The sequence below is a fragment of the Bombus flavifrons genome, chromosome 12, assembly GCF_040668555.2.
Source record: "Bombus flavifrons isolate JBK064 chromosome 12, iyBomFlav1_principal, whole genome shotgun sequence".
Lineage (NCBI taxonomy): Eukaryota > Metazoa > Arthropoda > Insecta > Hymenoptera > Apidae > Bombus > Bombus flavifrons.
In genome coordinates this window covers 9826798-9898886 of record NC_138453.1, presented here as the reverse complement: position 1 = coordinate 9898886, position 72089 = coordinate 9826798, and the positions used below count along the sequence as shown (strand labels likewise).

Genomic DNA, 72089 nt, shown 5'->3' with positions numbered 1-72089 from the left:
GTTCTCGGATCGCCAGAAATCCATCGCTACCATCGCGTTTGCCTGCGAACCTTGTCCGACGAATTCTCCACGGTGTCGAGCTGTTTGACACCTGACCTCGACGCCGTGTGTTTCTTTCTGCACGACGTCCAACCCCCTTCGACCGAGCCGATTCTCAAAAGCCAACGCGTATCGCCATCGGAACGTTCGGATCAGAATTAGATTCTCCTAACTGAAGACACGGTCTTTCTTTGTTGGAAAATTTTGCGGATTACGCTGTTTTCGAGGATCGCCGTGTGTTTTTGACAATAGCGTAGCGAGTAATTCGTCATCGGTCTTTTCAACGTCGAATTCCTTAAAGGATCGTAAAGCGCAGATGGACCAGAAAGAAGGACGCGCTTCCTCCTGACGGTCTCCCGACCGACTCATAAAATAAGCCTAGCGTAGACAGAAATCCGTTGGTTGGGTCTGGTCGAGGCGTTACGGAGGGCCAACTTTATCGCCCGGTGAACTCGTAACTCTTACGAGCAGTTCTTCACACCAGCGACACCGTACCGAGCCTCTACCCATTTCGAGACATTTTTACGTGATTTCGGAGACGCCCGATCGGTTATTTTCGGCAACGGTGCGAGCCACGGAAGCTTCCAGATCGTCCGAGGCTTCTCACGTGCTTGAACACACGATTATACGCCAATAGGGAATGCGTTCGGTATGTTGGCCACGATTTGACGAACGACTCTGCTGAAATACCGCGATGCAACGTGGTAGAAGCGTCGATCGATTTTTCTTTCGATTTCTTCTTTCTTCTTTTCTCTCGATTCTTCCTTGCTGCTATTCACTGTATACAGTGTGCTAGATTACCGCAACAGAATGAGAAGGACACGGTGTAGCCGCGTGAAAAGGGGCTGCATTGTTCGGCTACTCGAAAGATTTCTCGACTCGTCAATGGCCAACCATGTCGTGTCCTCTTTCCTACGAGGACGCGAACGAAAGGTACGCCGTTTGCAGGTTTTCCAGCCCGAACTATCGCAGGGATACCATTTGTCATCACAGCGCATTATGGTCGCGCCTCTACGCCACGAAAATACCGCGGTCAGGAATTTCTATCCTCTCTGTGTGTTCGAAAGGGAGAGCGATCCGCGTCGAACATTGTTGCTCGGCATTTCGCACCGATTCAGTTTGATTTATGCATTCCGGTCCGGGCTGGAGAAACCAACCAGCAGTCCGACAATACACCGAGCCGAAAAAGAAACCACGGAAATGTCATCCTCTATTTTGGGGTGCGGCGTTTTGGTACCCCCGTTTGGTGGCGGCAATAAAGGACGAAGTTAGACGCTCGGGGGCATCCTCGTGGCTCTCCGCTCGAGCATCTGCCAATATTTGTCATCTATTATCGGCGTCGCCTTGTAAACAGCGCTTTACGATCCGCTTGTTAAATGCCGCGTAGCACGTGCAACGGACCGACCGATCGTCTTACAATCGATGATCGTTCGAAAGTTTCCTTCAATCCTGTACAAAACGACGCCGATTAATTGCACGTAAAGACGATTCATCCCCTTTGTGTACCGTCTTCATACGTTCGTATCGATACATTTCGCTCAACGAATAACGCACACATCTTCGCAAATTACACGTCTACCTGTGTGTTCCAGGTATTATATTTCATCTTTACTACCGCGAGATCATTTATGTTTAACGATCGCTTAATGAAATACATCTTTGGATTATAGCTGTAGCCGAGGACCATCTGTCCGTGGTCGTTAGTACAACGCGACCGGACTAATCTTTTCGACTTTTTACGATCGTTCTACGTCGATTATTAAATCCGTGGGACGGTGGACTGGCTCCGTCGCGCGAACACGCCAGGACGATACGCGCAATTCGCAAGCGGAAGGAGGATTCCGAGTCGCAAAGGCCTATCTGCGGTTGCATGCGTGTATAACTCTCTTTCCATCGACCGGTCGTGCTATTATTCCTTCAGGCATATGTGTGACAGCTATTCAAAGGAAACGCTTCCGAAGACATTGGACGCCGAACGCGTTTCCCCATCTGTTGCCATTGCGTCGCCTGCGCTGCCCTCCGAGAATTACAGTTACCTTACTGTTGCCTGACGGCGAACAAAAACCTTCTCGCAAGATACACGAACGAAGAGGAAGTCAGAGGATTGCGATTGTCCGACTGAACTGGTCGTATGCGCGTACACAATCGATACGTAGCGAAGACACGCGATATCAACGACATCCTCGCGAAATTTCGCTTTATTAGGGTACGAGTATACCTCGAGATATCGCGCATGTTGGTCGTGTAATCGACGCTTTTGGAGTAGGGAATTTCGAATGTTAGGAAGAAAAAACGACTCGTTGAACGATCATTTTCGCGAACAATATGCAAACAGGTTGCGAACACGTAACGAATTGTTCGTAAACAGCGGTGCGGAAATGCCATAAGGTATCTTTTGTCATCCGCTTCCGACGTTTCTTCGATCCGATTTCTAAAACTACATCTTTGCTCGTGTTCGCGTACAGTTCGCAGAGACTTTGACCGTCTGCGATTTGCTGAGAAAATAGTAGAGTGATCGTAAAATGTACGCAAACATGTTACGTACACTGTATGCAAACGCTATTTGCAAGCGTGTGTACTAATGAGTACCCATGTTGAAAAACAAGAGAGACGTAAAAAGGATATGCAATAAGCAGGCCGACAAACACGAGCAACGTTTCCTTATTTAAGCGTACGATTTACGACGCGGCCGATATCCTCCTAGTCGCGTTATTTATGCACAAGTGGAATGAGATGTGCCGGGTGCCACCCTGACCCACCTGGGGGCGGAATCGCCTCCGCCCTAGCCGCCCCCGGGCGTATTCGGGTCGTGCGAACGCTGCACGGTACCGCAGGATATCGTTCGACTCGTTTAGCAACAAGACGCGACGATATATCGTAATCCCATCCCCTTTCGAACTTCCCTCTCGTTTCCACGGAACGCCGAATCACCGAAAACCGTATTACGCGTAACGTGCTGCGTAGATACGAAGGGCTAGACATCGGCGACTGGTTCGAGGCGCCATTACTTTTCCTCGATCTCCGCGTATCCGACGTTATATATCCCGAACAATGCCTACGGGCGCGTAATGACCAGCCCGTATTGTGTCTCCTCGCGTAGCTCTCGCACGATCCCGTATGTCATAGGCGCGAGTCGTCGAATGTACGAGCACGCTCACGGGGAAATCGTGTCTAGAGAATCGTGTCTCGTGAATGCATTCTAGCTACACGTACGGTATGAATGCACGCGTGCACTCGTGTACGTCGTATGTGTATGCGTACCTTTATGGGTACATCGACGGAGACCTCTTACATGGCCATAGTTCAGAGGCGTGGTAGGTTCACTCCCAGGTGCGTCTCGTCCCGGGACGTACAATGCCACGTAGGAAACGACACCATCGGACACGCCCCGATCTACGTGCCCTAATATTCACTCGTGTCGTACCCCGTGTCGCACAGGGGTCGTCAGGCAGATGCACTGATACGTACACGGCTATAGATATTAAAAACGAGCGAATAAATAATCGAAACTGGGTCGACTACGATCTGTTAAATAAAGCTTAAAGGAGAAAGGGATGGCTACGTTTCTGGGATACGATCGCAATTATCGGAGGGGGTACGTGTTTCTCGTGCAGTTTATGCATCGCGAGATTGCCAGACCTCGAGGAAACAGATGCGACGAACGTTGCGGTTTCGCGGCAGACGACGCTGCAGATGCGGCGAGTCGCGAATCGCGCGACCATTCAGGCCACCCGACCGACAGACCGTACAACCGGTCGATAAGAGTAGAAAAGGTTAGTAAAAGGATATGGAAAAGAGTACGAAGAACCGCGGCACCAGCGAAAGTTGACCAATTGATACACATATGCGCGACCGCAGAGCATGCGAGATCTGCTGCTGCATCCTGTATTTAGTCGCATCTGACCCAGTTGCGCCGGTTCGCTCCAGAATTCGAGAAGCAGAAAAGAAGTTGGATAACCGCCGATCTGCCTTCCGTTTCAATGCTGCCGTGCCGTTCCGCGCCAGTTTCACCTCATTTCCCTTGCGAATTTCTTTCATCTCTTAGATTCGAGCGATCCGTTCGACCGATGCATTGTCCCCGGTGGTTCCAACGAAAGAACGCATTTAATGCAAAATAGGACCGCCGACAATAGCATTATAATTGCGCGGTTCTTTGTCGTTCAGGCACAACAGATTTCTTCGTGCCCGCCTCTCTTCTGTTCGCGGGCTCCAAGAACTTTGTACATTCGCGAAAGTTTTTGACCTCGTTTAACCACGGCTCGACCAAAACGAACGAAAAGTTCCACGGCTATTGTCGGCTAAAACCACTCCGACGACTTTCCCGTCGCGAACAATCCGGACGAATCGTCGCGAACTTTTCCACGATGCACAAAGCCCAGGAATTAAAGTTCTTCCTTGAATTCGACGTCGTTCCTCTACGCCTTGAGTTCCATCGTCTCGAAGTAGCACGTACATATACGGTACGCGTTCATAACTCAAATATCCGGAAAAAATGATAGGAAAAAGCGTTGCGGACGAAAGTTGTGTGGCGTAGTCGAAGCGGCGTGTAAAGTTGACGTTACAATTTTCGGACGGATCAAGTTCGAAGTATCTTTTCGTATCGTTCGTATTTGCCCCAAAATTTGAGCGTCTCCAGTCAAACGTGACATCCAGAGGATATCCAGACATCGGATATTTATCGAAAAGTCCAAACAAATGTTATTCTTCGTTCGATATTTCACGTTATATATGACCATTTTTGCCCTTCGCGTTTCTCATTCAATTTCTTTCGAGTCGAAATATTCGTGAAATTACGTAATTGCTGCGACGTACGTCTAATTATGTCGTGGAAGAACTGTGTTTATACGACGGATTACATTAGAAGCGGACGTTATCACGAGATAATTGCGTGGCGTTTAAACGACAATTAAAAGGCTCGTAGGAAAAACAGTCTTTTTCTAGAACAAGGAAAAGATCTTGAAACATCTGTTCGGTACTTTTCAATTCTTCTACGCGAAACGATTCGATTGCTGCGAGTGTATCTAATAACTACATACGTCGCAACAGGATCGCGGCTGATTGCATTACGAATTTATGAATCCGATATGCGTCACGCTCATAGAAAATTTCACGTTTAAACCATCGGACGAGCCCCAAGTCGGTTTGCAAACTTAGTTTCGCAGTTCCGGCGTACACGGTCGAGTCATGAACGTGGACGTGGACGAATGACAGGCTTTCCGTTGAATCCGTTTGGCCGTATATCCGCGAGAGAGCGAGAGAGGAGCTAGGCACCGCGGTCAGCTCGAAAACGAGGAAGTGACGTCGGGCGAATCGATGATTATAATTAGTGGCCGATATACCGGAACAGGAACGGACTGATTACGGTAATCAGTGGCACGCAGTCGCACGCGGAATGATTCACAGTGGCATAAGGACGCGCCTCGAGCGAGAAAGCGAGAGGTCGGCTTGACTAGATGGGAAAGGGAGGAAACGAGAAAACGATGGAAACGCGATGGAAGGAAAGAGGAAAGACCGAAAGACCTGCAAAGGGAAGAGGAGGCTGGTCTCCTCGCCACGCATGCGCGTGCACAACTCTTTCCGTGAGCGACTATTATTATATACCGTATATAGTGGCGAACAAAAGGGTCCCCATATGGCGACTCGCGGACTAATGTATGTCATTAGACGCATTACTCTATGATAATTAAACGTCTATATGCGCGGCATTGTTACGCTCGTACTTTGCGCCGCATTACCGGAATGACACGTTGCGCTGCAGTGCTTCGGATGTCGTGAACGATTCGCTTGCCCGCTTCCACACGCGTTTTCATTTCAACCTCCTAGGACCGACACAGGTACCGGTAGGAACCTACCGCGGGAAAATACGAAACAGCTCGTTTTCCCGATTGAAACCGAGCAGGAAACGTTTCTCGCGTCGTCCACCAACTGCTATACGGCCTCTGACAACGATGCTGGAAAATGAACGATCTGAATCGATCCGATCTTTTTCTTCCTCCAACTGCATCTTCTCGTTTGCGATATTTACGCTCTTGACCAGAACTTGGAAATTCGTTCGTGTTAAGTTTTAATCGAGTTTCAAGAATAAAATAAACGACACGTAACCATAATTTCCGATCGTATGCGTACAAATGTATAGAAGTTTGCAATCTGTTCGTAGAAAATCCGTCTTCTTAACGATGTCGTTCGATGGCACAATCGTGGCACGCGAAACCTTATGAACGATTTATACGACGAGATCTGACGGATTCAGGGTTGTGCTCGTTTCGTGCATCCAGCCGCACGACATTTCACGCGCATCGTCGAACAAAGCATAGAACGAATCTGGGTAAAGTCGTTATCGACTTCCAACAAACGTAGAAAGACGTCGTTCTCGGTAGGTTTGTAACGCGACCACCATTCAGGATGCGACCGCATCTTTGTGACCACACAAGTATTCTCGAAAGTCGACCCGGTGGGTCTAGAAATAAAAGAGGCCAATAGGAAGACCCAAACAAATTTGTTGCGTGAATACTCTCGGGCTTAGCGACGAGCCTCTTCGGCAAGTGACCTCGCCTAAAAGTTTCCTCTTCTGGTATATGCGCCTTCGTTGATAAGTACGTACTAAGCGTACATACTTAAGTATAATACCAAGTAAGTACATACTTGACTTTTTACAAGAAGTCACAAGTAGACTGGGGATTTTATGCGTTTACGAGAAATTTGAAAGTGCAGAAATGCAAAGTGGAAAATTCAAGTAATTTGCAAGAAAGTATGAAATATCCGGAGTATAGTATCTTCTATAATATTTAGCACCCAGTAGCTGGGTAAAACAATTTTAATTTCCATAATTATATTGTCCACATAAAAGTTCTCAACCAAACGATGAATATCCGAAACACAAAATTATTACAAAAGATTATGGGTGGCGTTTCCATAGGAAAACGGTGAAATAAAAATTACACGTTAGAGTACGTATACGTTCCTCTGATTCGAACAGAGTGTATATTTGTTCGAATAAAAGCGATTTCTGTTCTCGCGTTTTATCCATATTTTCGTTTAGCGTAACGAACTACAAAGGACAGTTGAATTGCCTTAAGAGAGACCGATCGAAAGCAAACACATGTCCTGGTATATTACTGGTGTCTGTACACGCCCCTTGTTCATAGAACGATCGTAGGAAAATCATTGGGATTTGTCGCGAAGCCAGAGGGGTGCGAAAGCGATCGTTTTTGGCCGTCGATTATTATTTTCCTATTCACACGCGGGGCGTACCTTTCGACTAGCCATGCTTTTCCATTGCGAAATGAGAGAGCCGCGTCTCTCGAACGATTACGTGGGATAGAAGCAAAGGCGGATATTGTAGAACGCGAGACGTAAAAGTTGCCTGTGCGACCACCCTTGCCCGCCTCTGCAAACAAACGAGCAATTCTTCCACGTTGGTATTACACGGCCAAGGGAAAATCGAAGCACATTTTCCACGAAGCGAGAAAGTACGCGCGCAGTTGGGAAATTACAGTCGTTGCGTCGACTGATAACTGCTCGCCGTTCAATTTGCCGATTCGTTTTGGCGAAACCGTCGCGAAGTAGGAATTTCATCGTGCAAAGTTGCAGCTACACGTTAAACGTGTCGTTTGGTCGATCGCGTTTTACAGAACGAGGAAATTCTTTCGCAAAAGTAGGTTCTTCCCTGTTAGGAAAGCGTGGAAATTGAATAGCCTTGCTTCGGCTTATGCGAAACAACGTGCATCGTGAGGTTTACTCCGAACGTCTGTCACGATTAAACGAACAAAAATCTTTAACTCGGGAACAGATTAGATAAAATTGAAGGTGTTTTTGAAAAGAAAACACAGAGTAAAGCGTATCGTGAATTGAGAAAATTGCGACAAAAGTCTTAGCTCTAGTTTGACAAGCTGTTGGTATTGATGAATCTTATTACAAAGAAACGAAATTTTTTAAACTACGAGTTACTCGATTATCGTATCCGGTACAAAATTATAAAATTACAATTTGCATCTCGTTAGTTTATTAAGATCACTGATTGTAAAATTAATTTGGCACATTGATGGTAGGATTCGGATGTTTTTAAAATTATTAAAATGTCATTGTACTGCCTTAACACGTTTTCGCGTGTTTCTCTTTTTGCGTTTCAAGCTCGATTCAATTAGGACTAATTCCATGTTTCAGAGAACGGCAATAACAGAAGCAACATCCAAGGTCCACGAGTATTATGCGATTCGCTTGACAAAGTAACTCGATCAAAGTGTTTTTCATCGAGTTCTATCGAGCCAATCTAGTCGCTCTATCGAGAATATAACATCGTCCGATCGCGCGAACCTAATTACCTGTATCCTGTGAATATTCTCGATCATGTAATCGGCGTTAGCGTATGCATAATCCGATATCCAGGCCGGAAATGGCGAAATCGTTTTCGGTAAGGCTGTCGCATCGAATCGTTCGAGGCTCGGGGAAACGTTTTCTGACGTGGCCAGCGAGTTGCGAAATGCGCGGTGACGCGGCTTAATCGCGACGAAAATACAAACAAAAGCGGCAGGTGGCGAAGTACAAAGAAGAAAAAGTGCTTTTAATTGCTGAACAATGAGTCCGCTGCGTGCCACACCTTCACGCATTGTCTTGCGCTTTAGCAGATTACTTACGCCGACTGGTCAGAGTGAATGTCGGTGACGACCAATAGAATTGCCCGACAATTAGTGGCCCGTGCTACCGGCAAATTGTTCTTACCGAGAAAAAAAATTACGCGCGAAATCCTTTTACAGGTTCTTCCTTCTTCGAAGTGTCTTCCTTCGAGCGTAAATTTTCTACGAGCGAACATAACCGAACCAAAGGTGTATCCTTTCTAAATCGAAACGCTCGGGTCGGGCGGAGCAATGCGCGTAAGATCGTAGATCGTAACGCATGGCGCGTGGCGCGCTTGTTCGGCGATTAGAAACGGTTCGTTGATATCGTTTAAGGAAGCGGTATCGTTGGCGAACGAACGAACGCCTTGGCACAATCGCGATTTATCTCGCGGTGGTAAACCGGCGGCAAATCGCTTGGTTTAAACTACGTTGCACGCACGAACGAGCTCATTGATTTCTAATTAACGGTTAGATGGAAGAACAATCGCGATATAATTTCTCGTGTCCGGTAGAATAAAAGCGGCGGCGACAATACAAATTCCCCGGGGTCTCGGCGTGTGTCTCCCCGGAGAAGCATGACAGGGGGGCGTACACGGTTTCAGAAATTCGTCTTTGGGTCAGGCCTCTCCGGTCTTTCTCTTTCACGTGAAAAATGCCAGATGTTTCGCATGTGGCGGACGTAACGTGCAATGCTGTTGTTCCGCCTCTGTCACGGCAATGCCTTATTCATACACGCGGTCGCGAATTCAGATCGGCCCGAGGCCTCGAGGCTGTCGAACCGCGAGCCACGCACACACGATATAACGCGCGTCGTCCTACCGTCCGCCGGCACCACCTCGCTCTCTTCTCCTCTTCGTCCTTCGTTTCATTCCGCTCCGCGCTCCATTCCACGCAACTCACCGAGTCGAGTCCAAGTCGAGTCGAATCCGAGTCGAGTCTAAGTGGAGTGGAGTGGAGTGGAGTGGAGTGGAGTCGGTTCTTTCTTCCGGCATCGCAAAAACGATCGCGTCCCGTTTCTTTTTCTCCTCGACCGTCCAAAGAGAGTTCAACGACAGCGCCGGATTCGAACGTCCCGCTTCTCCATCACGGAATCACCGATTTAATGGAACCGATTTCGTGCAAGTCCAAGTCGAAACGGATCTCTGGAATCGTCCTCGTCTGGCAATATCCCCGAGTAACTGTGAAAACCACGATCGAATCGGCTTTCCTCTCCTTTTCTTATCTGTCGTCTTGTCTTTCTCTTTCGCTAAATTGGCTTCGATCCTTCGTCCACGAAGCGCGGACCCGATACTTTTTACGCAGTTTCCTATTCCAAAGTCCCGTTCTCTCTCCTCTCGTTCGCGTTGTTGCTTCTTTATCCGTGGTATCTTCACGCTGTATTACGTACTTCCTCGTGTTAAAGCCTCGACGACGGTTCATTATACGAGACTCGTCTATCGGAATCGATCACTCGTCCGGTGGGCGTACATTCGACGAAGGAGGTCCTCGAGGTTGACGCGCAACGTCGGCTCGGCAACGTATAACGCCTCGGATTTATTCAATAACGACGATCGTTAAGGTCGCTCCGAGGGGGGCGGGTCGTGGCCCTTCCGACATTCGACGCCAGACACGTGCTCCCTCCGCCGACCTAACGCGCTTTCAACGCCAACTACCTTCGAGTTCCGAGCTTATTAACGATGGATCGTCTTCCGATATCCTTTCGATCCGTCGAGACGTCTTTGTTTTTCCCCTCGTTAGAACGTCCTCAGGTCCGTGACGATTTAATTGGCAGACGAACATCGTGGACTCGCGTCGTGACGTTTTTGGACTTGGTATGACTTTCGTTTTGGAAATACGCAGAAATAAATTGGTAACAGAGAGGAAAGAAATAGCTTAGGGACGTTTTAAAGATGACTGGCAATGTTTTACCAACGTTTTCAATATGTTTGTCGGATATATAATATTAACGAACATATAATGTAACGTACTTAGCAGAGCGTCGTTAAGGAGCCCTTAGGCTGTCGATGTGTAATTATCGTCGATACAACGTTGTCGACATTTATCGACAAACTGTATCTTCGTTGAGAACTTTGAAATATTGGCAATGCTATCGGTCGCCATGCATAAGGATGTCCGAGATGTTTCCCACGCTTCGTCTTTCTCATCGGTCAGACTTTTATTCCAAATGACAGTACTATTAGTCCGGAAGGTTTCTTTCGTTTTATAATGGATGCACAACATTTTCCGTTTTATATTATTTTATCGAATTACATATGATCCATTTTGTTCTATCAAGATAAAGATCACAATGTTCGACAGATTCGGTTTCATGTTTGTATAAAGGTGCGCCGTTGTAAAAGACGTTTTTTTTTTTTTTTATTTAGTTGTTTACATTCACAATTTGTCCGATTTGGACATTTGGTAGAATTTTTTGGCTGTTTGATTATCATGTGGGTGGCTACCCCCAGCGGGGTACCATCTTCGTGTTTGTTAGGTTATATCCTTTGTGTTGTAAAAGACGTGTCTGTGAAAGGGAGACATTTTTCGGACAACCCAATACTACTGTAACACGCTGTTCAATGGTTTGTCGCTCTTCCTAAATCTTTTCATCGAAACGCACGAAACTAAAAACACGGTAGTTGCTTACAACGAGATTCTAACAAGTAGAATAATCTAACTAGACGCAACGTATGTACAGCGACAAAGATGCTTTGGTATTGGCTTTTGATATTAGCCCCACTTTTCAAATTCCATTAGAATTTTTCTATCAGAATTTTTATAAAAATCCGCAGTCTGTCAATAACTCCTGAATTAATGATTATCCGTAATATCCATGGAAATTGGACGAAGAAGCAACGTGGATGATAAAGATGATGGGGAAATCACGATACCGATGTCGCGAATCGTCGAAGATGCTCGCGATGTCAACATCCATTCGCCACATCCGTCCGCAATTTCTTTTTTATCTCGCTTTTCCCTTTCTTCTTTTTCGTTGGTTGCAGTGCCGTAACACGAGGAACAGCCACTCGCTCGTGGCGAGATAAAAATACGGCCGAAAGGGTATTAGTCATGTTGCGATGGCCCGTAGGGTTTCGAGAGGAGCGCGCGTGTATCCGTCCAACTTTCCTCTCTCTCTCTCTCTCTCTCTCTCTCTTTTTCATGCAGCCTGACTCGTACGTGTGTTAACTAGATCGCCAGGAAGCGGAGCCGCTAAATCACGCGGGATACGAACAAACCCGGAACGGAGCAGACCGGTCACCAATACGAGAACCAATTCACGCACACGGTCCGAACTACGCGCGAACTACCAACGCGTGGTCTCTGCCTCTCTCTCCTTCTCTCTTTCTCTCTCTCTTCTTCGACCCTTCCCTTTCGACCCGCTCGTTTCTCTTTCCCTCTGGCAGCTTGTGTGTATATTCTGCCGCGCCGCTCCGAGCGCAGACGTATCAATTAACTGCGGAACTCGACGGCCATCTCGACTAATTTCCATCCATTCTCCACATACCTACTCGATGTGCCATGAAATTATCGGCCGATAGCCGAGCTCCGCTACCGTGCCATTCTTTCTCGCGTCTCTCTATCCTATTCAAAAACGTCCCACTTTCGAGCATTGGATTTTTTCGCGGGTTGTCGCAAGCTCGCGTCAAGTTTCGCTCTAAGGACGGGGTGTTGCTATTCGGAGAGTTAGCTGAATTTTCTATATTTTGCTTTCTGTGAAATATGCTAAACCATAACATCGATGCTACGACGTAGATGACATTTCTTTTTCCCTACATTTTTATTTTTCTTAATCGTCCTAAGAAATTTAGCAAAACGTGACAGTGAGAACTTGTGAAACGATCGGTTTCTTCTCGTCGCATCCCTTGGTCCCTTTAATACATTCGCTGTTATTCATACATGCGTTGCATCCTTTCGACTTATCTGGAATTAGGCTCTTGGTAAAGCAACAGTGGTGCAAAAACCTTGACTACCGGATAATGATGGATAAAGCAAACATTCTGTAAGAACACTGAATTGTTCACTGAACATGATACATGACTCGAACACTGAACCCTTATTTTGATATCCACCGAGAAACTAACGAAGATATACTAACACGATTTTTGCGCAAAAGCTGGACGAAGGTTACGTTCTCGACATGTGTAATTAAACTAAAATAGGTAAAAGACCAACTTACATCACTTTTGCGTTGAACGTATCGAATAAATAAATTGCAATACAAATATACATGGTGGTTGGTAACTGGTGGTACAAGCGGAAAGGGGGTGATTCTACGCGAAAAAAGAAGTCGAAAATATAGAATAAAAATTTTTCGTTCGAGGCTTTGTTTTCGAGAAAATCGACTTTGAATTTTCGCTCGGTACGCGTGCACTACGTTATACTCACTGTATCTCGTAGATACTCACTGTGATCTCACTGTAGATCGTTGCCTCGATGGAAAAATTAAAAAAAAATTTGTATTCTATATTTTCAACTTCTTTTTTGGTGTAGAATCACCCCCTTTCCGCTTGTACCACCAGTTACCAACCACCCTGTATAAAAAGTATATTACAAAATAAATTATGCGGCTTTCTTTAAAGACGATCTAATCACGATTACTTGGCTCGATCAAGATCCTACCGGATATGAACTGCAGTTCTGCTGCACTCGTCTAACCGCGCTACGGATGAAATAGTCGAAGATCCATTTAGCACGGTAGCAGCAGCAGCAGCAGCAGCATCGTTGCTAGTAAAGAGCAGAGATAAATGACTGCGAATCGAAATCGGTCGCGACCGTTCACAAGTCGAGGGCGACACGGTCGCGTACGAGGTGTTAATCGACTTGCCTCGAAATGATCGTTTGTCAGATCCACGAGCGACCGCGTGCCAGCCGGTCGGTTTCGTTCGTCGGAACGATTTATGGCCGCCGAGAGTCGACCATGCGAGTCAGCCGGAAGTCGCGGTGCCCTTTGTTCCTCTGTTCTTTCTTGCGCGTACCGTCCCAGGCTCCGTTTATCGCATTTACATTCTCCGTTCCTTGCTTCCTCGCCCACTCGTCCCGCTCAGATTATTGAATCAGATATAGGACGGAATTGAATTGATTTCTGACAGTCATCCTACGATCCTCCACGCTCGCAGGTATACAAGGTGTCCAAATAAGTTGAAACTTAAAGCGCACGTTTGGTATTCTTCGTACGGGTTTCTTTATTCTTTTTAGTTTCATCGTATTCGATGCCATGACGATTCGATCTTCGGTTGATAAATCGTTGCGGATATCTCGTGCTACTTTTTACCTTCTTCTCCGTCCGAAATTCAAATATTAATCGAATTTGCAGTTTATAAAATGAATATCACTTCTTCTAACGATGAAATCTAGATATCTTAATCGTACGATAACTCGATACAGCGATAAAGTACGAACTAATTGTATGTGAATGTAAAACATTGTGCGAAAACGTAAAATACAAAAAGAACATTAAGCAAATGCTTGACATTGCATCTCGCGATCATAACGTTAAAACATAACAAGTGAAACCTATAAAGTTGGTTAAAAGGAAATTGAAATATCGCGCCAACGTGAGATTCTTTCTTACTAATTTAATCCTCTACGTAACGTTTCTTTCGCGTTCTTCCCAGCTCTTCCCTTCCTCCTTTAATTTTTCATAGACTCTGCGTCTCGACTTTAATAGACTCTACATCGGGAAATGCTTCTGTTCGAACGATTTGTAAGGAATAGAAGAGAAAAGCTAACGTACGAGTTACCACAATCAGTCGCGGCACAAACCGTCCAGCGGTTGTCGGAACACGTTTGATGTTAAATCTTCAGAACTGACAGGCGATAAAACGACGTCGGCAGACCAGAGTCGGAGTTACAGAAATATGATGTAGCGATTTAAACGCGTCGCACGACATCGGAGCGGCGGCGTTATTCGTCATTCTAAACATAGTTCGTTCGAAAGACGAGAAATAAAGGCTTTTCCCCGTGCAATCTGCTCGAATGCATAGAAAGCGAACGGGTTAACGAATCTCGCGTGGAATGCGATCGCTGAAAGATGAACGCGACACGGGAACGTAGCTGGAATAATTTGATCGTGAATCGGCAGCAGCGGCTGGTAATTAGTTTAGGCAGACCGTTTCAATTAGGGTAAATTCCCGTAACGAAGTTATTGCCGGACGATGTTGATTCACTGGCCTGACCAGGAGGAATATCGCAGCGTCACTGTCGGCTCCCTACGCGAGTGTCGTATGAACCAACCAGATACTTTAATGACCTTTAACGACGAGCAATTAGCTGGAATCGGACGGCTGACGTTATCGGTTTTGCGTTACAGCGGAGACCAACGTGTCTCTCTGTCCACGTTCGTTAGGGCGAAACGCGTAATCGATCGCTTCTCTCTTTCGATTTTCTACGATTTTAAACCGCAATTGGATCATCCGGAATCTATGTAACTTTTATCCTTCGATGCGGTGTAACAAAATGACGAAGAATTTCCAACGAACGGTTTAAGAAATAATTGCATATTATTTTGTCGTCGGGAATTTTTATATCTTCAACAGTATCGGATGGAAAAGATTTTGCAATAATTGCAAGATATATACAACTTTAACTTTTTGATAAGGCGTAATAAAAAGAGAAACGTTTCTTTGACTTATAATGAATTATAGCTAAACACACAAGTATAAAACTACTTAGGATGCGAAAAAGGACAAATGTTTCAAATGTTGAAAGTAAAGTATCCATTAGAATTTTTAACAAGTAAAACGACTTTCTATTTAAGTTCTACATATTTCTTGAGTCGTGTTCGTAATAATATGAATGCGCATAAAGACGAACGGCTCGGTCGTAATTCACACGACATTTGAGCGATCAGTTGGAGGGTGATCTACTCGAGTAACCTAATCTAGAACCGCGTGATAATCTGTTTGGTCGTGACACGACGGCTGGAAAGTTGAAAAGACACCGAATTTTTTTAACTTGGACCCGGAGGTCCTTCACGAGGCCGCGGCACTTTGGTAACAAGACTACTCGTGCGCCCTTCGCTGAGAAGTTGCGCGCGTGTATCTCGAGCTCGTGCACGCGTGTGCGTTCCTCTCGAAAACGCGTAGCACAACGCATGTGTTTCGTAGTCTCGTTCGGTGGCCTGGATAGATCGTCGTTAACCACATGCCCTGCTCTCGTTAGTCTCCTTTATTAGGTACGTCGTTGAGCCGCGTATCAGGATCCTACGACAGCCTAATCTGTTCGCTCGTTACGCGCCACCGAGATTACCCGCCAGAATTTCCGTTTCATCCTAGATTCGCAGATACTCGCGTTAGTTGCTCGATAACGCGCCATGGAAACTTGGAAATGATCGACTTCGAGATGAAATCTGGGAATTTGGGATACGATCGCTGAAGAAATGGTCTAGGTTTATGGGAAATATATTATCGTCCATGAATATCCAAATACTTTAGGGAACAAAGGTCCTTGCAGGTAAGTTCTTTCGGGCCTGGCTTGCCATTCTCATTCAACTTATACAACTTATTCGAGATTTCGCAGTTCTTGCCACCTACTTGTTAGTAAAACTATCCTTTGTCTAACACCTTTTCATTTCTTAAAGTATATAAATTGAAACATTTGAGAATTTCCTTGTATATTTTACTTCTTATGTAGAGATTTGTATAATGTGCAGGTTATTACAAAATAATGACTAGATGAGTGTGGATTAATGTTTATTGTATTTAAATTAAACAAAAAAAGGAAAAAAAGAAAAAAAGACAAGGTGCGTCCAGTTATCTTTAAATCATGAGGTATGTATGTAAATGCTAATTGCTAGTTAGGTATACTCTATGGTAAAACGCGTGAATTATTATGAAGATCTTTCTTTATTTTGCATATATAAAGAGAGCAAAATTCCTTCAGAAGCATTATGATTATCGAATAAAATTTGCCTAATATCAAAAAAGAAAAGTAGAAGCGGAAGTTTTACTGTAAAATATGCTCGATGCTAAATTTTGTTTCGTGGATCCTTTCCCCAGAAATTCCCCCAATTTATATTTCAGTTTTTTCATGGATTCCATCAGCAACTCAGAGCGTACGTTCAACCAGAGGAGATGCAGACAATACGAAAGAAGGTAGTTTAATTAAATTTGCAAATGTTTGTCGCAATGGGAGAAACGACACGCTGCATCCCTGTTCAGTTTGCAAAAGGAACGAGAAGCAAAGGAGGCGGGCCAGCTTTTGTAAACACGAAACCATGATATTCTCGAGAACCAGATCGAGTCGTTAGTTTTACGAGGTTTGTTAGCTGACTCGTAGGGTGGTCAAAGATACTTGCTGCCAGGCTTTTTCGACCTTTTGTCCTTTCCTTAACTGACGACCATTATCCCTTCCACTCATCTTGACTCGCTAACCACTAAGCACTGATTTGATAACTGGCCGCCAATTCTCAGAAGTATGGTGGGTAGCTTTCAACTAATAATATAATATGTAAAAATAAGGAAATACAAATATTTCCATATTTTAAACTATTAATCAAATAAAATAATTTTATCCGCGTTTCAATCAATCTATGTAAATATTCTCGGTTCTTTCGTTAACTGACGACCATCATCCCTTCCACTCTCCTTGGCTCGCTGGCCAGTAAGCCTTGTTTCTCTAACTGACCGCAAATTCTCAGGAATATGACGCGTAGCTTTCAACTAATAAAAATAAGCAAATACAAATATTTTCCTATTTTAAAGTATTAATGAAATAAGTTAATTTCATCCACGCTCCAGTGAATTTGTACAAATTTTCTCGTCTTGTTTCCTCGACTGACGACCATTATTATCCCTTGCACCTCTCCAGTTTTGTTGGTCACTAAACCTTCTAAGTCCTGTTTTACTAACTGACCGCGAATTCTCAGGAATATGACGCGTAGCTTTCAACTAATAAAAATAAGCAAATATTTTCCTATTTTAAAGTATTAATGAAATAAGTTAATTTCATCCACGCTCCAATGAATTGGTACAAATTTTCTCGTGTTGTTTCCTTGACTGACGACCATTATTATCCTTTGCACCTTTTCAATTTCGCTGGTCACTAAACCTTCTAAGTCTTGTTTTGCTAACTGACCGCGAATTCTCAGGAATATGACGCGTAGCTTTCAACTAATAAAAATAAGCAAATATTTTCCTATTTTAAAGTATTAATGAAATAAGTTAATTTCATCCACGCTCCAATGAATTTGTACAAATTTTCTCGTGTTGTTTCCTCGACTGACGACCATTATTATCCCTTGCACCTCTTCAATTTTGTTGGTCACTAAACCTTCTAAGTCCTGTTTTGCTGACAGGCCGTAAATTCTTAGAAGTATGACGCGTAGCTTTCAACTTACGATATAATATGAAAGTGTGGAAACAAAAATGTTTCCCTATTTTAAACTATGAATGAAATAAATTAATTTCATCCAACGTTCCAACGAATCTGTATAAATTTTCTCGACTTGTTTCCTCGACTAACGACCATTATTGTCCTTTCTACTTCTCTTAGTTCTCTGGCCACTAAGCCTTGATTCTGTTTTGCTTGTAGCCGACATTAAAAGGGATAAAGACTTGAAAGAACAACATTCGATCTAAAATTAGTATTTCCTCGAATCTCGTTCCGTAAGGAATTCATGTAAAAAGGTAATATCCATAATTGTCCCATTTGTCGTTACGCAATAAAATATGTAACATTCCTTATAATTTTTTTTAACGTTTAACATATAATTATTAACACAATTATATACGTACATAAAATGTAATTATAGCAATTATGGAACTTTGTATTACTTTAAATAAACACCTGTATTTCTATGGAATAAATGCGTTCATTATTTAAGACAGCTTTCGTGAATATCCTCAATCTGCTGGATGTAAATTAATTTTACAAAATTCGAATACCCATAATATATCGCAATTTACGTGCAATTTAAAACAGATAAATAATTAACAGGTAAATATAAACAGGTCAATAATTAACAGATAAGTACAAAACGAAACATACTGCATGCTGACGACTAGAGTCAAAAACCACCTCCTTACGTATCACATTCCCCTGATACAAATACTCAATTTTGGGATAAACGTCTTTGTTCATGTCCGAGAAATTGCACCTGAAAAATTTTTCGAAAATGTGCTCTGTATCAGGAGAATCGTTTTATGAGAGGATTTCGCTTCTGTTCTCCCAAAACAAATCCTTAAATTTTGAAACAAAAAAAAAAAACGATTTCGAAAATTTCCATTCGAAATATTTTCCAACAATTATCGTATTGAGACATTTGTCGAATGGCTTTTATGTCTCGACGCTTTACACATCACATTCTCCTGATGCATAAATGCTACGCGTTACTTACCTGTCATATACCTCGATTATACTTACCTCTTCTCGCGGATCAGCATATTTTATAATACGTGGGTATAGGTCATGTTTAAAAGTTCTCTTAAATCTAAAGCTCTTAGGACGCGAAGGAATGGATTTTTAAGTAAATCGTTTAGTGCGTTGGATCGCGATTGCTATTGTTTTTTTCTTTCTCTGTAGTGGAGCGATAGGAGAGAATGTAGAAAGGGGTTGTTAATAAAAACACGTTGTATCATTTATCTATAGTTTATTTCGTCGAATCACTTTTACATGGCAAGAATTTAGTAGAAAAAGAAACATCAAATTTCTAGTGACGATATCAAAGCAAATAGAAAAATGTTATCTCGAATCGATTTTCAAAATGCCTAGTTGTCTGTGTAGATAGGAACTCGATTTATTTGTCGGAATCTGTGGCAGAAAGAAACAGATGTGATTACCTTCCAAAGTTATTCATTTATTTCTTTATGCTAATTATTCACCATATACAAGAAACGAAATAAAGCGTTGAAAATTAAATGCATCTGCACCGTCTAAAATCCCAGAATATCTAAAATTTCACGATCTCAATATAAATATGTAAATCCGTTCGCTTACCTTTCGATTTCTGCTTCGATTTACAATTCCCCTTCTCCGTAGCTGAAAATCGTCATGGTGTGGATTTCTGTACATCTGGTTTAGTAGTCTTAATGGCGCAACATTAGGGATAATCTGCGTGGTTGCAGGCGAAGGAAACGAGCGAATGCGTGCATACGTAGGAGGATGGCAAACATACCGGCGATCGTATCCGAACGGAGGAGAAATGATCGTCGAGTTGGAAGAGCGAAGGTCGTAAAGGCGCGATGATCTGTGGGTAGAAAAGGAGAGCAGTGGCTGGTACCGAGGGGGTCGCAAATTGAATAACAAACGTTCGACCCTCGTTGGTTAAATTACCGAAAAAGCCATCCCCTGGGCTTGTATAAGGCTCGAACATTAACCGCACCCCCCGCGGATCGCGGCGTCTCTATGCTTCGAACCCTCTACTACTGCTTTGCATAACGATCTTATTTCGTAATCTCTGCCATATTGATCCGATTTAAAGAACGTACCGTAAAACGAGTGTTCGCTACCGGACTCTGCTATGCCTCGCTCAAAGTCAAACAACGGTTGTTTAAGTATTTCCACGTTTATAGGAATATTATTTGGACATATCGTACGAGAGATTCGTATGCGACGCGTACGATCACGGTACAATTGTCGTTGGTAAAATTTGCAACGAATACGAAGATGAACGTGCAAAGTATATATTTCGTACGACTGCGGAAAGTACTTGCACGCGATCGTACTTATTGGTAAGATTTACGTACTTGATCAATGTTGAGTTTGAAGTACGTTAAAGTTGGCATCAGTTAGCGATACTTAATCGATCAACGAAACGCTACTGAAAATAACAATTTATCAAGCTCCGTTCCTTTCAAGGTGGTTGATATCGCTTCAATTTTACTTGAATCTCGCAAGCACGTTGCAATTCGAGTAAAACAAGAAACTCACATTAGCGAAGTCTTTCAAATTACGTAGTGGAAGACAAGTGACTTGATTAACGAGGACGAGAGAAAGAATTTGGAATGTTTCGAGTCGAATAAATAGTATTCAAATAAATCATGTTTCAAAGTTACTTGAATTAACGTAAACGAGGTTTTACCGTCTGTCACTGTCAGATTGTTCAATTTCCTCCGCACGGATCATTCTCTATCGTCTAATTACCTTGTCCCTTTCGAACGAACCACGAAGAATCGCGCGATCCGTTTTTACCATGCTCCGCTATAGAAAATGTAGTTCGATTCGGTGGATTTTCTTCGAGCACGCGATTAAAAGTAAATTACGCGTGGACGTAGCGGTCGGGAACCGAGGGTAATTAAATTTATCGAAGCTTATAAGGCTGCATGTCGCGTATATACGTCATTATTTAGGCATTAGCGAAGCAAGGGCTCGGGCCAGGGTTCGAACAAGCCGAGTCATCCTCGGTAATAACGGCGAGTGCTCGGATACGTAGCGAGCGGTCTTTGGACCGGCAGAAATAGGCCAACAGGAATATATCGGGGAGTGGATAAAAACCCTTTTCGGGTTAATCACGGTAAGGAGATCGTCGGGAGAAAAAGAGAACCGCCGCGGCCGATTTCGTTCGCGAACCGACAAAGGCAGAAACCGCTGGCTAATAATTTTAATGCAAATTGCGCGTGCAACTAAGTTATTAATCTTTTGTTTCGTCGAACGCGTGTAGAGCGTTAACGAGGAGAGTGCGAGACCTTCGGATCAACGATTTAGTCGAAACTATGTACGGCGGTACATTTGTTCACTTTGAGAAACATCGTATGTACGGGAATAAACTGAGCCTTAAGTTTTCAAGTTACAGATATATTTTGTTCGTGTCGCTCTATTGCTTATTGAACGTATTGACTCAACTTTATTACATATATTAATGAGGAACAACAGTCTGTTGATTGGCATAGTTGATTAGAGATAAAGTCTTTACTACTGGTCATGTTCTGGTTCTTGTAATTTTAGAAAATACGTTCGAAAGTATAATATACTTTGCAAAATATAATATTTGCAAAAATATTGATTATCTACCTAGACAATTTAGACATTCGTGGGGAGAGATTTTAACAGTTAGGGCTCGAAGTAAGATGCAAAATTAGAATAGACAAAATGACGCTGGGAATTTTGCTTTTGAGAAAATCGGTTTGAAAAATCGAAAATAATCAATCAACGATATTTCTCTTAATTCTTTTAAATATTACAATTCAATTCCCAATTCTACGATAGATTCCTATACTTTCGTTGAGTTTTCTGTTCCAAAATTTTCTTGCTGCAAAATTCAACTTGGAGAAATTGGATTGCCACATTGTACAGTGAAATTTCTTCGCTTGAAGTCTGATTTTTCTGCCAACGCGGAAAACTTCGACGTAATCGGTGACCCGAAAATCTTCCACTTTCCTCGGAAATCGCCATCTGCGAATCGAATATGTATTTCGACGGATCGAAAACGAGCGAAGTCAGATGTTACTCGTTAGGGGGGCTGGCAATGAGAACGACTGGAATTGATGAACTTACTCTGTCGCCGATTACGATAGAACCGTATCGATTGAAGGTGCATCCTTCGTCGATGGAAAGCGAGGGGGATGCGATACGCAACCAGGACGTCTTCCGCGGACGGCGTTACGGGTTCACCAAAGCGTGGCAGCAGCAGGAGCTGGGGCAGAGCTAAGGGACGATAGACGTTTAGTGGAGAAACACGATCACGAAGAGAGAATCATCCAGGCACATCGTTACTCACAAAAGCATCGTTTATTTTCTCTTTATCTCTCTTAAAATGAATTTATAATTTTTATAATAATACATCAATAATAATTATTAATAATAATTAATGATAATAATTAATAATTAATTAATCAATCAATTAATTAATTCATAATAATTAATTCATAATATAGTGATATCAAGATCGAAGGGAGTTCGTCGATCGACGCGTGAATCACGTCCGAGATTCAAGTTCCAAACGCAATCTAAGGGGGAAACGACCGTAATATAGGACTTTACGGTCTCCTCTCTTTGATACGATGAAACCTGCCTGGTTTTTCAGGAATCGCAACGTTTGGAACCTGCTCGGAGCAAAATCTGCGAATGTTGTACGATTCGAGGATCGTACGCGCGACGTTCGTTGAGTCGGTTTTCTGATCGCACGCGCGACGTTCGTTGAGTCGGTTTTCTGATCGCACGCCCCCCAAAATTCTCGGGGGGGTTGAAGACAAACACGAGAACGATACGACACGCGCGCAACACGTTTTCATGCATTTTATTTAATTGTTCTGCGCGTGTGTATGTGTGTACGTGGATGTGTGTAGGTGTGTATGTGTGTGTGCGTGCGAGTGTGTATGGGTGTGTGTGTGTCTACGAACGTATCAGTGTATGATACAGGACGACAGTGCGTTATATAGAATTTTTTTTACACCGCTTAACATTACACCGCATAATTAATATAATATCTTTCTCACGCGCTATGTATAAGTATTTACAAGTAACGGAGAGTCGGTAAGTATCTCGGGTGCGTGGGTGAAGGCTCGAACTGTGGACAAAAGGGGACGAGGATAAAAGGACGAGGGAGAAAGAAGAAGAGAATCGGTGGACGAGGCAGCGATCGCGACTGTACAGAGAGACTCGTTCGAGCGGAAAGACGAAGAATCGAATGAAATCGGATTCGACGAATAGCGTAAAAAGTCGAAAGGTCGAGAGGGGGGGGGGGAACGAGCGTCGTTTAGTCGAAGCATCGTTCGAGAGGATCGCTGCCCGATCTACCGAAGGGGAAAATACAGGTAGCAGGGGCGGTAGAGAATGGGCGGCCGATGGAACGAAGGGCTTAGTAGAGTGGCGACGCGTCAACCTAGAGACTATGTACAGGCGCGGGGGACGAGGGTGAGGGAGTCTGCGCGGTCCCCGGCGTGCCAGGATTCTGTTGCACGGAATAGGAATTACTTTGACGCGAGTGCTGTTGCTGTTGGTGTTGGTGTTGATGGTGATGGTGGTGATGGTGGTGATGGTGATGATGGTTCTGGTGTTGGTGATGGGTAGGAGCTGTGTTTGCGGAGGCAGAGGTGGAGGTGGCGTGATGGTGAGCGATGGTCTGGTGAGCAGCGGCGTGATTCTGGACGAGGTTCAGGTTGAGGGGGTAGGATAGGGGGGAGCCCAGGGCCGTTGCGGCAGCGGAACTGCAGGCACCGGCTCCGGGCCCCACCGGGCTCAGTGCATGCTCATCCCCGCGTGCGGGTGGTGGGCCGCCGCCGGGACGGAGGTTGCGTGATGATGCGGATGGTGCATTAGAGGAGGGAGATGCGGGTGGTGGGGATGGTGTGGGGTCAGAGGTGGAGGGGTCATCTGTATTGGGGTCATGGGCGTTGTCGGCTGATGGCCGAGACTGGTGGTGGTGGTGGTCTGGGATGTGGTGTTGTTGGTGGTGTCCTGGCCCGCCGCCACCGCCGCTGCCGCTGCCGCCGCCGCCGCCGCCGCCGCCACCAGAGCCTGCTGCTGCTGCTGCTGCTGCTGCTGGTGCTGGGCCTGAGCCGGTTGGGCCGGTTGCTGCGGTGGCTGCTGCTGCTGCTGCTGCGGCGGCGGCGGCGGCTGCGGCTGCGGCGGCACCGAGCTGGAAGTGGGACTCTGCTGACTCCCGTTGTCCTCGCTGTCGGAGCAGGACTCGGCTGACGAGCTCCCCGCTCCCCCCTTGCCCTTGCTGCCGCTGCTGCTGCTGCTGCTGCTGTGGGTCTTGACGTGCTTCGCGAGATGGTCGCTGCGCATGAACCGCTTGTTGCAGACCGGGCAGGCGAATCTCTTTTCGCCGGTGTGGGTTCGAAGGTGCCGCTGCAACTCATCCGAACGTGTGAACCGCTTGCCACAGAAAAGCCAGTTGCAAACAAACGGTCGCTCACCAGTGTGCCACCGTAAGTGGGCCTTCAGATGCGACGTTTTCCCGTAGACCTTACCGCAGCCGGGTATGTGACAGCTATGGATGTTCTTCTTCCTGAGATGTACGCCGGCCGGACCGAGTCTCTCGGCTTCTTGACAATTCGGACAGTCGCAGGTCGCACGTCCGGTGTAGCGTCTTTGGGAGCGCGGCGACGGGGCTTGGCTAACGCCGCCTGCCCCAACGCCGACGCCGCCGCCGCTCCCCTGAGGGCTACCGGCACCGGCGCTCGCGCTCGCCGTCGCGGCCGCGTGATGGTGAAGACCGAACCCGGGAGGGCCTCCCGGCAACATCGATTTGTACGTGTCTTGAAGGAGATTGTGGCCGGCGGTGGTCGCGGTGGTCAGCAAATGATTGCCCGCGAGCGCTAGGCTCGTCGAGTAGTCGGCCGAGTAGTTGGCCATTTGCGCGGCATGCACACCGACGCCGACCGTGCTGCCGACGTCCAGCCATCCGCCGGCTGTCGCGGCCCCGTGAACGTCCCACCAACCGTCGCTCGCTTTGATACCGCCGTGTGTCGCGCCCGGCATCGCGTTGAACGGCCACGACTCGTACGGATGTCGGCCGTACACCGAGCCCAAGGTCGCTCCCTCGACCTTTCCGAGCAGGCTGCTTTGATGATGATGCGGATCGCCGGCCGGTTGGGCGCTCGCTGTTCCAGGAAAGTACAGGTCGCTGCCGTATTGAGGCGCGGTCGACGCGCAGGAAGTCACCGGCGCTCTCGCGTAGCCGCCGGTCGTGCTGCCGGCGCTGCTCGTCGCCGCCGGTCTTTGACTGACTCCGGTCGTTGTGCATCCACCTCCTCCTCCACCCCCGCCCCCTCCCCCTCCCCCACCTCCTCCGCCTCCGCCGCCACCGCTTCCAGCGGAGTGCTGCGGCGAGCTGCCACTGCTCTGCGGACTCTTCTTCCACGGGTGGAAACCTTTGCCCACCGCCGCGTCGGCCAAAGGCGGTGGACTCTTGCTGCTCAATTTGTTGCACTGAGCCGCGAGCATCGCCAACGGTGTACCTCGTAAACCTGGATGATCCTGAAACAAGAAAAAACAACCAACGGATCACGACTCGATTCCGTCCAATTCCTCTTCGGTAGATCGTTCGTTCGATCGATCGATCGATCGAGTACAGCACGGCACGCTGGCCACGATTTTATTACGGCGAAACGCGTTCCCGAGCAGGTGTTACCTCGGAATTACGATCCACTCTTCCGATACGATTACGCAAGCCGATAATAACGAGTTTCGGCGGGCTTCGCGAATTAGGCGCCCGCGTGTATATCGATCCCGGGCGAAATCGCCCGCTCGATTGAGACGCTTTCTCAAGGTAACGCAGCTCGTAATATCGAAATCCACCGGACGCTCGATGCGGCCATAATCGCAGCTAAATCGACCCAAAAAAGAAACCGCGCTCGCTCGCCACCGGCCGCCGGAACCGAGGCTTCCCCCGAGGATATATAATGACACTAAATTGCCGGTCCTATCCTAGGAGAGAGATCCAAGATTACCCGAAACTATCGTCAAGCCCGACTCCGCTCCACTCCACCGTCTACCTTCGTTTCCCTTGCTCCACGAACAACAACTACGAAATCTTCCGCGCCCTATACCCTAACGACTTTTGTACCTCGCGTTTTTCCAACTCCAACGCCGCTCCGACGGCGAAAGTCGATCGTACAGAAATTATCGAGACGTCGTTTTCGAGTAGCGAAGGAAAGACGAGCGAGCCTCGGTGGCTACCGAAAGGCTGGAGGCTGGCGAGGGTCCGAAGCGGATTCGGACGTGGAAAGGTAAAGGCAAAGGGTCCGCGGAAGCGGCAGGAAATTAAAGTCTGGCGGGCCGCGCAGCCATTAGCAGCCGGCGCCATCGAGGCGACACGCCCCCACGCGGTTCAAACCTTGCACCAACACCGACCAAAGACAACGGGTGCGCGCACCCTTCGACGATCCAGACAAAGAGCAACACCGTGACAGAGACAGAGACAGAGACAGAGACAGAGAGAGCTCTACCAATCCGTGGTCACCCCGTGCTGTAACTTCGGGCAAGGTTGCCAGGGTAATAACCACGGTTGCGGTCAACGGCGAGCTCCTTTCCTGTTCCGCTCTTTAAAAAAATCTCGGAGTCGTTGTGGCTCGGGTCGTCGACTCTTTCACCATGTCGGAACTCTTTGACGGAGCTCGTGTATCGAGCCTCGTTAGCGTCGTTTCAAAATTTCCATCCGAAGCTTCTCGTCGGCCCCCTGATCCCCAGCGTTATCGGAGGACAATCCTGGAAAAGGGAGAGTCGAGAACGCGATGGCTCTCGTTTCGAGGCGTCGACGAATAGCAAGGTGGCGACGAACTTTGGCGCTTGCTCGCCGCGGTTTCGCCGCAACGGGGGTGGAAGACGACCTCGTCCTTTCGGCTCTTTGCTGCTGTGGGGTGAGAAAGCTGGTTGAAGAAGGAAGAGGCACCAGAGAGAAAGGGAGAGAGAGAGAGAGAGAGAGAAAGGAGAGGACGAGTCAAAGAGAGGGAAGTAGGAGGATGAAGGGGAGAGAGTATCTCTCGGCCGGTGGTGTACGAGCCACGCCCTCTTCGAGCTTCGTGAGTGCAGGTTGTAGGCAGGCTACGTATTGATCCGGCGGAACGATATGACAGTGGCCTGGTGGAGACAACGACGTCTCTCAATTAGCCTGCTCTGCCTTCCTTTCTCCACTCTATATCCTCGCTCATTCCGCGACCGCTGTAGAGAAAATGCTCGTTCCACTTACACCGGATAATGTAGTCCACTGTTTAGGTCACGAGTTTCTGATACGATGCATGTATATCGCGTCAACGCCTCTCAAATCGATCTGCTCGCGATGTCAGACTTCTTATCTTGAAGAGTGGATGATATCGTGGTGGACGATCGTTGTGATAGCAGATCAACGAGAACGCGTAAAGCGCGTTAATAGGCTTATCGATTAGGACGATATTAACTGGCACACCGGTCTGTAATTATATCGCGCAGAACGAAAAGCAGTCGTTATTTCGTGCTAGCAATGCACGAGCGCGAGGCGCCTTCCAGTCGCTGATACACCTTCCGCTCGCTCGTCTCTGCTTATACCTGTCGTCTTTCGATCGTCGCGATTCTTCGCCAATCGTTCATGTTTTATGCATGTTACGCACGCAGGCGACATAGGCTCGCGCGCCCACGTTTTCGTTTGCTCTAGCGAACTCGAGCGACTCGTATTAGACAGCTTTACGGGTGAGGCGAATAGAAAGAAGGAATCGTAGAATCGTGGCAACGAAAGAAGCGATAGTCTCGCGTACGATGATCGTAACTGAACGAGATTTGCCGCGTTTTCGTTGCTCGCCGGTCGGACGTTTCTTTCAGTCACATTTTTACGAATATGATTCGAGGAACGAAGTCTAAGCAGAAGTTTGCTTTACCTGCTAGATATCGTAACGAGTACCACGCTTTCGATATTTCGCATACTTTTGCGTGCAATTTGGAACCGCCAAATCTCCCACAAACGCATGAAAGTCCACAGTCTCGTTATCGTTGAACGGAGGATTTTTACAGAAATTCGATCACCTGTTCCATGCTATTTTCACGTAAAAATCAACTTTGCAACTTACAATTATCATAGTATAGCGTCGAAAGGAAAAATTCCACTTTCGCGCAGCGTCAACGCGCGAGAGGAGAATCGCTCGTCTGCATAAGACCGATAGCGCGGGATTGCGAGCGAGATCCGTCTCAGGTTCGCGGCCGGCTGTCGGCACAGTTGAAAGAGAGCCATCGTAGGTTGGGCACGGCTAGAATCCTTTGTTTTAGCCGCGTGACGTCACGCCCATCCTAGCCAGCTAGGACTAATAACGCCTTCGGCTGTGCCGCGCATAAATTAAAACCAGGCAGCGTCGTCGTCTCCCTTCTTCCTCGCCTCTCTTGGCTGGCAATCTTCCGAGAACTACGTAACACCAGCCGAGTCCTTTCGAAGATGCAGGTCGTCGTAAAGTTCCGACAATGAGCGGGTCAAACGTTTCGAGGAAACAGGAAAGTAGAGTGCCAAGGGAACGAAAAATTTGTCGGTACGTTTGCCGTACAGTGTAGACTTTGTCGATGTTTCTCGCGCGAATCTTACGTTCGAGTGAACAGGGGACGGCGTGTCGAATTGGCTCGACGTGTGTAACGAAAGGAATTCATCACGTGTTCGAAGAGATTCATCGATATCCTGGAGTAGACGAGCTCGAGAGATTTTGGGAATCGACACTAATGTAGAATTCTTGACATTTCCAAGTTCTTTGGTGGAGTTGAACACGCTGAATGAATTTTTTATATAATGCAATATATAATAATTTTAATTTTAATAATTACATTTATGTTTTTCTTGTCTAGGGATCATAGTTTATGTTCTTGCAGATATGGCCTGTATCGTACGTTCTACGTTCTCGTCATTTTATCAACCGCTTGATATTTCTGATAAAAATTGATTTCGAATCATCGAACGATAACATTAGGTTGTCCGAAAAGTTTCTTTCGTTTTATAAGGAAACGATAGACGCGCAATGTTTTATACTAGTTTATTGAATTATGCACGAACATAATAATAGAAATAGAACGATATGGATCACGCTTAATTCGATAAGATAATATAAAACAGAAATTGTTGTTCGTCTATTATCACCCTATGAAACGAAAGAAACTTTTCGGACAACCTAATATAACGAGGAAGGATGAGTAAGCGAACGATCTTATCGGGCTTGATAGATTTTGCATAACGTTCGAGTTGCATGAATTGTCTAATTACGAGAGCACGGGAATGTTCTTCGAAGAAACGATAAAAATACCACGGTGTCGTATACGATAATAAATTATGCGAGTCCATGTATCAAATAATAATTCGATCAGTCACAGAAAATTTGCCATTTAGAATATTACGTTATTAATAATTCAAGCTATAGAAATGTATAGAGATGTGTAGATTATCAGAGGATAAGCGTTTTACGTGATCCGAAATCAATGACCAGCGATTGTATTCCAATTCTATAACATTCTCACACATAATTGAAGGTATAGAAGAAAAGAGTCAATCGCTCGGCTATAGACGACGTAAAGAGAAAGCGACAGGGTTGGTGAACGGCTGAAACAAAACGGAACCGGTGGGTGTCAGAGCGAAAGCAAGAGCCACGCGACAGCTGAACGCGGGGTTCGCACAACGGTCGGCTGAAGCGAGGGTGCGAACCCGGTAAACCGTAGGGTGTCGAAGCAACTGGGCGTGTGGCAAACCGCATCCGACGTCTACGCGTCAACCTTCTTTCCCTCTCTCCTCATCAAACCACAAATGGAGACGTTTTTGGTTCCACTATCCAAATACATTTCCAAAGGATTCGTATATTTCCGATCGAAACGACACGATTCTTTCTCTTATCCCGAAAAGACAATTAAAGTATCGAGGCAAAAAAATAAAAAAAAAAAAAAAAGAAAAACGAAAAAGAAGGTCCGGTAATAGAGCTGGACGCGAAATTAGTCGGCGGTGTTCGCTGGTTTCCGTGTAAAAAGCGTCGGTCGTTTTCGAGAGGCATTGACCACCGGCTCCTCACTGGCACCTGCCTCGAGCTGCTTCTGATTGGATCCACCTGCGTTTCTCTTTAGAGAGATCGTTCAAACGGTACGCTCGTTTTTCCGAATCGCAGATTTCGAGAGTTTCTCAACGACGTGAATAAGCGTAGACTATGAAAATAGAAAAATACGATAAGTCGTATTGGTCATTTTCTATAGAACAGCAATTACCAGATCCCAGATCTATCAAATTATTTCCTCCTTCGATTACTTCGTATTAAACTACTTCTTTTTAACCACTAAGTATCGTAGAAGTGGGAAAATCCATAAAAGTAAACTTGTCATATTTCTCTCGTCTGGTTTTTACGAGTATTAGGCTATCAATACCGACAATACCGTAGGATCTTCCCATTTCCTACGAATCGCGGTATTCGTTCAAGATTATTAGAGGAATGCTCGATCCATCGGGATTTTGCATCGGCGCGTGATGCCGTTCGAACTATAATACGTGGTTAAATTTTTATTTTATTTTATCAAGAAGCTTAACCTGGTAAAATACATCCAAGCTAAGTACAAATTCAACGGTATTATAGTTAGGTGCATAAAAATAATTTTACATCGCCACGATATCGTAAATTATTTATCCGAATTACAGCTCGCTCGAATCCCGTGAGTTTCGAACTCGAGTCACAAAACTAGCGCATAGTTTCGAGTTTCCTCTCGAATCTCGATGAATTCCGAGTGTCGCTATAATACTTATCTTCGTTTGCTGGCAGTTGGACTGATATCTCGCTCGCGAAATAGTACTCATAAACCGTGCAGTAAAGTTTCACAAACGATTCGCTTCTGTGCTATGCTCCGCCATGGGAAACGGACTGCTACGCAATCTTAATATCGATCTGGTTCCTATAAAAGCAGCTTGGCGCGGGGTTGTAAAAATAAGCTCTTCCGTAACAACTTGGCGCGGCAGTAAAAGCGACCGCGAGAGATTAAATTAAAACGAGACGCGTACGCGCGCTTGCGACCGACGTCGTTCGCCAGATTTTCATATTTTCTGTTAATTGCTTCCTCCGGCCAACAGGAGGAAAAAAAGATGAACGCGTACGGACCACGAATACAGCGGTTGATGGCGGTAAACGGCGTCGTTACAGCTCTGGTTCGGCTCGACGCGTCCCTTTGGGATACGTGGCGAGCTGAGAGATCGCCATGATATCGTGCCTCGTTTCTAATGCTAATTATTTGTTTATCGGCCTCCGCATGCAACTGCTCCGACACGCAGACTTCACCCGATAAAACACCGCTACCGCTTTCGAACCCTTCTACGAGCGCGGAGAACTTATTATTCCTTCCTACACACTATTTGCTTCGCGGATGGTGTTCTCCATCGCGAAAACACCGTTGTTCTCTCCTATTCGATTTCTCAAGAGTCCTCAACTGTGTATTTATCGATCGACGAGATTGCACGAATATTATTTATATAACACTCGGTATTGATACTATGGAAACGAAACGTAGAAACTTTTAGAAGAATTCTTCCTTGCAAAATGTGAACCACTGTATATATTTAGTGCTGTTTACGTGTACATATCGACCGAACGAGAAATTATTTCACTATTTTTGAACATTCTGCAGTCTTTTTTTTCTCTTTTATTCTATTTCTTTAACGTTAACTAGAAATTCGTACGTCTTTTACACGTTTATACGTTTACCGATACGTAAAGGGGAATTTAAGTCGAATCCATTATGTTTGATCGATCAAAATCGATGAGATTCGCGTGTTTGATTTTCAAGCGGCTCTTACATCTCGCTGTCCCAATGAATTTTTTTAGAACGAATTCCTTCGTAATTGATCGCGTGTCAGTGGCGATTCTCTATACCTTACGTTAAAGTTAAGGGAAGAAATTTATGTACTATGGTAGATTCACTATGGCGGATCGTGGTAGTCTACTTCAGAGAATTCGAAAGAGGGTAAATTTCCATGATCGGACATCGTGGAATCAGGTTTCGTGGACGTTGTTGCACGGCTATTGGGAAACGAAACATAGAGAAGCTCATCGGACACGATAGAAACTTTGGTCGGGAGACGGGATTAATAATTTTATTCATGAGTAACCAAGGCTGCACCGCGACCAAGAAGAGCCTCCGTTAGTTCCCACCAGGCGGCAGCTACCTGTTATCCTCCCTTCTAAATTATGTTTTTTAATTAAATCCATCGTGAGAGAGCGACTCGGCTATCTCTGTTTCGCCCTTCGTCCCTGGTCGCGGCGTCCCTCGTCTGTCCGATGTGCGCGCCGCGCGTTACGAAAGGTCCGATCGTATATCCGAAAAAGTCTACCTCGCTGTAACCGTGGCCCGGGGCCAAAACAGGGAGCTGCCCAAATTTATTCGGCTATCGAGCGACCGGAGGGAACACAGAGAGAAGGCTGCTTCTTCTTCAACTTCTTCCTCGCTTTTTTCTCTTCCATCGTGTTGTTGCTCGCCACCGAGTTTTTTGGCCTCCGTATAGGCCCTCGACAAATTTCAAATTGCCCTTGGACCTAATGATTTCCGGGTATAGAACGGGGCACCCACGTAACCAAAGGGCAGTGCAGCAAAGGGAGCGAAAGTCTTAGAGAACGTTGCCACGATCGAAATCGGTCGGTGAGCGCAGGGAAGAGAAACGACAGGGAGAAAAATGGCCAGGCTACCGATTCATTAACACTCGTAAATCTGTCACCCCTCGCTGTTCGGAATATTAATCGCGCACTACAAGTTTGTTATAATTCGTAGCCAGTTAACGCCGTTTATCCTCGGTCGAGTATACGTTTGACGAAGAAACGGAGCATGTTTGACCGCCCTAAACGCTTTATCGCCTGCGGTACCCAGCGATTTTGCGTCGGTAGCTTCGATCCTCTTGGACTCGCGCCCGGTTCGTGTTAACTCGACGACAGATTAAAGCGGAGCCGAAGTCCAAGGCAATAGCTTCCCGCTGACAGCGTTCCTTCCTCTGTATAATCGAATTGACTTCGGTCTTCGAGAGGAAACGAGAAAATGATCGTACTAAATGTCATCAAAGAACACGAGAAGCATCGATCCTCTCGATTTTCCTCGCTCTGGAGATGGGATCGAGGTCCACGGGTTTATATCCACGGGTAATAATCCATTGAAACGGATTTTAATTATTTACGTCGAGTTTTCGTGAAATTGTCGGTAAATCGAACAATCAGCGAACAGATCCAAACAGTGAAACAGAAGGGACGCGTGATATTAGAATAAAAGAACAAATAGAAGAACGTTTGAGTAACAAACAGAAAGGACTGATCTGAGAAGAAAGGATCGATCGAGAGGAAGAAGAATCAATTGAATTGGATAACTGAAGAAGGAGTAATTGATTGCTTAAATACGTTTACGATTTCTACGAAATGTATGCTGCAACTAAAACCTTCTAATTTTTACATAGATTTTCAGATTTTCAAATCAATGTAATTTGCGTGAATGAAATTTGAAAATGTTTTATATAATCCGCACGATACGTACTTACGAGTTTTCTATAGTAAGTTTACAGATACTTCGTCGAACCACTGTATCGGTATATTCCACGAAATCGCGAGTTCATTTTGCAAGTAGATTCGCACACGGACAAGAACCGAGGCGTATCCACTTGTTCCGAAGACAGCGACAATGAGGTAAATTTTGTCGATAGAGCAATTGCTTTTCGACAAAAATCGCGGCTCGTTTTTCAGACGTTACGTCTTCATTAGGATAATGAGGCTGGCGTAAATCTGTTACGGGAAGCGGCGTGTTGTTGCGCGTGCTTCTGGAATATCTCCGGGATCTGGGGGAAGGAAGTCATCGCATTTGCATCGAGTAATTTAGTGGTACATAAAATTCTGCAGCCAATTAGCGGCCAAGTGTCCGATCTATCGCCCGGCTAGTCGTTTACTCCTTTTAGAACGCTTCTAATTTCGGAAAGGTGACCCGTTTTGAACGTCTTTCATTTCCTCCGTGTCTACGGCCAGTTTTACTCTTCTCCTATTCCAGGCGATGCTCGCCTCTTGCGCAAGCAAAACTTAACTGGCCGTTCTAAAGGACTGACGGACGTAAAACTTTACATTTGCTCGAGGAACCAGCTTCAATGTTCGATTAAATTAACGTTACGAGGATATTAAAGATGCCCTACGTTTCTTTTTTTCTTTTTCCTTGTCGTTCGTTTCGTTTGCTCTCTTTCTCTCTTTTTTTTTTATTGGAGATACGCAAACGAATTTTATATCAACGAGCAGAGTACTTTCCCGTTTGCTATCTACCTTTTATTCCTACGTTTTGTTTTTACTTTTCTCTGTACAATATCCTCATGAAGATTTCTTGTGCTTTCAAGCACTATAAATATAAAACTCCTTGGAAATATTTATTTCTGGCAAACGAACTACATCGATAATGAATTAATCTAAGTCTTCGAACAAGATGGTAATTCTCAAAGGTCCTTAATTATATTGAAATAACTTCCTAATGATATTTCAAGCTTACTTTATCTTCTAACTATCCTAATACTTATGTGCACATGGGGGTGTACATATTATAAAAGCCATAACGGAAACCATCGAATCAAGACAGAAATCGCGACTCGTTGAAGAAACCAACAGCCTGAGGGACCGCTGTTAATTTTCATCCAACTTAGGAAACGGCAACCTCTGCCTTAATCGATGTCGCGTCCAGTCATCTCGTAGAAGTCGAACCGCCTATATTTCAAAGTGGCCCGGCTATAACGACAATATTTTCCACGCCATTTGTCCGAGGATCTTTCGCGCTCGCGTCCAGAGGTCGCGCGAGGGGCGGGGTCGGATAGTCGTGTTTATTGTTCGGCCAGGTAGACCAGCGTGGTCGATCGTTCGATACATTATTCGGCTCCTAGATCAGCCTTCCGAGAGCTTCTCGTTCCCGTATATTCCACGTTTTATCACCAGCACTGCCACGGTGGTCCTAGTCGGCGGCTTTCTTTCAATTACGAAAGTTTAAGTAAGTAGCGTCACCGCGCAGCCGAGAGGGGCAATCGTACGAACGATAAATTAACCGAATATTAGCATTTAAATGATCCACCGGTTGAAGCAGGATTTTGATAGGGTTTCGATGGACCCACGAAACCTGCGAAAAGTTTCATGCAAGGGTCTATCCAAGGCTGTGCCATGTCGCGCAACATCTGGCGGGAATCATCAGTCTTCGACAACTACGATACGACGTGCTACTGATGGATGAACCTTTTCACGGACCTATCGTTCGACCATCGTTCAGAATACGATGGTTTTGTATCGCCTGTCACCGAACGCCCTGACGATGGAGCCTTTGTATCGCCCTACGACCTCTCAGATTGATACAATCGACGTTTACACGCTGCTCCAGGTTATATGCCGGATTAACGATTAAAGCGTTCAACTTTCATTGTTTACGAATCAACGATCCTGTTATTTTGCGAGAATAAAGAGCGTCGCGGTGAACAGGAAGATGATACTGCTTGTGAAACTCGTACTACGCTATATAATATATTTATACTACATGTAATATTAATAGCGATAATATATTAGGAACATTAGAAAACGTTAGGAACGTGATTGGATTGTCAGAATTTTTCTGATACCATTGCACATGAAACTAAGTATCTTATTTGAAGAACGATGATTACTCCTTACATTTTCTCAAACTTCATTAAATTGATTTGTATCAATATACAATGAAAACTTGGCACGAAACGTTATTTTCCACGATGCTTACGTGGAATCTCTGGTAGGTGAAAATGGCCCGTCGTTCGCTATTTACGTCGCTTTTGCAGCATCAATCGTTCGAGAATAAGGGGTTGAATCGCGAGAAGAGGATGGAACAAGGCAGGCTTCTCTCAGGTGGCCACACACGCGGCTCTCACCTGCGCGAGCTCGATATTATTTATTCGCGGTATTCGCGAAACGCCGGTTGATACAGGTCTTAGGCAGCTAGTGCCTGTCGTAATTTAGTCGCGCAGCGTTTTACGAGAGGCGCAGGGACCAAGAAGGCGAACGGTACTTGGCGAAATTTGCCAACGAGCGAACGCGCGAGCCGATAAATTTACACCGCGCGGCATACTTCTAACAACCTAAGTGCTCCTTTTACGACGAAAGCTTACATTGAAAGCAAGATACGCTCGATATACATATATACGTATATATACGCAAGTTGGTTCGTAATTGCGGCGGAGATCCGTGGACGAGCTGTGGAGCGGTTCCACCAGCTGCACCTGCGAATATTTACGTTCAATTAAAAACTCGTAAACACCTAACGTCGGCTAAATCTAAATGGACCTGGACGATACAGTTGCTCGTCCACTGTTTCAGCGTCAGTGACTGTCTTTCAACGACCAAGAACAACGACTCTTTCCACTCTTTTTCCACGGTTAGCCGATATACGAATGAAACGGGCGCCTTCCGCTTCGTCAAAGGAATAAAGACTATGTAAGGTAGTGGTCGCGTGTCGATTACACGAATCGATGGTCGCGCACCTGTCCTCACGGTGGCTTTGCCAATTTCGTCCCCTCGTCACGAGAAACGTCCGAATTTTTGGAAAGGCTTTAACGAGACAGATACGTCGAATCAAAGGGAAATCGCTCGTATTAAATGGATTATGGTTTCTATCGAAGCTTCTCGGAACCACGTCGCGCGTTTAGGGAGATATTCGGAAAAACTGATTTCCTATTATTGAGATACGTGTAATTTTGCGTGCTACACTAGATCAGTCGCGTAGTAGTGACACACATATACGAGTACGAGTGTACGAGTAGAGTGTGTGTCTCGTAAAACAGATGAATGTAACTGTTCCGTTAGTAGTGTGGTATAAGAAGATGATGAGACGGAGTGCTGAGAGGCGCGCAAATGTATATCGACGAAGATCTTGTACATCACATATTAAATAAATCTGAAACTATTTTGATATCAATTCCAAGTGTAATCTAAGTGTTCCTATATATTTATTTCCGCGATTAAGATCCACAATTTTCAACACCTATCGCAAATTTCGATCAATCGTAACTTTTTGTATTTAGACGTTCCGATCGAGCAAATTATTGGAAATTTCAAAGGACACGAGTTCGACCACGTTGGTTAGCTATAACTCGGCTCTCGCAACCTATGATAAAACGATAAACGTCGCTTTATAAAAGCACTTTATCAATGTAAACTGTCAACTTTACACCGCAGACTTTACCCATCAATAACGATGATTTATATTCGAGAAAATATACTTTTCCCAGTTCGAACGTCACTAACAGTAATTGATCGCTACCCGATGGTTAAAAACCATTAGCATATCTATTAAAACCATCCACGTTTATCTTCCACGATCTTCACGCGCCAAACATCTTACATGCGTATTCAAAATGCTGTGTGTGGAATAAACAGTCATCGAAAGAGTTAATCGATACGCGTTCGTCGAGGGTCCTCGATAACCATCGTTCGCGTCGACAGCGTCCATCTTTTCGCGTGGAGCGGGTCGACACGCGACAGAACCGCGACGTAAAATCGGCCTTCGGTCTGACGGTTGGAAAGAAGCCTGAGAGAGCGACGTGGCGCGAGTTAAGCGGCTGGTCGAGGCAATTTAGCAGAATCCTCTCCAGAGTACATCCGTGTGTACGCGCGGCCCGTGTAATACACGTACACTGCTGGCTTGTCCGAAGTGTTACTGACGGCGCTACGCCAACAAACTGCCACTAAATCACCTTTGGCAGACCGTGAACCCGTTCATCTCGTCGGACGCAGGTGCTGCTAAAGCGAACCGCTCCAGAGGATCCAATCTCGGCGCCGCCGCATCGTCCACGCGGTTGTAATACGCTTTGCGCAAAAAGTAAACGGTTGCCGGATCGGCCTTACAAATAATTCGACAAGGTAAATAACCCTGATGCGATCTTCCTGGATAGAATTCTCTCTGTGCTTGGTAGCGCTGTTTCGCGGAAAATATGCTCGATCATAGAGATACGGTAAGTTCATAAAGCGAAACGTTAAGCTCGGCAAATTGGTATCGTTGTTACTAAAATATCAGATTGTTTCTTCTCGAAAGTTCTTTTAATCTGGTTGCTCGCACATTCGTTTGTATTTCGAGTCTTTTCGCTGAAACATTGCATATGCTTGTTCGTCTTCTTCTTATTCACTTGATTCTACGTGTAAGTGACTACGTTGTTAATAATTTTACAACGTAACCTCGCTATATCGCTTGTATTAATCGTATTTACCTTGCGATGGAATGCTTCCGGCTCGAAATCCATGGAAAACTTACACAAGTTAATCGCTATCCGACTACTTGCTTCGTAAGGATAAATCAAGAACAGTTAGGCTAGCGACCACGCCGTACGAAGAGACGCGAAACGCGCGCTTTCTCCGACTATGAATTACACGCGTAACGATTATAGACATTACGTGGACGGAGCGTTGCTGGAAACCGCTAAAGAGGACCACGGAGACTGTTTAATTTTCCTGCTCCGCGTGGACATGCTTGATAAACGTTCGCGTAATTTACCCAGCCAATTTTCCTATCTTTTCCGTGTACCTACATCGAGTCTTCGTTTTCTCTATTGCCTGCAGCTGAGAGTTCGTTGCTGTTCTGAATAAAGGATGTCCGAGATCGTTTGCTCGGATATGTTCGATATACAGCGTGTAAATAAGAAAAAAAGAACGTCAGACATCAAGACAAGGAAAAACGTCGTTTGCGGTTTATTTTTTCCATCCGTAAAAGTATAACCTCGAGTTAAATAAATTTCTAGAAATTTGTTTTTCAAAATATCATTATACGTGTGTTTGGATAATGAAATTGACGAGTTCATAAAGAACGCGGTTGATCGGTTTAGCTTGTGAGAAGCTCGTATTCGTTTTTCGCGAATGCTATGAATGCCGCATAATAGAAATGATTGATAAATTGCCGCGATATCTGGTTCTGGGAGGCGCGCATTAATCAACGTTTGCGTTAAAGGAAATGGCGTCTTTGCGATAATTGGCAAAGATTTCGCATGCGTTGAAAATTGATACACGGGTTTGGTGTCGCGAGAATATCGGTTGGGCGTGCGATTATCGACGAAACGATGCGTTCAGCCGGATCTCGGGTAAATTGGTTCGCGTGTCTTCTACGAGAGCCCGCGCGATTTATAGCTTCATCGTGCTTTCATATCGTAAATTCACGACGTACGCAAGCGCGTGCATGCCTCTATACCGAGGAGAAGCTTTTCCTCGGCTCGGCCACACCACGTACCGAGATTATGCAAATCGTGCAGTGTTAACCCGACCGCCAAAGATTATAATAACTTTTCAGCTGTCATGTTTCGTTTGTAATGATCGCGATTTCCCGGCCGATAGCGGTCGTTCTACGGCAAACGTGTTACACGAAGCCCGATCGTTTCTAACTTAAACAGTCCGTTGAGTTCCACGGAAGCACGCAGACTGCTCTTGTTTAGACTCTACTGGACGATGGCTTATTAAAAAGGAGTTACACGGGATGAAAGAGGCATAAACGCGTGACAAAACTCCGAGGATCACGTAATCTCGCGGCGATACGATCGCTGCTTTAATTTGCCACGTACTCGTGCCATGGAAAATTTGCGAAACAACCTTGACGATTCGGTGAACAGTTCTGTTATTTGCCCGTCGCTAAACCTCACTATTCGTCCCGTTGAAAATTACTCGAACTTTACGAGTTTAACCCTCTCTAACCCGTTAGATACCAAATAATAGTTTACTATAACGCTGTAAGTACTTCGGTTCCTTTAAATTTCCTAAAATTGAAGTACTTAAATGGAAGGAAAAGAACTACAATCTAACGATATTAATTACATTCTCAAGAATTGTCTTTCGTAGTTACAATATCGAAAACTAGAATTCGACGATGTAATGGAAAAAGAGTGGAAAATGAATTATCAGATTAATACAACGTCGTTAATTTCGTCGTTAATTTAAGATCTTGCCAATTTGATTAGAAATTCTATTGTTTGCTCGTCGTTGAATCTCAACATTCATCAAACTATTTCTGCCTGAATTGAAAATTATCCAAGCTTCACCCATCTGATTCTAAACCGCAGAGGGTGTTGATTATGAATGAATTGAAAAACGGCGATCCGTTTAATTCGATCGTCGAAGACGCGTGTACCGCGGGATCAGTTTATCAGATCGTCGCTATTGAATCAGTCCATTAGAAGCGTATCTAACCCCTCGCGGGCGTAACCCTCAGGAATCGTGGTCCTGCGCGGATCCACCCTCGTTCACGACGATAGCAGAGAGTACTGCAACAGACTGTGACATATTAGGCAACCCCCTGAGGACATCATCCCCGTATAAGAGGCCCATAAAGAGGGTGACTCCGCTCTCAGATTTATTGTTTCGCGATTTAGTGGCCAAGCGAGCCGTGGGAGTCTGCTGTGGTTGCTCTATATTCACCCTCGTCACTCGTAAATAAATTATCGTCCGTACGAAAACACCATCAGGTCGAGGCAGCAGAACGTATAAGTACTCGCGAGTACCAGAAGATCACCGGAGAACGGATCGTTCGGTTTCGAGATCGTTAGAGCTGACCTTCGTCGCAGGTACGAATCGCGCGACCGACGAGAGACGACGACGATCCAGTTTCTTAAAGAGAAAGGCGTTGCTCTTTGGCAAGATTTATGGCCATCTTTATTCCCATGAAACTCGGAAACCGTTTCCCCTCCATAAAAATTCATGGTCGGTGTAACAGTCTCTTCTCGAGTCTACATGCGTGGGTCGAGCGATTTGACGAATCGCGTTTTTCAAACGAAGAACAGAGGAAGGAACGCGCTATAGCACGGTTTCGTTGATTTTCTTATTGATTGTAACGTAATTGTAGGAATGAACGGCGGGATTTTAATGACGCGTTGTACGTAATTGACGCAATTAAAAACGAAAACTATCCGTTAGGTGCAAAGACGTGGTCATGATAGATACGGTTAATTGCAGAGGCGTGTCACGTCTTTTAAAGATAGCTAGTAAGTTAAGAAAGTTTTACGGAAGCTAAACAGATTGTTTTTATTGGAAGAGAAAAAAATGTATAGGTTTCGTGTTCAAAAGTGCACAAGTTTCTACTACGAATATCAGTTGGATCGTTTAGATACCATGTTGACGTTACTTCGCCAATTGACAAATAAAGCTACGAACGTAACTTTGAAAACTTGCCTTGAAACTTACACGTTATTACACGTTCTTAGAAAAGATAAATTTGTGGTATCGAATAACGTTTGTTTCTTGGGAATTGGTCGTTAATCGTATATCTGTGGCAATAAAATTGACATTCACGAAAGCGGAGTCGATCAATTTTGCTTCTAAGACGTTCGGTTCACTATGAATTACGAATTTACGCTTGAAAAAAATGATTTAATGCTGATTAATTTTAAATCGATTCTTTGTCGGCTTGTTTAAATTACTGAAAAATCTAGCTGTCTTGTTATTTGCAGCAGCCCCTTCAAACGCATGAAAAAGGGTGAACCAAGTAACTACGTTCGGAGAGGAAATATCAATGACACCGTGTTTAATGGCCGAGCTATTTTCGGAAGGTTAGCCATAAATTCAGCGGGTTTCCGTGTTCGGTTTAACGAAGCGTCCAATCTGTACGTCTAACGGGACAAACGCGGGTTTCGTTATGCAACGCGTCGAAAGAGGATAATTCGTTCCCGTAGGGAAGGAACGCGATAGCGATACGGACGTAGGCACCGAAATGCAAATTATCCCGTTTGCAAGGACGCGGGGAGAGCGAAATGAAGAAAATTGAGCCGATCTCGTTGAGACTGTTCGCTATTCCGGTTTCCTGGCTCGTTCGACTACTGCGTTTTGTCCTTACGCAACGTCTGATCGTAGATACACGTTTGGAAATTTACTTGCTCCAATGTACCACCAGGCAATAGGTACCATGAAAGTCGAGCAAATCGATGTTGCAATAATTTGTCGTTTACGACGTTTCTTGTTTACGACGTGCACAACTGGATGCTGTTGGATACAGCTGAACTATCTCGTTGCAGACGTCTAGACGAATGTACGAAATATTTATGATATTTTTATTCCGGTATATATCTACGCCGGTCGATAATGTACACGGTGTATCCAGAACATTCGTGGATCGATGCTGTTTAGAGAGGAGGTAAATTGTACTATTACGCACCGAGATATGTTATGTGATATTAATCGGAATTAAAGCGATGTAAAGATCATAAGCAATAGCGTTCCAATTCGTATCTCATGAATCAGTTACCTTGCAAATCTTGCGTCTTTTCCAGGTTGAAAGTAATTGTGCATGGAATTCATTCCGAGAACTTGCGACTTTAAGAAAAGAGAAATATTTCTTCTCGCTGAAAAAGAAGCGTTGCAATTTCTAACGTCGATAAAAAAGAAGTTTTCCTATCCCAAAAGAAGTTTTCGGCAAGCATCGGGAAAGTATCGAGAGATACTCTACGTGGAACGTGAAATAATAAATCATCAGCGCAGAAGCTTTTCGAACATACTGTACGGACCTCGCCAAAATCCGTGTCTACGTCGTACGTCCAATTCGAATATACATAATTTTACGATTTCTTTTTAGCAGTCTGAGAGACGACTCGGTATCGATTCGGTGGCATTCCTGCGTAAACTGCGGCAATTATCCCAGGCATCGCTCAAAACTCGCCGGTTCCTCTTTCGGCCGCGAACAACACGCGATCTTCCGAGGCGCGAACGAACTCCGAGCTCGGTCATATGCATCTGCTAAAGGGAAAATCGCCGCTGTGTTTCTCGTGCAGGGTATACCGGAAGTTTTTTACGGGCCTTGGAAAAGGTCGTTGCTCTATACTGGTCGTGAGAGGTAATCTGCCTTTCCAGAAGCGGCCTCCCTGTCTCCGTCTTGAGCGCGGATAGAACTGGAACTCGAGATAATTACTCGCGGCAAAACGAGTCAACGCGTCTTTTATAAAAAGCTAACTCTCCAACATTTTTATCAGGGTACCAGTTTGTTGTCAGATATCGTACAGCCGCCATTATATCGTAGGATTATCGTTATTTAGCGTTACATCAAGGATGACAGGGCTTTCTTTCGTTGCCACGATATTATCTATCTAATAAATTACGCGATAAGCGTTCTCTAAAAGGATAGTTAACGAGCGAGAAATCATTTCTGGAGCTCTGACCGTGAACTCGGTAAACGGCTATACTATCGCGCTGGTGTAAAAAATTCGCGCTTCATGGCACGTATAATATGCAGTCGATAAATCATCGAGCACGGTGGACAGCCGAGCCAACGTTTGGTATTTTGGTTCCGACTCCGCGGGGGTTTGGCACCCCTGCGGGGGTTCCCTGCTGTTGCCACGCTTCTTTTCCTAGTGGATCCATCCGTGGTGAGAGATCGGATCGAGAGCCTCGAGGTGTTTGCCACGCGAAATAGAAGGGCGCCAGTTTGCGGCGCTCTGACGCGCGTACGATAATGATTGGCGATTGAAAGACGTAAGAAAAAAAAAAAAAAGAAAAAAAGAAAGAAAGGCTAAGAGAAAATTCGTAGGAACCCCCCGCGTAAGAGGATATATCTAACGTAATGATGGTAAGCGCAGGAACCGATTGGAGCGTGCAATTTCACAGTGGAAAAAATGTTGCATTGTGTTTAGCGGAGGAAAGTAGTCGGGTTAATAGAATCGAGTCGTTAATAATCGTCTTCCACTTTAGTCGAGTGGCGCACGTTAAGGCCTCGAGGTGTTGACCAGATCGAGTATTGTTCATCTTTCCCATGATGGTCCCGGTGAATGACGCTGGCTGCGATGATACGTCACGATAATGGCCGGTAATTCGACGTACCATCTCAAGGCTCGTGCGCGCTCTACGAGGAATATTGTTTACAACGACGATACCATACCAACCCCGGAGAAGAGAAGTCTTGCCTTTTCAATTATCGAACCTTCCAGCGATACGATGATGGTCGATGGAAAACGCACACATACGAGCGGCTTCACAAGCGGGCGCCGGTAAACCCACACGCACCGGCTGCATCTCTCTACCAAATTGCAGCCTCGAACCACGGCGCTCTATCGTCACGCCATACGACACACACGAGACGATCGCACGAATCGTCTTTTCGTGTTTAGAATGTCCTCGTTCGCAAGAAACCGAGCGTTTCCCTGCATTCTTAATTGTTCCGCTCCCCCCCCCCCCTCTTCCCCCATTCACTCGTGGAAAAGTTCAAATACGAAGCGGAATTCTACGTTTCTATTTGATGAATAATTCCATCGACGACGGTACTGTATGGAGAATAATGACCGATAATTCGAGGTACTGCTCGCGCGAGCAATAGGAACACCGTGTACGCGAACGAAGCAGAGGGGAGGCTAGGGTTTTCAATTATCGAACCTTGCACGATAACGATGCCAGCCAACTTGCGTACGTGCATTTTACCGAGAGCACACCCCCTAACCGAGGCTACGAAATTGCATCTTTGACCGTTTAATGAAAACCGAGAGCGCACCGTAATGAATATCTTACGCTTCGTACCTTTGAGAACCGCTCGGCCAGTTGCAGCAATCTTTTTCCTTGGAAAAAGCATTCACTCTAATTCGTTGAACTCGCTTTAAACAGCTCGGCAACGTCGTTAAACCTGATGAAAACTGCATGAGCAACGCGCACAATGACTATCGAGAACCGTTCGCAAGCGCGTAACTTTGGAGAAAAAAAGAAAGAAAGAAAGAAAGAAAAAGAATGTTTGGCTCGACAAAGGACATCCCAAGGGCCACGAAATTGATCGATCATACGCAAAAACGGTTTTCCAAGACGTGCACATCGAGCAGGCGGCCATGTTGTCACCCCGAACATCTGCCACTTTCGGGCCCTGCGTTTCCAACCAACACGAACGAGTTTTCGAAAGGGTGTTTACACGTCGGGAACTCGCGACGTACTCCACAAAAATAATTCATTAAACCCGGGCAAAGCCTATTGCTTGGTAGGCGTGACGCCATTTCGAAGGGATTTTGTCGTCGAGCAATGAACGACGAAGCCTTTTTTTCCATCGAGGGGAGACTCCTTCTGTCATCTTTATTTCTTCCAGTGATATAAACCAAGCATTTCTGCTCGTCATCGGGCAAAACCATATCGAGCAAAGACAAGCGTTGTGGTCGCTCGAAGAATGGAAGTTTCCGGTCGACGGAAAATTCGTTCTCAGAAAAGACAAATTAGGGTGACATCGTCGTCGCGTCCGGTGCTCCAGGTAAATCCTCTTAGGTCATAAAAAGGCCATGCCGTGCTTTCATCCCCTCCAGCGCGACGAACGACGTATTTTTGCGACGAACGGTGTATACCGTGGCCGTTCGCAGTCCATTGTCATCCTTGAAAATGTCAACGGGGCGTCGTTTAAAAGGACACTTTTACCCTGCCAATCGGATTATCGGATTACCAGCGTGGAAGTGAAGTGGAGCGACGTGCCGAGGATTTTCGAGCGGAACCTCCCTGTATTCTAATTGTACTACTTTATTTTCTAAAAAGAAAACAACCATGTAACGCGTCTTCGCAAATCGCAGTGGGATAAAAGCGGTCAGCTTTTTATTATAAAGGAGTTATAAGTACGTAAGCAACTAGAAAGAAACGAGCTAATTTTTGAAATTCCTTTTCGAACGTATCGTTATTCGCGTCGTCTTGTTTTAACGGATCGATTTATGAAAACAAATTATTCGTTTCTCGAGTTCACGTCAATCGCGAACGTTAATCGCGCACGTATTCGTGTAATGAAGATTTGATCGCCTGAGTACCTGGAAGGTCAGCGATCGAATCCGACGTTTCGTTGGAGAATTTTTGCTCGTGTTACACAACCATGTATACTATAATTGCAGCAGTTTATTTTTGAAAAAAGGAATTTGCGTAATACGCCTTTGCAAATCGAAGAATAAGAATGGCCAGTCTCTGATTGTACAAGGTTTATAAGTAATAAGTACACAAGCAACTAGAAAGAAATATGTGTAGCATTGGATAGCGACGGGGTGCAGCGAGTTTCGTTGATGAATATTTGATAATGCTCGCCGATCAATGTAGTATGTATCGAAATAAAGTCTTGCGCGACTTAGTCACCAGTTACGTTACTTATAGTTCAACATAGATACTTGACGAGAGAAAGTTCCATCGTCGCCTGATTAATTAATTAGCCGAGAATCGATGAAAATCCATCGCGCTGCGGTATGAAAAGTTTCGATAGGAACTTTTGCTAGTAAACGATACTACTATTGTTAAGAACAGACAATTTAAACGCGAACGTTTAAATCATTGTGACAGAAACGAAAGGAAACGTTCATAGAGGATAACGACAAAAGTATGAAAGAGAAAATTCTTGGTCACGTATCCCCGTTTACGAGGATCGAGTGACGAGAGGAAGTAGGTATCGTGTTACCATCCCACGCATCCTGTCAAGTGGATCCTCTTGGTGCACAAAGAGCAGCAGACAAATAATTGGCTCCTTGGGTGCACAGGTAAAGGCCAGTCCCTTTGATCCCTGAGAACCTTGCGTAAGAACTATTATATCAAGGATACTCGATACATTGGGATTGGGCGCTTCAATAACGCGAACGAAAGCAAAGGGACGAAGAGAAAAATAAACTGGTCGCAACATTCTGAACGTCGCGTCGACGAGACGGCGAGTATTTGCCGAGTAGCTTTATATTTGTCTCGGCGTTCTCGGTTATAGCAATGCGAATCGATGTTTTAATACCCAAGAGAACCTGTGCTCTCTCGTTTCGAAAGTCACAGCGAGCTATGGAAATCAGATCGCGGTATACCAAGTATACCGAGCGAAATAAGCGAAGCGGAGTTCGAAACGAAGCAGGAAGAGAGCTGGAACGAGCGACGCACATGACTTTTCACCGAGATTAATTTTCGGCACGACACACCGACAGGAAACTTTTCTGCTGACTTAATTAACGCTCGTACGCGTCTCTTTTTCGATGCCGAGGATTTAATTACTTTTTTACATCGACTCGTAAATCATCTCGCCGAGGCCAGCGGAGCAACGGCGTCCTTCTTGCCGAGTCATAAAATAAAAAGTCCCAAAGCCGAGAGAAGAGAGTGGAACACGTGTTATGCCAGAGAGAAGGCACAAAAGCTGCTGGAAACGGTTTCTATCGGATACAGCTCGCGGTTACGGAGATCGCTGCTTCTGTCAAAACAGGACAGATTATCCCGGATAATCTGACGGATTACAGAGCTGATAATGCTCGCAGGTAGTTCCCGGACAATGTCAAGGAAAGGCTCGCTGCGTACAAGCGACAATGCGGATGCGGAAACGGCCAGCATCTGCGCAACCAAGACGTCGCTCGTATTTTTCGCTGCGTCCACTGTACCTATGCCATAAAAGATGCAGCTAACCCTCGAAAATTTGCTCGATGCCTCTCGAAGCGCCTGGTCCATCGATCCGAAAATTGAAAATTACACGATGATCACCCGACAGATAAAATTCCGAGTCGCGTTCAAAGTCTCGCGGCGATGCCGACGGCGTTGTCTAAAGTGCGCTTAATTCTCCGCTTGGTCGATCTTCCAACAGGACCTTCGATTTTATCGGCTAGTCCACCGAAAGAGCTCTGACGAAGGTGACAAGGCGAACAGTAGCACCTGATTTGCGAGATCAACGATTCGTGGTCTACCTGAACGGATTAAGATCCCTATCTGGAAGGAGGCTGAGTAATTGACCTTGCCTTAGGGAGATCAGAGGTTGACAGCTACCCTTGCCTCTGACGGCTGGCCTGCATTTTAAAGACCACCGTCGCGGAACAAATCTGGCCATTAGTTAACTTCTAATCTTGGCGTCTTATTTTTAGTAGCGATCGGGAGGCCGAAAGTCTCGATGGTTGCGTCGCTTGTTACCAATCGTAGCGAAAGAATTTTGGAATAATAACGTTGATTTGAACACAACGATCGTGGCAGGAAGCTTGGCGAACGAGCAACTATCTGCGCAAGAAACTCGATGAAATTGATGATCGAGGACTCACCACATGTCCGTGCACCGGTGACTTGGCGATCGACTGTAGCTGCGGGTAAAGTTGGCCAGCCGCAGCCGGTGTCATGTCAGTCAACATCTCGTTGACGCGTATCAACGGCTATACTCGTCAATTCGCGGAATCCTGTCTGCTGTTCTTCGGCGAGTTCGACGAACGACGCGGTCCTCGACGTTATCTTTCTCTCAGATATCGAGTCTCTCTCTGTCCAATATGCACACTTCACTTGCGTTCACCGACGGTTCGATGATTCGAAACTGGAATTCGTTGGTTAAAAGGAAGATTGGAAAAGTCGCAGGCCTCGGAGGCAGTGTCCGCGGCCGTCGGCTGGATAAAAAAGCGAGTGGATCGGAAACGTCGTGGTGCGTCGGGCAAACCGGTTAACGTGGTTCCCGTTCTTCGCCCCGTGACAGACTGCCGGCTATCCGATCGGCTTTGCCCCGACCAGACAGGGGAATGGTAGTAGGGAAGCGAGCAGGACTTCGGCCCCCGGGCAAAAAAGGGGCAGAGCTTGCTGGGCGGAACCCAGGGAAAACCAGTTACCGCCCCTGACCGCCTCCGTGCCGTGTCCGCTTCCTCTTCGCTTTATTTATCCCCACCGATTTTCCTCCCACTCTTTCCTCTTCTCTCTCTTTCCCCATTTCTCTGCCTCCAACTCTCTCGCCGTCCCTCTTCCTCATGTTCCATCCGAAGCATTCTCTTTGTCTCTCTCTCTCTCTTCAACCTCCGCCGCCGCCAATCCGTAACCCTCCCCTCGATAATTTAACCGTGAAATGCGCGCGCACCGCATCGCCACGAAGAGGAGGCACGCGTACGACGACTTTGGTGGTGCCCTCTCGGCGTTTCACCTCTATCCACCACGGACTTTCCACGTTTGTCCCTACCTCTGCCTCCCTTTCTCGCTCTTTCTCTTACGCCCGTCTCCTGTTCCAAGCGGAGGCTTACGTGACCCAAAGTTGTCGTATTAACTCGAGCCTCGATGTTTGACGTAACGGTATGCACGTCGCCGGTATTTAAATACCAACATGCCACTATCTGATACCAACGAAACCAGCAAAGTTCATCGACCGGGGCTGCGTAATTGATATACAAATCGAATCCACGCGTTTACGGAAACCGTACGTTTTACCGATTTGTCACGCTCCTCTGTATTCGTCGGGCCTGGTATTTTCTCATCTCCGAACTTTCACAGATCGGAACTGCGCTTTGGCTAATTTTCGCAACTTCGTTTCCAAAAATATGCGCTACCGGCTACGAGTATAAGAATACTGGAGAGTTGCTCGGAAACCATATTGATCAACCCCGTTGATCGAAAGAGAGAGGAAACTAAAGAATATTTCTGAAATTTGTCCGATGATTTACCATCACTTACGTTATCCTGCTGCGATAAATAAATAAGCTTGCAGATATAAGCTATTCGTGTCTTCGAAAATCGTACGCTGATTACGTGTTCACGTAAATTAAAGAAATTGCGAAGAAAAGAAATTACCGAAAGATCGTCAGATAGGTTCGAGTAGACTAAAGTTTGTTCTTCGTTAGATGAACGTAACAAAGTGGTTGGTTTAACTGTAATAGTTATGACTGACAGCGCATATCGACGAGGCATCGCTCCACGAACGTCGTATCGTAGACAAAGGGAATACGGACGTCTGTGTGAACGCGTCTCGTTCTGCTTACGGTAGCAACGTTGCTCAAGAAGTGCGCGGATCTTGATCGACTTTTTGCCCGGTGAAATAAATTATCGCTTAATCTACAACGACATTTGCGACGATTTGAGCGAGCCGCGGTTAGATTCGGAGCATTATGACGTTGTTGGCGAGATCCATGAAAAGGGAACGCAAGAAGATCACGAGAATACCGTCTTACGAGCGTCTAATGTGATTTTAATCGAGGAGTTTGAATTTCAAATGCTATCGACTTGCTCGTATAAAGCAACCCGCTGTATACTGGATAAAATTTTAGCGAACAAGGAACGCGGCTCTATTATGACTCCTGGTCCCAGTGGCGTATTCGATCATCTTTTTAGTAGCCAGCTTAGTCATTGTGCATAATGCAGATTCATACGATTACAAATTGATACGGTCTAACGTAGAGAAACTACGCCAATGGTTAGCGTAGAAACAGACGCGTTGGGATCGTATTAGGTCCTAATTTTCCATAATGGAAGAGAATCGAGGCGCCACTGTGGCGAAGCGACCGTCTAATCGCGGTCCATTCATAACTGCTCCTCGTCGTTCGTCGCTGGGACAAGCAAGGTATTTTCTAAGCCATGTTCGTGACTTTCGCGGTTAATTTATAGCTGACGTCTCGCAAGGATCATCGATTTCCTAACCTTCCGAATAATCTAGGTAGGTATATACGTGGAGAGAAAACTATTCTTAACAATTCCTAGTTTGGCTATGGGCTAACGATGTATATGTGCTCTTAGAAATTAATTAATTGTAAATAATAATAATAATGACGTTTGGATAAATACGATTTACGTTTAACTCTTTCGGGATCGAATCTTTTTCTATCCTGCGAGAAAGATTATTTTTACATTAATCGTTGATAGTAGAAATAGTATTTTCATACGGTTTTGTAAAGAAGATACAATACACAGAAATTTGGATTCACTTTTTCTGATAATAGGTGCAATTTTCGATCGATTGATTAATAAATTATTGAAGTAAAATGCGCAACGTAGATCGTGAGAAGGTGGAAAAAGCAATATGGCTTTGTATTCCAAGCGTTGCCTTTTTATTCAAATATTATGAAATGGCGTCGAATCGCGTTAAATTTCGAATCTTCGGTTCTAAATTCACGCGTTTTATTCCGAATGCTCGTATCCAATTTTGTGCCCTCGCTTTCGATCCCGAATCTTCGCGTTCAATCCTGAACTTTCACATTCTTTCGGAATCCTCACGTTTAGCGGTAAAACGTAGAAACGTTCCTTTCGAATCTTAATTTTCTACCTGGTTGCTCGCGAGGACTACGAGGATCGATACAAGTTCTAATCGACGAACAAATATTTCGCGGAACGCGAGGCATTATCGGAGGTCATCCCCCACCGATTCGAGGAGACGATGATGCGTAGATCGCGTGCAATCGGGCAACAAAAGGTGCGATCTACCCCACCCGCTCTCGAGGTCACAGGATAACGGCAACTGTTATGGGAAGCGAGAAAAGGGATGTTTTACAATGAACCGGAGCAGAATCGGGCGTTAACGTCCTTTGAAAGAGGAAACGGCATTGGATCGTGCAAATGAGGGTGCGAGATTCTCCTCGAGGGGTGTTCAGTTGTTTTTTCTTTTTTTTGTCTCTCTGATCGATGTTTCTCTTCCCTTCGTTTCCAACATCCACGTTTTTAGATTTTTGTATAAAAACCAGCCACCTTATTTATTAGCTTGAGCATCGCGAGTAGTCCGATCACGTACACGCGAACGTAAGTCGACGATTTTTTTTCCAGAAAGACAGAGATAGACGAGAAAGCAGGAAGAAGAAAGATCGGATGGGAAAAGTCGATGAACGAGCGACGATTGATTTTCTCGGTAACGATCGAACGATATCGGGTCTATGAAATGACGGATCGCTGATTGGCACAGAGACGAGGCGAACAGGGTTGAAAGGGAAATGGGGCCCACGGGCCTGACGGGGGCGGATAATGACAGGGCGGCCTCGCGATGCTAAGATGGTCCGCGTTGGAACCAGCTCGCCTTTTGCCTCTTATACGGCCATGTGGCCATCGGGAGATGCTGATGGACTAATAATTACCAAGGAACCAGCTTCGCATATAGCGGCTGGGACCGTCGAAAATGAAGATTCACCAAAGCAGACTAGAGCCAGAGTCGTGTAGCTATCGTTGTAGCAGCTACGTAGCAGGCTGCTTGGCCCACGAAAAGGTGCTTTGTGCTTAATAACCACTACGATCCCCGTATCCTGTTTAGTCTATCGCTATCGGGTTTTGACGAGAAGAAGCAGCCGATTAAATTTGGTAAAAAAGGCGATTTAAACCGCCGGCATGAAAGCACCGCGTATACAACACGCTCGTAATTTATCGCGTTCGTGATAATGAGAAAAGAGCGTAATAATTGCGGACTGTTTTCAATGTGACTCTGAAAATATTTAGCTCGTAGGGTGTAATGATAGTCCGCGCGTCGGGCAACGAGTGCAGTTAAAAAGCAGTATTTTAGCACGGGCACACGGTGTCAACCTGTTTCAATGCTCGTTTCATAAATCAAACACTCGCGTGAAGTATGTAATGGAAGAGCGTTGATAACGTGCAAACATTCTTTCGACCATATAGCCTTACAATGTTCCGTTTGCTGCACGCGATTGTTAACTCTCTGTGCCACGCATTTTCACGATCCTGCTTATGCCAAACATCGGAGACAAAGACTTTATTATCGATGCTTACGCCGCGTACGTTTGCGTGCACTTGATTTAAGCAGAACGATAATTTGTATTTAAGCGGCCGCTAGAACGCGAGACACTTGGCTGTCTGTATCAAACCTAACGCGATCAATGATACTGGCAATATTTCAACTTTGTCAATAAATATCGACGTTCCACGATACGGTCAGTTTCGACTTAGCGTTACATCGACGATACGTGCAGATCGTCCGAGGGTCCCTCTTCGCTCCCTACGACATCCAAACCTGAATGAGAAATCTATAAAATTGATCGATCGAATTATTCTTAGCGCGAAACGGCCCAGACGTGCCATAGTCTAATCGTCGAAAAGAATTGTGACGATACACCCCGGCCACGAACAAATAAATACTTGCGTGGCTTGTTTTGACCGTTGTCGACGATTCGTCTCTGCGAACGAACGGCTGGAAGAGGAGGCGCTCGGCAGCGTCTCTTTGAGGCTTTTAAGGTCGAGCAGCTAGTTTTGCCGTGAAACAAGGCGAAGAGAAACTTGTCTAGGACTGATTTACGGACTCGTTGGCCGGGCCGAGGCTGGCGTACAACTCGCGGTTCCGTGTGTATCGTGGTCCGGAATAGAGAGACGCTCTTGGCCAGATTTATGGGGTGTTCCACATGGAGGAGAGAAGCCGATCCTCCGTAACTCATGCGGTACTCGGTTTTCTGTCGGCGCGTAATCCGCAAACAAGGAACTCGCGCCGCTTTCACGAACGCTCGGAAGAATAACAGAACTCGCGCTGGAATCGACTACTTACACGCGAATAATCGTAATAGGCGAATTGTCGAAGTAACATTATGCTTGACGACATAGCAATTAAGTTCAAATTACGTTGTTCTGCAAATAGCGTAAATCGTTGTTTAATTTTAAAACAGTCGCAATTGATAATATACGAAAGGATTAGCGTAATTGCTAAAGAAACTAATAATTATAGATCGTTTGTGGAATGCTATCGTAATGATAATGAACGACACCACGTTCCACAGATACGGTAAAGTGAGCTTCGACATCGTAAAAGTCTTGTCTCGTATTTTCTACAGAATAATCAAATTTGTTCTACATTACGTGACTATCAATCTTTCATTTAGTAACGAAAGAACGAACAAATATTGCGTACATTGGAATACAGAAGGAAAAGATGTGAAAAACGAGGAAATGATTCGTATAACCATATGGTAGATCTATTTGAATACGTGAGAAGCTATCGTGCAAGAACTAATAAAGTAAGCCACAAAATATCTTCCAAAGATAAAGTACGATATAGGGATCATTGAATTATGACGATTACAGATGTAATCATCCTGTTAACACTGACTGAACAAACTTCTTACATTTCGACGAGTGGAAATTAATAAGTAGAAAATTACGATCGTCGAACTGTCAATGTAACTATATATTTCACCGTTTACCAAGCGACTAAAAACCAATGGGATAATTTATTTTCAGGCAGAAATCGCGCGAAAATTCTCATAACAGAATTTGTCAAATTTCCAAATATCGTAGCGAGATATTCTACCGAGTAGACAAACTTATCTTATCTTAGCCTGAAGAGACAGGATTCGCGCGAAACAGAGACATGTCAGCGAATGATGACGAGTATTTAAAGCGTGAGGTGGCGACGGTGGCTTTCTTCCGGAACACGCGGTACTTTGAACAAAAGGAGCGAAGAGAGCGTGAAGAATTAGCGCAAAAAGGGGGAAACAATTAGCCTGATGGAGGATCGCCGACAAATTCGCGCGCATGTTCGTTGGAAGTTGAGATTGCAAAATGACGTGCAAACTGAGGGACGCCCTCGTCCGCCCCCTGGCAATACGGTAATCACTATAATTACGTATCGAGCCCTTATATTAATATCCCCCAGCTACGTCTCTCTTTCTCCTTCTCGTGCGCCTCTCTCTTCCGCGACGATTCGTTCGTTCGTTGGTTCGTTCGTGAAGCCTTTAGCCTCGTGAAAGTAGACTTTTTTCCGCAACCTTTCACGCGAACCGATCAACTCCGATTTATTATTGCTGCGAACATCGTTACGCTGGTTAATGAGAGCTTTCGAACCACGTTTCCACGTGGCAGAGCGCGAGCGTCGCGTCACTTTGTACAATCGCTGACGAGCGAGTCTGCGTAAGCAACGAAGCGTTTGCCATACAGATTCTCCATGTTTGGCCAAATTTTTCCATGACCCCGACCGTGGATCGTGAAATTCAATTGCGAGATCCGATTGGCAATCGCGCAAATTGAATTCTCAACGAGCGCTGATGAATTGGCAACGCGTTAAGGAGACTCGAGGGTGCGTGAGGCTTCGCATTGGCCTCTTTCGCTACTGGGAGATGAACAATTAACGGGAGGGTGTTGCTGGACCGCCCAGGATGTCGTCGCAGAAGGGAGCAGATGCTGTTGATAGATTCTGTCAAACATTACTGGCAGCTTGACAGAAAGTATAAACTACTTTAATCCACCATAGTCTCGACGACGCTAATTTTTACAAATAATTATTGACAAACTTTACCTCTAGATATTCGGTATCCGTGGAATGTTGTGGTTGTTGGACAGCCGTCGGCGGTATGGTCATGACGTTCTGCGGATGAGCAGGATGCGAATACTGATACGCGCAATTCATGTTGAAACACCTTCAGTCTTGACAAACTATGTTGCGATAGATATAAAAATATATATCAACGAGTCTGTGCACTATGGTTACACGAAACCTCTGTGTTTTAATCGACCGACGATACCGCGGCGCACCATGCACAAAGTGACATTTAAATGTCGAGTCAGAGGATCTCACGGACTAACTGCGAACGAGCGTTTCGAGCACACAGATCAATGATCATCGTTTTCACGACGGATCGCTGCGAAATCGGTTCAAGATTGTTACGAAGGAGAAGCTGCCGTTACAGATCCTTCGAGTATCGAGGGAATCTGGTGTCGGTGGAGGTCGATCGTGCGGCAGAAGCGCTCCACGGCATCGGTAGTCCGTTCGAAGGTTGCCGTAGCCCCTCGTATATCCTGGTAATCACAGTAATTTCTGTGGCTGTTGGCCACAGAAGGCAACCAGAGGAGGTCAGTCGACAAGGAGGTCGGTCGAGGACGCAGGAAACGCGGACGTTTCGCGTGGTCGTTGCGATGCGTCCGGTGCGATGCGGAAGGAGGTTACAATTAGACGGAGGGACTGGAGGTGCAGCTCGCGGCGTGCAACAATTATAACTGAGCTTTTTCGTCCCCCACGTAGAAGAGGAGAACGCGTCTACGGAGGCGGATCCTCTCTCCTTCTTTCCCTGTTTACCGTTCCTCTTCCTTCTCGGTTTCTCTACAGCGCGGCACCGTTCACATCTTTTAACACGAATAGGTGTTCGTATGGATACGCGAATGCGTGTACAGGGAGGTCGACGGTGTGCGTGAAACGCCAGTGGTCGGGCCACGTCCCGCAGGAATTCCCACAAGTGTGTGTACCCATCCTGGAAGGTGTTACTGGTGGGGCAGAAGCAGCGCCCGCCCTCGCAACGGTCCTCCTCGTACAACCTCGCGATTGTCTAATCCTTGTGGCAACCCTAACGAACCCTCTCCATTCCCCCTTTCTCTCTTTTTCTCTCCCTGTCTGTCTCTCGTCCTCCCTCCATCGCACCGTAGACCGCACTCCCGACCAATTAAAACGCGCTGCGATCACGTGGTTCACCGCCGCGACCACCGCTGCTGCTTCTTCTTCTTCTTCTTCTTCGTCGTCGTCTTCCTCTTCTTCTTCTTCTTTCTCAGTTTCTCAGCTTCGACTGCGTTCCTTCGTCCCGTCGTCTTATATCCTCCTCTTCTAGCTTTCGCTTTTATCCTTGTAGCCGTTGTTTTTACTCCGTGTCCTCCACCTCCATATACCCGCCACCCCTTCGGCCGGTTCGCCTTTCGCCAGTACCCCCTTTGTTTTCTTCTTGTACCATTCGTGCCCGTGCCGATACTCGTTCGGGGTCACGCGCGTGGGAGGCGAATGGGCAGATAACGACGACTAGGTCCGAGATATTAGTATATCGTTACGGTCGTGGAACAGGTTTTTCGATTTTACGGAGTCAATGGTAATGTTCCAGGGACGGTATACGCGCAACGATGGGGTTGCCGCGTCCAACGCTCCGGCTCCGACATTTCTCATACGAGGAGTTGGCGCGCGCGCGTTAATGGAATTCCTCGAATAAGCCGGTGGAAAGTAATCGCGGCAATCTCGTTAATGAGATATCGTCTGTTTAAGGGTCGTGGAAGCATGCGTTAAACGTATCGCGTACGCGAGACGCGATTACTCATTGGCGAAAGCTGGCAATTAAAGTTCAATTATCGAAACGCCGTGGCTGTATTTGTCGCTGCGTGTCGTTCGCGCGGTTAATTCAATTTTGCGCGTTTAGAAAATAGCCGGCTATCGGTCGTGCAAGTTAAACAACGAAGCCCTGATATATGTGGTCCTCGTTGAGTTATCGCTTCAATTAAAAACCAGGTGAGAAACTTTCAGAAAAACCCGCCAGCACGTACACGAGATTAATGCGATAAAGTAACTCGCAGCGTAACGTAATAGCAGGATAGTGTGCTCTATCTATCCGTAATGCTCGTGGTTTACGTTAGCGCGTCGATGCGCGCCGTTTTTTAGCGTTTGATCTCCGCCAGCCTACAGATATAACGATCGTAGCCTCGGGATCGAACCTATTATCGTACACGCTAATGATATTGCGTACTCGCCAAGAATTTATCGTGCCACGAACACGACCATTCTCCGTCGTACTCCAGTTCCGATCGTTCTTAGTTATCTTTACGTAACCCTAACAGATCCTTTTCTTTAATTAAAAATCGATCGATTCTCCTTTACGCTCTTCGTACAGGACATTGTACAACGCTGTGCTTTCTTGAGCAAATAATCGTCGAAAGAAACATTTGCAGATAAAGGACGTACAAATTCTGAAGTCGAAAAGAATCCAACCAACGAAGAAACTGTAGCAACCCCCGAAAAGCGATATCGGTTTTGAGCGATTCCCATAGTATTCGGATTTCGATTTTACTTGCCACTTCGCTTTATTCTACGAGGATAACGTTACGTCTTTATTGCTTAAAAGCAAGACGAATTGTTCCATTTAATTGTAACTTGCTGCGTTCTTGCTTGTATCTATATAATACGAAGTTCGGGACTGTTATCTCCCTTGTAACAGGGATTTCTACTATACTACGATCTTTGCAGCTAAAGAAAAAGAAGATAAAGACGTAGAATGATCGAAGAATAGCTCGTTTAAACGCCACGTATTGTAACGCGACATTTAATCCGCAAACTACGACTCGACTTTCTCCATTCGTAGGCTCGGCTGATGCTCGATCGATCGTTCGCGATTATTCAACTCGATGGAGGATCTTTAGCCTGGAAATCGCTTCGAAAGTAAGCACTACGTTCCGATATTTTTCCTTCTTTTTTTCTTCCATGATTCGGACGACCGATGTTCCCCGTTTCAGTGTGAATTACTCGAGCTAGTTTAACAGCGACAAGGACTGAATGAACGAGACGGCGAGCAAGAACGCTTGGGTGAACGGATGATTGCCGGTGAATGGATTCGTATTCTCCCTCAGACGCATAATGCCAAAGTGCTTCTTGCTCTTTCTTCGTCTCCCTTCGCTTGTAACTCGATACAGTGGGAACCGCGTGTGATCTCCATTCACCACCGGCTAGAATGTTATGGAAGGACCGAAAGGATTGCTTCGCTGACACCGCGGCTTCCCTCGCCGACAAAGTCTTCCGTCTCCCCGAGCGGGATAGTTGAAGGGATTTCGACGCTCTTTAAACTTAGTCGATTGTCGGACTTTTATTTTGCGCCTCTCGTGCACACGATACCACCACCCTCCTGTTCCCTTTCAATGCCATCGGACGTCACAAAGTACCGACGCCCCTTAATCGTTCGGTAATTTTAGATTTCCTCGTCGAGATATTTTACGGCCGATTCGCGTTCAATTTTCGATATTTTAAACCAGTTAAAAAAGAGAAGAAAATACGTTTATCGATTGATTAATCGAGACATAGTTTAATAGATTGTTAAGAAATATCGGTAAATATATACTTATGCAGTGACGTACGAGTGCATACACATTATAAATCCGATGTTTTACGATGGCGGAGTATTGTAGTAAACGCGATTCACCGAAGCCTAAATGATTTCTGAAACTCCAGCCTGTTTAACGAGTACGTTAACGTTGGCCTACTTAAGGGTGCGATTGATCGAGGGTGGTTGTACGGTTGCATCACCAGAGGGCGTTCTTCGTTCGATTCGGCGGAACGATGACGCCTACGAATTCTACGTTCCCCTATCAAAGGATGTTTAACGTTCGAAGAAATCGAAGATCGGTTTATCCCCGAAAAACCAAATGATTTCTTAAACTTCCACCGTTTTAGCTCGTTTAACGAATGAGTTATGTTGGACTAATTAAGGGCACGATTGATCGAGGGTGGTTGTACAGGCTGGCCCCCTGTAAACGTCCCCGGTTGGAGGTTGGTCGATCTATCGATATTCGACCAGGTGGCGCCAACGAGGTTTTCCGAAACGACGTAAACGCCGATCGCGTTAAGGGATGATGAATGAGGGGCCGGGGGATGGCACGAGAGTAGACGGAAAGAGGCGTATCGGCGTAGAATCGCGGCACACGGGATCCACGATGAAAAATTGTGCCGGTGGAGACTCGTGTGTTCCCTCGGATATGAAACTGCCAGACGGATGGACGGACGGACGAAAAGAACGGATGGTCGTTCTTTTCGTGCGCGAGCGGGCTCTAGCGCTCTGTTATTATATCTTTCTCCCTTTCTCGTTTCTCTTCTCTTTTCTTCGAGTCTTAGAGAAACGGATCGGCGTTCGGGACAGCGAGTTACCGACGAGAGAGAAAGAATAATAGCCTCCCCCTATGGTGGCCGCGGCCTACAATTAAAACTCTCGCGCGTTCCCAAGGGCGGGAAGGGCTCTCGTTGGTGCGCGCCGGTTAATCGACTCGCTCAATGTCCAGCTCTCGTGCACCAACCTCTCCACCCTTGCCGTCTATGACGATCCAGCGATTTTATTCGGCATTCGTGGGTACAAACGATTCCAGGAAAATAACAGTCGATCGAGAATGCCACCGGTTTCAGGGAGCATTACGCGTTAGAGTGCTTCCGGAATACATCGATCGAACCCTCTTTTCTGTCGTCCGGAAAGGGAAACATTCGTTTTGCTAAGAACATGAGAAAAAAGCCGGAGATAGGGAAACGGGGGTACTTGGTATCGAACGTAAAATACGTCGCTTGGATGGACGCGAAGTTGCGAAACGTAGCATATCTCAGCTATCCAAGAAAAAAGGTGTATCCTGTCTCCCGTTACGAATAGTAGCATGTTTCACCGTCTTGCAAACGAAGAGTAACACGTTATATCGTTGGTCAAATATAAAACTCGTTTCCACGGTGAAACGACATGCTTCTTTCTTTCGAAACGTACGAATGTGCTGTTCTTCGCGGAGGGAAACGAAGCATCGTATTTTCAATCGCGTCAAAGACAAACGTATTCCTCTTCTTAGACGAATGAAGGTTTTCACCGAAACGTAAATGATTCCTATATTTTTTAACATCGATTTCATAACGAATCTCGATACGTCGATATAAAAGATAACGAAATGGGATGAGATTAATCGGTGTTTGCAACAGGCAGACGAGATCCTATTAATTCGTTCACGCCAGGAGAGAAATCTAGTCCTTATCTGCCGACGTGGAGAATAATCCGGGACCGTGGCATGGCTCGCGGTGAGAAATGGAGGTGATCAGTTGCTGTCGGGTTAATAATATAAATTAGCGAGCACAGATCGGAAATAGGTATGGTACTCGGTCGAATGGCAAGGATCAGGGAAGGAAAAAAAAAGGAAAGAGAGAGAAACGAGTACATGGCACGGTGGCAGTTGCTCCGGTGGTTTGGTCCGCATTACGGGTTACGCGGGCGGGGTAATCACGATGATTCCAACTTCGGGGTCGGTCATCATCTCGTCACCGCGTCACCCGCGGCCAAAAAATCGTGGCACGCACGTCCTTAACCCTGTGCACGTTCTTTGGGCATCAACAGCTCCGCCACCATCGACAACACCGAATGGAAACCACCGGAGAAACAGGATGCAGCGAATGCTTTATGGACTTATCAATCATTTGGTAGCGCCGTGCAGAGAGCTGAGAGTTGCCCTATGTTTCTTGCCGATTTGTAGCCTGTTATTAGGGAGGATTGAAAGATTCCGGGGTCAGGAGGAATCGGGCTTCATTCACATGAATTTACACCGGTCATTTCGCCTACGATGCGATCGACGACGATCTCGTGCGATTCTTTTTCCTTCGGTCATCATAATCCATCGGTATCGCATCAGGATATAAAAACCGATTCGTAGGATCTATGGAAATTGAGATATTTCGAGGTGAGAATCGAACGAGCTCTATTCCTATGAATTTACACCAAGCATTTCGTGCAAGACGTACACTCCACTCTATGGTTTCCTGCGACACATCTTTTGGTTCGGTTACAGAAATTTATTTTCATCAAGATGTAAAAATCGATTCGTCAGAAATAATCCGAAGGGAAGTAACGAAGAACCATTTTAACAGATTCGTTTGGGTTCAGAACGATGTACCAAAATGGCGCAGACTCCTGGCATCTTAACAGCGGCGAGGTTTGCGAGAAGGTGGGCCGAGGTGCGAGCAAAGGTGATATATGCCGCGATGCAGCTTCGTGGTAGGAAGACGGGCGACGAGTGGGGCACGTAAAGTGATACGTGGGTGTAAAGTAAGATGGTGGCTGGTCAATGGATATACCGAAGCCAGTACCTGATCGAAAACGATGTATACACGAGGGTGAGTACATTTTCGTAACGTAACTTGTAAACCCCCGAGAAAGGATGAAAGGTGCGGATTGATCGGAGAGTAAATCTCCCACTTGTGTCGCGAATCTGGTTTCGCGTCGGAAGAAAGGATCTGGTCTCTCTCTTTGTGGGTGGACTTGACCGAAACGCATCTACGTGTGCTCGCGTATGAATGTACTCGCATTTTGACCGGGCGTGTAGGGGGCCAGGGATGGCCGCGGCAGGGCCCCAAACCCGGTAATTAAATAGCTGAACCCTGCAATTAAGGCCACTAAATCGTGGCGGACCATGGACCTGACCAGCGAAGGGCCCGCCAGACACAAAAAACAACGTCGAAACGTTGCTTAAGCCAGCGCGAGCGAACAGAGCACAAGGATGTACGAAGCGAGGCCCAAGACGTCGACGTCGACGTCGCGGGGGTGGCTTGGTAATATGTGGGAACCTAATCGAGAAAAAATGCCCTTCTGCCTAGACGCGATCTACGAGCATCTACCCTGATTGCCTACTTGGTTCGCACGCTCCTTTCACAGTCGGTTTTGCCAACGCGATGGTCGAATCGTTTGAACGAGCCACGTTTGAACGCAACAAGGGACACCTTTGTCTTCCGTGGAAAGTTTAAGCGATGTTTCTATAGCTTCCAAGTTGTGTTGCTGGAAGTTTTCACGTTGACGACTGTACGAGAAAATAATGGTACCAAGTTGAAGAACAGAGATCTTGTGCATTCGTAAAACGATACTAAATTATGGAGGTTGTCGCAGTTCTCGCGACAGAAAGATGCAAATTATAAAAGCAAAAGATGAGTCGCTATATAATAAATATAAAAATACATTTTTGTTAAAACTGACGCTGTTTTCTTCAATTTTACGCTATTAATTTTCCATTAATTTTAATTCTTCGTTTCATTAATTAAAAACGTAATTCAATTCCTAAAAAAAAAAAAAAAGAAGTTTGTCTCTCCCCAACTTATTTCATGAAATTTCTCATACGAATAATAACGCGACGTTTAACAATCTTCGTGTTTCCGATGAATACACCTGGTTCGGAATTTGTCAAACATTTCCTGTTTTCATCAAGCGGCACAATTACGTACGAGTGTATAGACAGGAACGAAGATAATAGTAACAAACTGTCTTCCTTCCTGTTCCAGACGAGGCCGGCGGTTTCTTCCTCGTGCACGTTACCACCGGAATGCATCGTGATTTCCGCGTATGCAAAATCGAGCGTGCACACGCACTAACAGCTCTCGTGGCGTTAGATGGATGACCGAGCATCACGCTCCCCCGTCGTATTAAAATATCAGAGAGTCACCCCCGCCCGTTCGTCCCTCGCTTCGAGGTTACCCCACGTTCGTCCGTTGCCTCGGCATTAAATCAACCACCCACCAGCCCTCGGGTTATCTTTCAAGCCTATCTGTGGACCGGCTAAGATATCGCCAAGTCTCCCCGCTTTCCAACCGACTCTCTTTGCATTTGTAGTAAATCTACGAGCTCTCCTCTTTCACGATAGCGGCGCGAAAAAAAGAACAAGGTAAGAAATCTCTTCGACTTACGATACTTATTCCTTCGATTTATAATACTTATTCCTTCGACTTGGTGGTTACTTTTTTCCCAAGAAGAATCTCGTTCTTGGAGGGTACTTTCTCGAAGAGATCTCGCCACGAGGAATTCTGTCCGATTAAAGCGTAGCAAGCATTTATTGATTCGTGTCATCCAGAGGTATCGTGGTTAGCGATAAGACGCTCTGCACATCACCATGTTCCACACGTCATTCACTGCACGTGTAATTTGCACGCGCGTGATTTGATTACGTCGATCCTGAACAAAGCTACGTATACCTGAGCCGGTACTTTAACTCTCACGCTGCGTAATTAATTTCCCCAACTACTTTTGAATCTCAATTCTAAAAGAACACAGATCCTTTTTACAGATTCTCGGCTATTTTTCCATTTCTTACTAACGAAAGGAAAATCCGACTTTTTACCAAACTGGTAGCGATCGACCGTAGCGAAGCGTCGCAGCGTAAAGATAAAATACAACCCTCGTGAGCTTGCAATCGCGATTCGAGATTCAAAGACGAGCATTTTTTGTTCTGTGTACGTAGGTAGGATAAAGCGTAAATTTAGTCGAACGCTGTGTTACATGCTGGTGTACGTTATCCACGAAAAAAGATTTGCGATGAAATATAAATTAGCAGGTGCACGGGTCCTTTCTCGAAAGACTGGTCCAGCATCCCGAATCAAGCAGACAATTTAATTTTCTAATTATCGTGACGTTCGACCGATCGAGAAGGTATGGCATCCTTATCTCGATGTAACATCTACGCGCGTATAAAGGCTAATGGATCCTCGTGATCCGTCCCGGCTCTCCAGACTCAATCTCGACTAATATCCGTGCTAGGTGCTGGTGTCGGTATACACGGATACCCGCTCACAAAGTAAACGTGGATCAACGCGGACGACGAGCCGGAGTACAAGGGTGAGTCGGAGGATGCCTGCGTACTGCACTGCGGTAAATTAATTGATTACTGCACGTACCCACGTACAACCATTCTCGCCAAAGAGCAGCTTGGATGTTGTGAGAATAAGCGACGTAGATAAAGAGAAAAAGGAAGGATAAGCCAAGTGCAGAAAATACCCGGATCATTGGAAATTCATAAATAATAATACGAACAAAACCGAATCTGCATTTTCTTGCACAATAACTCAGTAATTAACGATGTTAGTGAATCGATAAGTTACGGGTTATAGGTTACAGACCTTTCTTTTAAAACTCTGCAATTTTGATAATCGGACGATAATTATAATTTGCAAAATTTCATTTGGTTATAGAAGAGAGTTGGTCGATACTGATGAGTTGCTGTTTGTGGCTAATAACATTGACAATATCGATTCGATTCAATAATATCGATTGGTTCGATCGTACAATGAAAATCTCTTCTCGCTACTCTTGAATCGTTCCGATGACTATTTCAATTTCGTTCGATCGCTGAGCTTTAAACAGTTTCAAAGTGGAATCAAAATTTTATCGACGGAATCACGATGACACGATTACGAATGTAAAAAGCGAAAGTTCTATGGTCGTACGTATTATTTTTGAGGTGCAGGTTGTTGAAAAGCAGCGCAGATTAGATAGATAGATTGAATTCTTCGGGTGGAATGAGAATCAACGGCGTGAAGTTACAAAGTCGAAGAACGGTTACAAGCATCAGGAGAACGGAAAGATGGCACGTCGTATTGTAGAGTCACCGAGACGAAAGGAACAAGCGATCACCCGCTGGGAAGGCGCATGCTGCGAAAGATCACCTCCCGGTCGAACACACCTTCGCGGCATTGTTGGGCCGCGGGTGGTTTCGATCTTTACAAATAGGTTGCTAATGCAATAGGATGTACGGTCATGTAGGCGCTAAGTGGAAAGCGAGAAGTAAACTCGGCTGTCGATCTTCGATAGGATGTCCCTCTTTCGATCGATGCCGGTCAACTCACCCCCTGCGGGTCAGACTTCGATAATATCTGGATTACATTAACGCGCGAACCATCGTGTAAACTTTTCTAATCTTTCTCCATTTCGATGTTTCGTGCAATATTCTGTATCTAAGAGTGAACTTATAATAGGCGTACAACGTCGTTTAGAAAGTATCTGGACACTCGTTTCTTCTCGACAGGATGTCGGATTCAATCACGAGTTTATGGGGGGAAAATGTACGATTATTTTGCTGTTTAACATTGTTGCGACTACGTGTTATAACAAACTAACTGTATTTTCGGTATTACCTAACGATCGTTCGAGTTCGTGCGACTATTTTGAAGCAAATTGTTCAATTATCTCAAGTACGAGTCAAACGAAGAAGATTCTCTTTCTGCTGGAACACGGATCATCGATATTATACGTTGTACAAAGCTCACGATGAAACGAGCTACCAGGAGCCACGATACCCTGGCAGAACGTTCTCTACAAATACCAAAATCCTCAAAATTTCGTTTCCGCGAATTTTCATTTTCAGAGAACCGCGTCACAGCTGACTAGCTAAGTGATATCTCGTGCCAAGGACTGCTCGGGTAAGACGCAGACCGTGCGATTATGGAGAAATATGCAGCCGTTTAAAGTGGCATGGTAAGTCGTTGCGACCGCAATCACGGGTTCTAAGTAGCGAAGGGAAAACACGACGTAGCTTACAGAGAGGGTTCTTACGGTAGTTGCTCGTACGTGTTGGCTCGCGTTCGACTTGCGGCCGAGGTCCGAGCTATGGTCCGGTTGGGCTTGCCAGCGGTTAGGCCGCGGTTACCGCGTGGTTATCAAGTTAACCTTTTACCTCGAAGCCGCGCGATCTCTCGATGAGGTTTGCGGCCGACCGAGAAGGAACGTCGGAACGGAAGAAGAAAGAGCGACCGAGGTGTGAAACCGCTCCAAAGCAAAGAGGCAAGAAATTGCGCTCGATTATCCTCCTGGTAAACGTGGCCAGTCCGCGATCGGTTCCTCTCGTCTGTAGACCTTCGATAACGATTCGACGAAAGTCTCTCTGTACTCTCCTTCTTCTGTGTTCCTTTTTCGTTTCCTTCTTATCCCCCTTTTATCCCTTTCTGCAACCCCCCACCACTGTTTGGTTTCTCTGCGTTCCCGCGAGTAGACGCAACCACGTGTGTGCACGTAATGGAAGCCAATAACGGGCAACAGGTATACCGCTGAAACGGGCACAAGAAAAAGGACGATCAGGGGAGCAGTAGGAGGAGGAGGAGGAGGAGGAGGAGGAGGGAGGGGGAGAGGGGGAAAGCGCGAACGCGTATATATACTTTATTCATTATCCGGTTTGTAATTCATAACGCGCCATTAGTCATATTATTATAGTATTTACTCGCGACCCAATAGCGGGTGTCCCGGGCGTAACTCGTTATTACACCGTAGCGCGCGCGGTAATTACCGAGTTCCATGTGGAAAGGGAAACTTCGAACTATGTAGGTGCATGTAGGTGCGAACTGCGAACGCCACGGAATACACACGGTTACTCGCGCCTATTAACATCATCGCTCGTGCCAAGAACGGACAATTATTCAGCGTGCTTCGGTCTCCACTTCGCGACCCTGTTAACCGCTCCAATTTTATCGTTTGCCACTTCGTTTCGTGGCAATTTAGGAACGTGGCTGTCTGAAAACGAGTCTCGTATTGCCGTACTCGGGCTGCTCGGATTGCGCAACATGTCCATGAGTGGAAAATAAGAAATAACGAAAAGGTTAGAGCGAAGTGATCGCAAACCGTGTTAACTCGGACGCTGGTAAACGGTACCGGGCCAATAGGCAAGGAACAGCGTGGCTTTTCAGTACACACGTTGCACGAAGACGAGGAGTTATGGCCGCATTCGTCTCCATTATCCGGTGAATCATTGAGGGAACGACCTAACCTCCGACGTTCGAGCTTTAACAGCACCAATTCTTGTACGTCGATATCCTTTGCCAGCCGACTCGAACACCGGCGTACCTCTGTTCAGACCGGTTATATAGCCAAGGCGCATTATTGTTTGCATAAACGCGATCCGTAAATCTCCCCTCGTTCACCGATTTGCAATTCCCTCTTCGCATGTCCGACGCTTACGTAAATGCGCGTACGACACACGCGCGCAGCACATATTTTATAGAGATTTCTAAGAAACCACCTGTCTCCGTTATGGATTATCGCCGCACGAACCTTCCATTTCTTTTCTGTGATTCCTTCGTTACAACGATCGTACAGCAGCGAAATTTTCGAACCTTACCACGATTCTTAGCGCAACAATATCAATCTTCGATTCACAGTCAACGTGCATAGCTTTATTTCTTAAGAGCATCGTATTGTAATCGCGAATAGTTTCACACGTAAATTCTACGTCATTGTGTCGTGCCTCGTTTCTTTTCATCGGGAGTATAAAATGGGTAGATTAATAAAAGCGCGAGCTAATGTTCGTTTCTATGAAACTACCCGAGCGAAATAAAACATGATCTACTTCGATAGAAATGCGACAAACTGACCTCGTGAAAACGTTAAATATTAATCGGTCGCAACGGTCGACAGATTCTTAAAATAAGCACGCGTGCAACATCGACAATGTACTTTTCCTCGAGAAAGCCGAAAGTACAAGATCCGGCAGTTTGGCTTGGACAAATAACACTGTTCGACGAACTCGATAATAACTCTCATAATTCTTTCCCTTCCCCTGCCCGTACTTTTCGCCCGCTCCTTTTCTTCGCCGCGAAACGCTTTATCGATTTAACATCTCGCCACATTCCATGACCGTGGCCGCGATGAATTATCGCGTTGCGTATAAAATGCTTTATTTGTCATCTCGATAATAACCATACCAGAGGGCTGGCCAGCGAAGCCCGTAACGTGATCCAAGATCGTACTACCTCGTAGCCCGTCCGATGAATAGGCGAAAATAAGCGCGCCTTACAGTCTCTCCAACTATGCGAACCATTTAACAATGCGCATACGAATACGCGTCATTTAAATTCATTTGTAGTCCGACGTGAGGTTTATCAGATATTACGCTGGAAAACAGATTCCTGCGTTTCGCGAGCGTCGCGTCCTGTCTTTTCTTGGACACGTACGTCCGACGGTCTTATAGATATGCGACGCGCGTCGATACTCGATCGCTCCTCTTCGATACAGAAAAAAAAAATCCAATCGAGAGAAAGACGGAGAATCGTCGGCATCATTTTGTATCATTTTCCCGCTACACACGGTTCCATGATAAATCATCCACTTCGGCCGGTAGCGTGGTTCATATTTTGTCCAGGGCAACTGCGACCGTTCGTGTTCGATCGCCGTTCAGGGGCTGTCAATAGATTTGCTGCTGGTAATTCGAGGATAAATTTCCCTCGTTGTGGCCGCGCGCGTGTTATTATTTCGCGTCGTGAATTTCAACGAACACACGCGTGCGTGCGATTCTATCTCGTGGTTATTAACATCCGCGGTATTTCGTATAACGCTCGGATTTCTCTCGCCGAGAACATCCGATCCGCTTCTTCTTTAAAGGGGCGACTCTCCAGGGGTGATAAACATTAGGAAAGAATCAATATTTCTTGTTGCATTTTTTACAACGACATAATTTTAATAATATGCCTGTGTGTGTATGTCTATGTAGAATTCTATGTCCTTAACAATTGATAAGATAGTATCTGATTGAAGAACGCGTATTACGCACTATGGTGTTACAATGGCACGAAAAGCTATAATTTCCTTCCAACTCTTTCCAATGTATTAAGATCTACTTAACAGATTGGATGAAAATTTTTCACACGTCTTTGAAATAATTATAGATATTTTATCGAAACGGATCGACTTCTATGTTCGAACGGCAGTCAATGTTATCTAAAGATAAGTTGACAAGACATAATTATGCAATTTCACAATTTATCATTCTAACTAATTTATTTTAATTTATTTACACCGTGCTGGGTGGTCTAGATAAGTCATTCTATAACGATTCAGGAAACTGTCTGCATTTTCTCGCTCAGTTTTCCGAGCGGATTGGCTCCGAGTTGCCCGACGATTGAGAAACCATTTCGGTGGTGAGAGACAGAAAGAGAAAGAGAGAGAGAGAGAGAGAGAGAGAGAGAGAGAGAGAGAGAGAGAGCAACCGTACAGACGCCTGTTAATCTCAATAATGCTCGCGCAAAGCGGATGCGCAAGCTCGTAAATCGGTACCCCCTGTGCAACATCCCCTTTCTTCCAGAGAATTCATTCCCCCTTGGTTTCTCGTCGAACGTCTGGCTTGGTCGTTCACGGCCACGAGAATACCACCGACGACGAGGAGAACACGAGACACGGTATTTTCTCGACACGAGTCGGCAAAGGTCCAAGCCGCATACATAATTTATACAATTAGCCGAGGTGTCTGCCGTGTCCGACAGAATATGGAGCCTGAGTGGACTGACACGGCGCCAGGAACGCGAATACCATGTCGTCGAACGATCGCGGAGAATCTTTTCTAACCTGGTTTCCAAGGATCCTGCGCCGTAGAAAAATTTCTAGATTTCGTGACGCTTATCGTTGACTTCGCTACTAGTTATGACATTCGAGCATTGTAGCCTTCTGAAGTAAGTATAGTAGAATCTTGATTATGCCAACTAATGACGCACGCTGTTCGGATAATCAAACTTTCCGGATAACAGAGCAACTTAGTTTTTAGACCAGAGCAGGTGATTTATTTCCAATTATTTTATAAATATTCCTATTGTTGTAAAGAACCGTATTCGAAATTTCCATCGATCTTTATTATCGTTTTATTGAACGATTTTGTTGTTCCATTGATTCGTTAATCATCACCGTGGCGGTAAAAGAGCTTTTTTCTCAGTTGGTTCGTAGCTTGAAATAAATACTGTAAAAAATCTATCGCTATGAAATAAAACACTCGATGCTCGTTATAACGTTGGACGGAAGTTAACCGATGTTCCGATAATCGATCGAATCGTTAATGGCAGTTCTGATAATGGAGACTCTACTATAATATCCAATTATAGAAAAGGTAATAACTGTGTCTGTAATTGCATGGCAGAAGAATTACACGTAATTAAAGCACGAAGTTGTGGATCTACAATAAGGTCTATTTTTCTACAATTACTTAATTTTTTTTATTGGACGATCAATTAAGAGGTAGATCGTTGTTCGCGATACCGACCACGTCATCTTGTGAGTGCCGTTTCTTATTACTGAAATGCATCGCTATCGATAAAGTTGGAAAAATTGGTGAGAATCGTCTGTGTTCTAAACCCTTCGAATCATTGCCTTTCTCCTTGTTTCTATCGAGAAGATGAAATTTAGGTCTTACGAAACGAAACGAAACGAAACGCGATACCAATTTCGCGTCTCGTTTACAAACAGATGAAAAAATCGGCAGAATTTTAAAGATTCAGGTAGAGACAATGGAGAAAGGTACGGGAGATCGGTGATCTCTCGCAACACTTTACGCGTACGTATCTTGTTGGTTTCCTGATACCAAGGAAGGCTGTGTAAAACCTTCTTTGGCAGATCTTGTGCTTGGAGAAAAAGATGGTGAGATGGAGAGAGGAGAAAGAGGACCGAGGGAGTTGGAAAGAGAGAAAAGAAAATATAAAACGGATGTCCGCAACACGATCACGTGATCGGGATTTTATGGTCGGTGAGTAAGAGCGTAATTACGTGCAATGGAATAAAGTGGAGAAGTCGGTTATCGACGTATCTTCATCGTATTCGTTATAACATTGTGGGAAATTGAGCTGGCAACCGCGTTATAAATATTGATGTTTACACTCATTACAGAATTTATACTGTATGCCCTGGTAATTATTCTGTCGATAGCGTTGCGCGTGCGATAATTATCGTGTTAGATACCGAGTTTGCCCTGTTTAGAGTTTGAGCTGTGCGCGCTTTTCAGATTTCAAGCAAATCGCACGATCTTTATCTTCGCTCGCTGCAAAAATGGAGAAAAAAGACGAACGAAGGTAAGATCGCCGATACATAAATCTTATGGCTAGAAATAAAAACAACTATACGTTTTTACGTTATTAAATGTATTCAAACGATGTAATACCGGCACTTATAGTAATAAATGTTAATGAACGGACGTTACTTATATTATTTGATTATTTATATATCGATAAAGTGTCATCATAACGCGAATCCCGTCCTGCTATAAATTGCAAAGTAACATAATTAATTAATTTGCTTGTATATTTACTTATATTTGTATATATACTTGTATTTGCTTATACATTTATTACATATACATTTATTATCGTAAGCGTTTCATACGATACACAGTCACATATACTTGAAAATATCGTTCCTTTTATTCCAACGTATCGACTATTCGAATATTTTGGTCCCTTGTTGTATTAGGTTGTCCGAAAAGTTTCTTTCGTTTTGTAAGGAAATAATAGACGCGCAATGTTTTCAGTTTTATATTAGTTTATCGAACACGAACATAATAATAGAAATAGAACGAAATGGATCGCATCTAATTCGATAAAATAATATAAAATAGAAATTGTTCTTCGTCTGTTATCACCTTATGAAACGACAGAAACTTTTAGGACAACCTAGTGGCTACACATATAGTAGGTCGACTGTCGACGAAAGGACAGAAAGGCTGGCCACGATTGCAAAGTGTAATGCATGAACGCGATTCAACGCGTAGATCGCGTCCCTGTTCGTGTCCACGGGAAAAGTCCGGATCCTCTAAGGAACTCTCCGAAACGTTTTATACGACTGGCAAATTTATGGCTACGGGGAAGGAGAAGCGAAAGTAACGGCGACGCCAAGGAGAGACGCGGTACGCTCTAGGGGAATCGACTTCCAGACAGGTCAAGATATATCGATACATAAACATCGATATCGACGTGCAAATGACGGTATACGTGGGCGCTTTCGTGCACAGTTTCCGTCGATATGTGTACGTAGGTGGATCGCACAGCCTATCTAGCATCCGCGATGCTTGGATGCACCGATGTCGCTGAACGAAACGAGTCGCTACATCGCGTCGCGCCGAGCCCGGATCGACTCTGCTCGTGCGAGCCAACCAGCTGCCCTGTAATCGCGATTCGCGCACTGCAATAATTATTGCCTTTGCTCTGTCATCAGCGGCGACATCTATATACAACCACGCTATCCCGATGCTGGTCGCCGTCAACGGCAAGGAAAAGGGGGCCAACAGAAATAACTCACGCGTCCGCGTAGCTATACGCTGAATAGGGGTAAGGGTGTTCGTGGAACGAGCTCACATGAACGACTGCGGGAAAAGCCGGCTTCATCAAGACCATATTGTGCGATGGTTTTATAATCAGCGTCGTGGTTTCGTTACGGGCTCGTCGAGATTCAGTCGAGCTCGAATACTTCTTTTTTCGCTAGACGATGTCAGGGTTCGGGGAATAGAAGAAGAAAAATTACCAGAT

General features: G+C 45.4%; 1 protein-coding gene across 1 annotated transcript; it reads right to left on the bottom strand.

Moving 5' to 3' along the window:
- Positions 1-22693: 22693 nt before the first annotated feature.
- On the bottom strand, positions 22694-48396 carry Sp1 (transcription factor Sp8). Its single transcript, XM_069124420.1, has 4 exons — positions 47929-48396; positions 25322-25493; positions 24431-25270; positions 22694-24362 (listed from the first exon to the last, which is right to left on the bottom strand). The coding sequence occupies exons 1-4, from the start codon at positions 48013-48015 to the stop codon at positions 23392-23394; spliced, it is 2070 nt and encodes a 689-aa protein (XP_068980521.1). The 5' UTR covers positions 48016-48396; the 3' UTR covers positions 22694-23391.
- Between the last annotated feature and the right edge of the window lie 23693 nt (positions 48397-72089).

What these genes read in the sequence shown, in the direction of transcription:
- Sp1 (XM_069124420.1), bottom strand. Translation starts at nt 48,015, where the DNA reads ATGTTGACTGACATGACACCGGCTGCGGCTGGCCAACTTTACCCGCAG. An exon ending in GCAGCACTCCGCTGGAAGCG is followed by an intron (nt 25,271 to 25,321) that starts GTGGCGGCGGAG and finishes GCGGGGGTGGAG; the next exon opens with GAGGAGGTGGATGCACAACG. An exon ending in CCACTTACGGTGGCACACTG is followed by an intron (nt 24,363 to 24,430) that starts GTGAGCGACCGT and finishes GATGAGTTGCAG; the next exon opens with CGGCACCTTCGAACCCACAC.